Source organism: Hordeum vulgare, chromosome 4H (genome assembly GCF_904849725.1).
Source record: "Hordeum vulgare subsp. vulgare chromosome 4H, MorexV3_pseudomolecules_assembly, whole genome shotgun sequence".
NCBI classification, from domain to species: domain Eukaryota; kingdom Viridiplantae; phylum Streptophyta; class Magnoliopsida; order Poales; family Poaceae; genus Hordeum; species Hordeum vulgare.
This window is the reverse complement of record NC_058521.1, coordinates 157,862,545-157,934,633: the sequence shown is the minus strand read 5'-3', so window position 1 is coordinate 157,934,633 and position 72,089 is coordinate 157,862,545. Positions and strand designations below refer to the sequence as shown.

The 72,089-nt window shown below is 44.2% G+C and overlaps 1 protein-coding gene and 2 long non-coding RNA genes across 6 annotated transcripts; 1 reads left to right on the top strand and 2 right to left on the bottom strand.

Annotated features, from left to right (window-relative positions):
* Positions 1-40,992: 40,992 nt before the first annotated feature.
* LOC123448256 lies at positions 40,993-46,950 on the bottom strand. 3 transcript variants are annotated; one of them, XR_006631636.1, is made up of 5 exons: positions 46,909-46,950; positions 45,081-45,210; positions 44,479-44,599; positions 43,939-44,114; positions 40,993-41,288 (listed from the first exon to the last, which is right to left on the bottom strand). It is a non-coding gene; the product is annotated as an uncharacterized LOC123448256 (long non-coding RNA). The 3 variants fall into 3 exon arrangements; XR_006631635.1 differs by lacking the exon at positions 46,909-46,950 and having other exon boundaries at positions 45,081-45,977; XR_006631637.1 differs by lacking the exon at positions 46,909-46,950 and having other exon boundaries at positions 43,939-44,029; positions 45,081-45,939.
* Positions 46,951-47,002: 52 nt separating this feature from the next.
* LOC123448255 lies at positions 47,003-50,177 on the bottom strand. 2 transcript variants are annotated; one of them, XR_006631634.1, is made up of 4 exons: positions 49,138-50,168; positions 47,798-47,875; positions 47,143-47,244; positions 47,003-47,042 (listed from the first exon to the last, which is right to left on the bottom strand). It is a non-coding gene; the product is annotated as an uncharacterized LOC123448255 (long non-coding RNA). The 2 variants fall into 2 exon arrangements; XR_006631633.1 differs by lacking the exons at positions 47,003-47,042; positions 47,143-47,244 and having other exon boundaries at positions 47,736-47,875; positions 49,138-50,177.
* A 9,471-nt stretch (positions 50,178-59,648) lies between these two features.
* Positions 59,649-61,565, top strand: LOC123450371 (scarecrow-like protein 9). Its single transcript, XM_045127661.1, has one exon. It carries the CDS (start codon positions 59,649-59,651, stop codon positions 61,563-61,565), a length of 1,917 nt encoding a protein of 638 aa, XP_044983596.1.
* Positions 61,566-72,089: the final 10,524 nt, after the last annotated feature.

Sequence of the window (72,089 nt, the reverse complement as noted above, 5' to 3'; positions counted from 1 at the left end):
TAATGAGTTGTAACTTAAGCCCGATGGTACTCTGACGCTTTTGAACGTTTTTCTTCGCATGCTTATTCCTCAAGTTTTAATGCACGCATGCTAGAATTCGTCAGATACCATTTGTCATCATGCATTTTCATTTTCTTCACATGATATGTTACATGTATGCATGATTTACAAGACTCAGGGGGGGATCTCCATGATATAAATAATCAATGTGCATTTGCTGTGAAAAGCAAAATCCTCAAGATATGCACATCTTTAGGGGGAGTCTCTCTGAATCTTGATTTCAAATTCCTCAAAAGAGTATTTACACTTCATATTTTTTATCCCTGTTGAAGACTTAACCTAATTGTCATCAACCACCAAAAAAGGGGAGATTGTAAGTGCATCTAGTGCCCCTTAATGATTTTGGTGGTTTGAAGACTTATAGGTTAACTATCTAATGTGTTTGTGAGTGTACACAGGATCTATAAGTCATTGAGGAGTTTGAGATATTTGAAGAATATCGACCCCTAAAAATACATGTCTTTAGTTGAAGAAATTAGTCTGAAGCTGAAGAAATGAATCGCGAGGAATCTGCGATGAAATTGATATTCCTCATGAAGATACTGATATTGAGGAATCCGGTGTGTCCTGAAGAAAACCACTCTGAAGAATTTGAAGCATGAAGATTTACACTTTCTGTTTTATTTTCTTCGCATTTGAGTAATAGGAACACAGTACTGTTAAAGGGGGTCGAAGTTACACTATGGAATGAATTTCCTCATGATGCTCAACCCAAGCCTAATCCTACCAAAAGCCTCAAGTGAGGAATGCGAGTGACATGAGGACTCTCACAGTTGAGGGTTCCGACCGTTTCGATAGCCACGCCAAGTCATTGGTCTTATCCACTCCAACGGTCATATTATTTAAGGGCATTAGTGTCAAATCATGTCGGGATGCTCCCAGGGTATAAATAGCCACCCCCACAACCATTAGCTGGTTGGCTGCTCCATTAGAAACTGACACTTGTCATAAGAGCAACCCAATTCCTTAGAGTCTTCGAGAGTAATTCATCAGTGAGGAAATACACCATACACCGAAACCACAAACCAAACCTAGTGATTGAGCATCACTGAAGAAGTTGTTCCTGTGTGGGACTGAAGCCTTTTACCTTTGAGGACTGTGCATCCTCCAGACGGTTAGGCGTCATGGTCTAGAGCTTTCCAGCAGGCAATTGTGGATCGCCGGGTGACCAAGTTTGTGAGGGTTTGGAAGTCTGCCCTGAAGACTTACCACGAGTGTTGGGCGAGGACTATGTGTCCTTAGCTCAAGGAGAATACGGTAGGGACTGTGTGTCCCGGGACTGGGTGTCCTTTGGTTTCAATACCAAGCCACTCCAAACCAGATGTACGACTGTCACAACAGTTGGAACTGGGTCATCAACGACTGTCTTCACTGAGAAACGGGTTCTAATTCCTCAACTCCTTACTTTCCTCGTATTATGTGTTGATGACTTTCACTGCGACTGTTTGAAGAATTTGCTGAAGACTTTCTCTGAATTTCCTCAACCCCAAATTCTTCACGTCACTTAATCCTCATCTGTATTCTGCGTGCCTGCTCACAGTGCAATCTGTTTTCACATTCTTCACTCTAAAAAACTGTTGTTGTGAAACTTTGCACTTCTGATCCTTTACTGTTTCCGCTGTAAGTTAGTCATCAGTGAGGAATTTCCTCAAAAGGAATTTCCTCAGTGATGAAATTCTAAAAATCTCCTATTCACCCCCCCTCTAGTCGATATAACGCACTCTCAGCAATGATGATAGAGCATAGCCAGACTATATGCTTTTGTAGGGATAACTTTCTTTTGGCCTTGTTATTTTGAAAGTTCATGATTACCTTGCTAGTTTGCTTGAATTATTATTGTTTCCACGTCAATAGCAAACTATTGTTTTGAATCTAATGGATCTGAACATTCACGTCACATAAGAGGAGTTACAAAGGACATCTATGCTAGGTAGCATGAAAGCATCAAAAATTCATTCTTTATCACTTCCCTACTCGAGGACGAGCGGGAGTTAAGCTAGGGGATGCTTGATACGTCTCAAACGTATCTATAATTTTTGATGGTTTCATGTTGTTATCTTGTCATCTTTGGATTTTTATGTACCTTTTATATCTTTTTTTTGGGACTAACTTATTAATTCAGTGCCAAGTGCCAGTTCCTGTTTTTTCTGTGTTTTTGGCTCTTTTCAGATCTGATTTTGGAACGGAGTCCAAACGGAATAAAATCCCTGAAATAAATTTTTCCCGAATGGAAGAAGATCAGGGGGCTTGAGGGCCAAGCCAGGAGAGCTACAGGGGGCCCATAAGCCCTGAAGCCGCAACCAGGGGGCCCACAGGCCCTGTAGCCGCAACCAGGGGCGGCAGCTAGCAGGCTTGTGGCCTCCCAGGCGCCCCCCTGACCTAGCTCCTTCGCCGATATATTCCCTAAAATACAGAAAAAATCAGGGAATCCACGAAAACACTTTTCCGCCGCCGCAAGCTTCCGTTTCCGCGAGATCTCATCTGGAGACCCTTCCCGGTGCCCTGCCGGAGGGGACTTTGGAGTTGGAGGGCTTCTACATCAACATCATCGCCCCTCCAATGACTCGTGAGTAGTTCACTTCAGACCTACGGGTCCGTAGTTAGTAGCTAGATGGCTTCTTCTCTCACTTGGATCTTCAATACAAAGTTCTCCATGATCTTCATGGAGATCTATCCGCTGTAATCCTCTTTGGCGGTGTGTTTGTCGAGATCCGATGAATTGTGGATTTGTCATCAGATTATCTATGGTATATATTTGAGTCCTTGCTGATTTCTTTTATGCATGATTTGATATCCTTGTAAGTCTCTCCGAGTCTTGGGTTTTGTTTGGCCAACTAGATCTATGATTCTTGCAATGGGAGAAGTGCTTGGTTTTGGGTTCTTACCATGTGGTGACCTTTCCCAGTGACAGTAGGGGCAACAAGGCACACATCGTGTAGTTGCCATCAAGGGTAACAAGGTGGGCTTTGTCGTAGATATGAGATTGTCCATCTACATCATGTCATCTTGCTTAAGGCGTTACTCTGTTCTTTTGGACTTAATACACTAGATGCATGCTGGATAGCGGTCGACGTGTGGAGTAACAGTAGTAGATGCAGAAAGTATCGGTCTACTTGTTTTGGACGTGATGCCTATAGATATAATCATTGACATAGATGACATCACGACTTTGCGCGGTTCTATCAATTGCTCGACAGTAATTTGTTCACCCACCGTCTACTTGCTTTCATGAGAGAAGCCACTAGTGAACACTATGGCCCCCGGGTCTATTCACACCTATCGTTTCCACTTTCGCTTTTACTTTTCTTTGTTACTTTGTTGCTTTCAGTTCTCACTTGGCAAACAATCTATAAGGGATTGACAACCCCTTCATAGCGTTGCGAGCAAGCTTTTTGTGTTTGTGCAGGTACTGGTGGTACTCCTTCACTGGATCAATACCTTGGTTCTCAAAACTGAGGGAAATACTTACCACCCTGCGCTGCATCACCCTTTCCGCTTCGAGGGAACACCAACGCAAGGCTCCAAGGCCACGGGGAAATCCTTTGCATATTTGCCTAGGAAGTCCGGAAAGGCGCAGACGTAGCAGAAGGATTCCTGGTGCCGTTGCTGAGGAGTATCAAGACAAGAACAGTCTCCCGTTAGCACGTGTTTCTGGTGCCGTTGGAAGGTCTTTTGTTGCAGTAGCATTCATGGGCTGATCGAGGGACGTGAAGATGTTCCATTACATCAACCGTGTTTCTTAACGCTTCCCGCTGTGCGATCTACGAGGTACATAGATCTAAATCTCCTCTCATAGATGGACATCACCATGATAGGTCTTCATGTGCGTAGGAATTTTTTTTGTTTCCCATGCAATGTTCCCCAACACAAAGTACCATAATTAGTACCATCGGAGTAAGGACGTCAACGATGATAATTCCCCTCACTAGATGTTATACTCTCTTCGGTTGCTAAACCAATGAAATGGGAACCAAAGCTCTGATACCATTTGTAGGATCGAAAGTATGTCTAGAGGGTGGGAGTGGTGGTGATTAGACTACTTGACAAGATACTTTTTTTTGCCTTTTCCCAATTTTACTTCAGAGGCAGCTACGACAGTTATAATAGGTCAAGTACACCCTACACATACAGTTCTAATAGTATTGCAGCGTAAACTGAAACTTGCAAGTGTAAAGTAGAGGAGTAAGGCAGGGAGATCAAACGCATGAGGTTGACATGGTGATTTTTGGCATGGTTCCGATAGGTGGCGCTATCGTACGTCCATGTTAGTGGAGACTTCAACCCACGGATGGTAACGACTACGAGAGTTCACACACGGCTCCACCCACAAGGGGTCCAAAAAGAAGCGGCCTTGTCTATTCCACCACGGCTTCCGTCCACACATGACTAGCCTCACTCACGGTAGATCTTCATCAAGTAGGCGATCTCCTTGCCCTTACAAACATCTTGGTTCAACTCCACAACACACAGTAGGAGGCTCCCAAGCGACACCTAACCAATCTACGAGGCACCACCCTCCAAAAGGTAATAGCCATGGTAGATCAATGAACTCCTTGCTCTTGTGCCTCTAAAGATAGTCTCCTCAACACAAATCACTCTCTCACAGAATCATGGGTAGGAGAGGTTGATTTGGTGGAAAGCAGTTTGGGGAGGCTAGAGATCAAGTTTCAAATGATTGGATTGGAATATCTTGGTCTCAACACATGAGTAGGTGGTCCTCTCTCAAAAAATGGATCTGGAAATGAATTGTGCGTTCTGAGTGCTTCTCCCACGAATGAGAGGTGGGTGAAGGGGTATATAAAGGCAGCAGCCAAGATCCAACCATTACACACAAAAGTGCAAACTGGATGACACTGAAGTGCACAACTCGGTGATACCGACTATTACTAAATGTGTGACCTTTGGAATCTCGGTGAGAACGATATATAGAAGTTGGTGGCACCGAAAAGATGACTAACGGTCATATGACCAAACTCGGTGGCACCGATATACAAACTCAGAAATTCCCATTTTGTGTATCTTGGCAACAGAATGTTGGTCACACTAAACTCGGTAGCACCGATGCAGTTTCGGTTGCACCGATTTGGTGGGAATGACTAGGGTTCTGTCTCAGGTTCAAACTCGGTGGGTCCAAAGTGGCAATGTTGGTTGCACCAAATTTGTATATGTGGAACTTAACAGAGCGGATATGTGGGAAAAATTACTGAGTGTTTTGGTGGCTAACTTTGAGCATTTGAGCAATCAATTCATTTTACTACCTCACCCCCTTTTAATAGTATTGGCTTTCCTATGGACTCAAAAGTGATTTCTCACAAATATAAAATGAAGAGTCTTCTAGCTTGAAGCTTGAGCCAATATTATTCCTTTCTTGTATCCAGGGGTATCTCCACATAAACCTTAAGCGATATCATCTTTTGAACTTTTCTGAAATATACTTGCAAAACACATTAGTCAAGTGATGCATATGTTGTGATCAATTATCAAAACCACCGTAGGGAGCAATTGTCCTTTCAGCGCACAATTTTACAGCCTCTATTGGAGATGTCCCGCGCGCAAATAACGAATCGTTTAGCGCACATAGCACTTTTTGGGTGGATGTTGGAGATGCTCTAAAGACGCTTCATGTTTTGTGTGATTTTATCGTTTTTACACTAATAAATATAACACGCATGCCTACTTGGCTTAAAAAAGGACTTGCTTCCCTATAGCACTAGAGTTGCCTCCGTTGCACACAAAGTTGTCCAAATATAAGTTTATCAAAACATAGTCATATGAGATCTAGTTTTAAAGCATTCATCACGGGAAACCCAACCGTAAAAACGGATCTCAATTTTGACACTTGGTTCAAAAAATATAGCTTTTTGAAATAAATAAAAATAATAATTAATTATGCTGGAGGAGAGAACTAATCGCGTGCGGGTTTCTTTTCAGATTAGGTCATGTGTGCTCCCGATAGCTAAAAAGTGCAGATACATTTATTAATATTTGGGTTATTTCATTGCTTAGTTCCTTCTATAGGTAAGACTCGTCCCGACTACCAAAAATACGATATCTTCTTTCCTAACAAACTCATCTCTAACTTTCTAAGAGTATTTCTTCATTTAGTATCTTCTAATTCATTTTGTGTCTGGCTGGGGTATGTCACATACCAATTGCATTGCATAGGCCAATTCTTTTACTCATAGCAAATATGGTAACCAATTTCGTTGGGTCCGAAACTCTTCAAAACTACTTGAAGCTGTGCCCGTTGCGTGTTATATTCGTATTGCTTGCCTGGAATGGCTATTTCTCTCCATGCTTTAATATTTCAGGTCACAAGTTCATTGATTGGTCATTATGTTTACTAGTAGGTTTGTAGTGCTAATGGGCATGTGTGCAATGAACGGGATAAACGGTAGGTCTGAAGGTACCATTTTTGTTTTTTTAGAAAAGGAGGATATACCCTGATGAAGATATCAATACCATTGTTACACTCACAACCCCAACTGCTATACATACTGGACCAGTTAGTAGAGCTCGCGCACAACAATTGAATTACCAGGTACTTTTATTTCTTGGAAATCCTTCTAATTTTCATGAACATATGATGATGCCTAAGTTAGATCCTTTTGTTGTACTTATGCATGAAGGACCTAGCATGGAGAAGAAGGATATCCGTTGGAGCAGGATCAAGCATGGAGAATAAGGTGCATGCGCGGGAAAGAACAATGGAGTTTCCACTAGTTATTTTCGCACTTTGAAGCCACCATAAAGAGAGCATGAAGGCTTGGACGAAATATTCATGATGCCACTTTATAAATTTCGGCCATAGGCTATTATAGGTGTTGCACCATTTTATTTTTGGGTTAGGCATATGTAATTTCGAAATACCATATTATAGGGTATTTTTAGAGTCTGTATGTCTGGGGAAACTGAGTTAGGGTCGGTTTCAGACGCCTTCTCCAAGTGGTCATGAAATTCCTCCTCTATTACCCCATATATACAGCCATTAGGGCGCCGTTTAGACTTGGGTTTTGTTTATATTACACGTTCACCATAGCCGCAACTTCGCATTCTTTGTTTGTGTTCCATGACCAGACAAAGGCATCACAGAACCCCACTTTCATCAATAAAGCTTTCCTCTTATATTCGCAATATCCAGATTGCAATCTTAGTTTCTTGTTTGTTCTTTGTTTATAGCCAAGAAACACACTCTCGTGGTCAGGTTGATCATCCTCCGGCGTGGTCAATAACCTCTCGGAGTTGGTTTAGCGATTGCTAAGGCGCGACATCCTCACACGTTCGTAGTTGGATCGTCAAAGTCTACTCCACCAAAACAATAACCACCATCTAATCGAAAGATATGGACAACTTTGCCTCTATCAAGTGGTATCAAATTTCCAGGTTGCTCGATAATATTTTACCAATTTTTCACAGTTAGATCACATATGTTCTTCATTCCTATCGTCCATGGAAAATCCACAAAAATAGGGTTAAATCATCATATCTGAGCCAATATGAGCCTTTGCATAGTCTTTTCAGTATTTCGCTTTGTTGAATTTGCGGTTACATCGTCGTGTCGAGTTTCTATTCCCTTGATTACGTGTAGCATTGTGATTTTGTTGGTGTTCTAGGCTCGCGTCTCTAGTACGGTCTAGCCTAGGACCAGCACGGTACCGTCATTGAGCGTCCTTTCAACTTTGCATCTCTGAACTCATTATTGCTGACACTTTTTTCTACCATATTATAAGCCTTCCCAGCTCCACATACATCTACATTGTGTGTTTGACGCCACCTGACAATCGCTCTATCCAAGCTTTGAGAGTTCTAACTACACCGGTTGCCGATCACCACCTGCTAGTGGGTAAAAACTGGTGAGAATTTGAGATTTTCTTGACGGATTTGTGACACACCACCACCACCACTTCCTAGTTGTGTGTAGGTTCATATTCTTATGTCTTCCTATTGCTGCTAACCATGCCAGGATCACAAGACGACAAGGTCGACTGGGAGAGCCTGACCAACCGGGAGTTTCATGATAAATTTCAGCAAATGATGGCTAACCAGGTACAAGACTTCGTGACTAGCCTTGGAGTGGCCATGGAGAAGCTGAATGGTTTGGAGAAGACATTTGACACCAAGATGGACACCAAGTTCGATGAGGTGCTTGCCTGTCTGCCACCATGAGATGCAGCATCCGTCCCTCTTCAACAGCAACAACAACGACATCAAATAATTTTGTGGGACGAGCGCGATGTGTGCCTTCCGGCAAAGCATAAAATTCTGGTGATGTTGCTCCTGCTGCTACTATTGAGGTTTCTGTGGGTGACCAGAATGAGGATTATGATGGTGTGACATCCTAAATTGTTGCTACAGTAACCTCTGTAATTAAACTACAGTAAACCTATGCTAATGCTGCCACGTCACCATGATTGCTATTGTTAATCTCACGTTAGTTCAAAACGGTTCGAATTCAAATTTAAAATAAAGTCAAACGATAAAAGTCTTCAAGTATAAAAAAAAATGTTCGATGTTTGTCAAATACTACTTAGGGAATTGTCCTTTAAGAATTATTAATTGTGAGAGGTATTTATTGCACTACAATAAAATAAAACTAAAGCTGTTAATAAATACTTTAAAAAGGAAAACAGAAACAAAAAAAGGAAAAAACCTCCCTCGCCAAACTGGGCCAAAATGGCCCAGCCATCCTACCCACTAGCCCACCTAATTTTGGGGGGTATAAAACCCCACCAAACCCCTAGCACTCCCAGAACCCCCACTCCTCTACCCGCCACCGCCAGAAACCCACCCCGCTCCACCTCGCACTCCTCCACGAGGCCAGCGCTCGCTGCCTCCCTCACCACCCATTGCCTCGCTCGCCCTCGCAGCCAGCCTCGCCAGCACCTCCCTCCCCTGGTTCCCTCACCTGGCCCGTCGGCTCGCCCGGCTCCTCGCCGCACCGGCCCGGGCCTGCCTCGCTCGGCTCCCAGCGCTCACCAACCCACGTCGCCCGGAGCTCCAACGAGCCGCATCGGCCTCCCTCGTTTCCATCCCCACCGGCACCCCTCCTTCCTCGCCTCGGGCTCCCAGCCGCCGGCCGAATCCAGCCCCCAGCTCCCTCCGGCCACCTCTCCTTTGGTCGGCCCTCCCCACGGCCGGCCCTCCTCGGCCTCCCCTCCAGCCATAGCGCCCCCGCCTCCGGCCACCTTTCCTCCGGCCGGCCCTCCACCACCAGCGCCACAGGCCGCGGCGCGCCTCTCTCACCCGTCGCCCTCTCCATTCCCCACCACTCTGAATCCCCCCACCGGAGCAGCCCCGCGCCGGCCCCATGTCAAAGCCGCACCGGGGCCGCGCCACCGACCCCGCCGTCTCGCCGAGCACCTCGCTTGCCGGCTCTGGCGCTGACTCGCCGGATCCTCCACCGTCCGCTTCGTTCCTCCTCGCTGGCTCGCGTCCCCGTCTTCCTCCTCAACGGCTCCACCGAGCCTCGCCGAACCAGCCACCCCACACCGCCGGTGAGCCCTCCATTCGGGCTCCTCCCTCTCTTCCACCTCTCCTCCCCTCCGGTCCCGTTCCGGCGCCCTACACCGTGGCCTCCGGCGACCTCCGTGGTGCCCCCTTCGGGCCCTTCCTGTTAGTCCAGGGGGTTCAACCTCCTCTGGTTGTTTAGAGAAAAGAGAAAGAAAAAGAAAAGAAAATAAAACAATATGTATGTATGCATAGTGTTGTGTATGTATGTATTTGTCTGTATACGTATGGATGTATTTTGTGTATGTGTGGATGTGTGTATAAAAGTATATGAGTGTATGGTGATTTTGGGTGCAGGATATGTGTGTGTGTGTGAGTTATGGTGTGGCCGATGCCACTTACAGGTGGGGCCACCCCCGTAAAATGTTTCAAAAAAGAGTAGAAGAAAGCAAAAGGGAAATAAAAATAAATAAATAATCGTTAAGTAATTAGTTAAGTTAATTAACTAATTAATTAGTAATTAATTAATTAGGTAATTAGGTATTATTAATATGATTAAGAGTTAATAGATAAATTAAGAATTCTGTTAATTAAGATAGATAAATCAGCCTAAACTATGTATGAGAGATACCCCCACTAATTAACTTGATTAAATGTTAATTAATCCTAATAATAATTATGCCGATGACACATGGGACCCATTGGTCATATTTGACCCGTGTTGACTGCTGATATCGTGCTGAAATCACCGCGATGTCATATTTAATTATCTAATATAATTAAATCTGTTAATTCCAAAATAATTAATAAAACTTTAGAAATTAATATAGAATAATCCGTAGCTCCGATGAAAATATTTTCAACATGAAAGTTGATGAGTAGAACGAGATGAATCGGGATACGCGGTCCGTACGTGTGTCACGCGTCCCTAGCATAGCAAATGTAGAACTTTTCCATGGTTTTCGTCTGACCGGTAGTAGCCAGAGACCTGGGAAATATCATTTGATATTTTCTCGGCCCGTCTATGACTGATAGCACTGCGTTAGCTCATGCCTAACCCTGCTTTGATATGTCATGCTTAGTGTTTGCATCTGTGTTATATTTATTGTTTCTTCCCCCTCTTCTTACCGGTAGACCCCGAGACTGACGCTATTGCCGGGTACATCTACCCTCCCGATGACCATCCTTTTACCGCAGAGCAACAAGGCAAGCAAACCACCCTTGATCATTCCTATATCGCCCATTTCTTTCTCCCTCATGCTTGCATTAGAATTTTGCTACTGTTGTAGTTAGCTCCTATATCTGATGCATAGCCTGTTTTTGATGAACTGCTACATTATTGTACCACACCTTTAAACTACTTAGTATAGGTGGAGCAGTCATCCCCTCTGACCCCTTAGTCCAGTCGCCTCGCTTTATTGTCGAGCCTCGATCCCTGATCGACGAGCCAAGATCCGACACAACACTTACACCCCCCCCCCTTAGTTGTACGACGCTGCAGAGCTACTATCGGGTACCGAGGGTGACACCTCGCGAAGTACTCGTGATGATATCTCTGTAGTGAAGCTAGTCGGTCGTGGTTATCGAGGGTGATTCCTCCTTCACCACTCTCGACGATGACTCTGTCGTGCAACCCCTCAAGTGTGAGACCCTCGAGGGTGATTCCTCTAAGTCCACCTTGACGGTTACATCGTTCGGAATCCAACGAGGGTGATACCTCGGATCCCCCTGATGTTAGAACCACATAGTTACTTGACCGTGTTACTGGGAACTTTGATGAATAGATGTTAAGCGGGTGGATTCCCGCGTGGATGTGTCGATGACCTAATTAAAATGTTAATGGATTTGGGTATTTGATCTAGGTTGGTCGGAGACCTTTTCGCACTAACCGGCTACGCGGGAGAAGTTATGGGTACTTGGCGTCATGGTATCAGCCGAAGCTCTTTAGACATCAGCAATGGAGCGGCGCGCGCCCGATTGGTCCTGAGATGCATTCGCTTGTATTAATGGGTGCCAGGACTGACATCGGCCGCCCACGCATTGTGCAGGAGCGAAGAGGGAAAGTGGGGCCATGAACCCTTTGTGCTTAGGATTTAGACCGGCGGGCTGGCCTCTCTGTTGAGTCTAGGTGGGGTTGCGACCTGTCAATATTTCGAGGTCGGGCATGACCAAGAAAAGTGTGTCCGGCCAGACTGTTATCGAGCGTGACGGGAAACTTGGTGCACCCCTGCAGGGATGAAAATTAACTATTCGGATAGCCGTGTCCATGGTTACAGGACAACTTGGAGTTGTGCGCTGATCTTATACAACTACGACTGTTACTTAACTGGAATAGTTGCTCCGGGATTGCTTCCTCGCTGGGAGTCGAGGAAGGATCTCTGGGCATGACCTCATATTAATATTGCTGCAACAATATGACTATTATTTGTTACCTGTTCTACTCTCGTCTATTGCTGCAAGACCGTTGAAGATGTTAGTCTTCGATAGGACTAGGCTTTTCCCTCTCTTTCTCGCATTGCTGCAGTCAGTCCACATATAAACCCCTTCCTTTGATATTGATGCATACTTAGCATAGTTCTGATATCAGTCTTGCGAGTACTTTGGATGAGTACTCACTGTTGCTTTGCTCACCCTTTGTCCCCTTGACCTGTTGCCGCGACCAGATGATGGAGCCCAGGAGATGGAGTATCCCGCCGTCGACGAGTGCTACCCCGACGGTGCCTACTACTACGTGGAGACCGCTGAAGACCAGGAGTAGTTAGGAGGCTCCTAGGTAGGAGGCCTCACCTCGTTCGATCTTTGTATCTTTTGTGCTAGCCTTCTCTAAGGCACCCCATGTTTTATGTTTGTACTCAGATATTGATGCTTCCGCTGTCTCGTGTGTTTATCGAGTTTCTGTATTCTAGCCCTCAAGGCCCATGGCTTGTAATATGAAGCTTGTATGTTTTATTTGTGTCTAGAGTTGTGTTGTGATATCTTCCCGTGAATCCTTGAGTTTGATCGTACGCCTTTGCGTGTATGATTAGCGTATGATTAAATCGAGGGCGGCACAGATGGTGATGACGATGATGAGGGAGAGGTTGCTCCAAATCAGCACCAGGGTCAACAACCACAACCACAAGTACCGGGTCGTCCACATGGATACAATCGCAATGGTAGGGCTGCACCACCCCCTCACATACGGGATCATGACCATCTCCCTACACTTAAATTGAATATTCCTACATTTGATGGTTGGTATGTTCCTGATATATATCTTACTTGGTAGTTAGAAACATAGCAACGTTTTACATGCTTACAATTTCCTGAGGATAGACGTGTTGCTACTGCTGTTTGTTCATTCACTAGTTTTCCTCGTGTTTGTGGTCTGAACATTGTTGAATATATCATGCTAATATTCCAACTACTTGGGGTGCTTTGAAAACTGCTATGCGTACTCGTTGGGTTCCACCATATTATCAACGTGAATTACTTCAAAAATTGAAGCGTTTAAAACAAGCAAAAAATTCTGAAGAAGAATATTATCTGGAATTACAAGCTGGCATGATTAGATGTGGTATTGTTGAGGACAATGAAGCTATGCTTGCATGTTTTATGGGTGGAGTAAATAAAGATATTCAGACTCTTCTAGAATATAAGCATTATAACACAATCACTCGTTTATTCCATCTTGCTTGCAAAGTTGAACATGAAGTGCAGGATCGACACACATTTGCAAGAACTAATTTTTCTGCAGGTCGCACTTCCTCTAGGATGCCACATACCTCATCTACTTCCACACGTCCTCATGCATCAGCACCGCCCACTTCAGCCACCAACTCTAACCGAGATACGAGGAAACATGCCCCTGTCCCACCTTCCGCCAAGAACACACCTTTCGGGCCAGCACAGAGCTCTTTTTCATCCATGGCATCCATAGGGCAAACACATGAGGTTTTCTGTCGTCGTTGCAAGGGTGGAGAGGACAGTGGATATGACTCCGCTAGTGATTATGACGAGAAGACTTTGGCTCTTATTGCAAGTGAAGAATAGGGCGTAGATGATACTGAACAAGAGACACAATATATGGCTGCTGAATACGCTAATAGGTATGAAAGCTTAGTTGCTCAACGTGTTTTAAGTGTGCAAGTAACACAGGCTGAGCAAAATCAGAGGCACAACTTGTTTCATACAAAGGGAGTTGTGAAGAACATTCTGTTCGTGTAATCAATTATCGATGCAGGGAGTGGCGCCAACTTAGCTAGCATGGAGATGGTGGAGAAGTTGTCTCTTACCACAAGACCACATCCTCATCCTTATTACATCCAGTGGTTCAACAACAATCGAAAGGTTAAGGTAACACGTACTGTTAATGTGCATTTTAGCATTTCTACATATTCTCATTTTGTTGATTGTGATATGGTACCCATGCAAGCATGCTCCATCTTACTTGATAGACCATGGCAATTTGATAAAAATCCTGTAGACCATGGTAGGACAAAGCAGTATACACTTATTCATAAGGATCAAAATATAACTTTGCTTCCTATGTTTCCTGAACATATTATGAAAGATGACATTGCTAGAGCTAGTAATGCAAAACATGACCTACATAAGAGTGAAAATCAGATTGTAGCAAAGGAATTTGAGCAACACGGTAAGCCTAATAAATCATCATCTAGTCTTGCATGTGAAATAAAACTGAAGAGTGGTTGTTTACTTGCCAATATATCTGATATAACTGATTTGGATGTTACTACATCTGTTTGCTATGCTTTCGTATGCAAAGATATATTATTTTCATTTGAGGACATGCCTCCTTCTTTGCCTCCTGCTGTCATTAACATTTTCTAGGAGTTCACTGACGTCCTTCCACAAGACGCGCCACCGGGATTACTACCTATTAGAGGGATTAAGCATCAGTTTGACTTAATTCCCGATGCATCGCTACCCCACCGTGCACCATACTACACTAATCCAAAGGAGACAAAGGAGATTATGCGTCAAGTACAAAAGTTGCTCGACAAAGGTTATATACGCGAATCTCTTAGTCCTTGTGTTGTTCCTATTATTCTAGTGCCGAAAAATGATGGTACATCGTGTATGTTTCTACAAAGTTGATTTGCGTAGTGGATACCATCAAATTCGCATGAAATTGGAGATGAATGGAAAACAACATTTAAAACTAAGTTTGGATTATATGAGTGGTTAGTTATGCCTTTTGGGTTAACTAATGCACCTAGCACTTTCATTAGATTAATGAATGAGGTTTTACGTGGTTTCATTGGACGATTTGTGGTAGTCTACTTTGATGATATACTGATTCATAATAGATCTTTGGAGGAACACTTGGATCATTTGCGTGATGTTTTTATTGCTCGACGTGATGCACGTTTGTTTGGTAACCTTGGGAAGTGCACCTTTTGCACCAACCGAGTATATTTTCTTGACTATGTTGTTACTCTAGAGGGAATTGAAGTTGATAAAGTCTAGATTGAAGCTATTGAGAGTTGGCCACAACCCAAAACGTTCACACAAGTGAGGAGTTTTCTTGGCCTTGCTGGTTTCTATAGGCGTTTTGCGAGAGATTTCAGCACCATTGCTGCACCTCTGAATGAGCTTAAAAGAAGGATGCCCCTTTTTCTTGGGGTACCGCACTGGAAGAAGCCTTCACGATATTGAAAGTTAAGTTAACACATGCTCCTTTACTCCAACTTCCTGATTTTAATAAGACTTTCGAGCTTGAATGTGATGCTAGTGAAATTGTATTTGGAGGTGTGTTATTACAAGATAGTAAACATGTTGCATACTTTTCTGAAAAATTGAGTGGGCCTAGTTTGAATTATTCTACTTATGATAAAGAATTGTATGCTCTTGTTCGGACTTTGGAAACATGGCAACATTATCTATGTCCCAAAGAATTTGTCATACATTCCGATCATAAATCTGTGAAACATATTAGAAATCAAGCAAAACTGAACCGTAGACATGCTAAATGGGTTGAATTCATTAAGACTTTCCCGTACGTCATTAAAGACAAGAAGGGTAAAGAAATTGTTATTGCTAATGTATTGTCTCGTCGTTATACTATGCTTTCACAACTTGACTTTAAAATATTTGGTTTGGAGACAATCAAAGATCAATATGTGCATGATGCTGATTTTAAAGATGTGTTGGAGAATTGTAAAGAAGGGAGAATGTGGAACAAGTTCATCATTAATGATGGATTTGTGTTCCGCGCTAACAAGCTATGCATTCCAGCTAGCTTCATTCGTGTTTTGTTGTTACAAGAGGCGCATGGAGGAGGATTGATGGGACACTTTGGCGTAAAGAAGGCGGAGGACATACCTGCTACACATTTCTTTTGGCCAATGATGCGATGGGATGTTGAGCGTTTTTTTTCTCGCTGCACGACATGTCAAAAAACTAAGTCACGACTCAATCCTCATAGTTTATATATGCCTTTTCCTGTACCTAGTGTTCCTTTGGAGGATATATCTATGGACTTTGTTTTCAGTTTACCTCGAACAAAGAAGTGCGGGGAAAGCATATCTGTTGTCGGAGACAGATTTTAAAAAATGGCAAACTTTATACCATGTCATTAAAGTGATGCTGCTCCTAATGTGGCTGATTTGTTCTTTCATAAAATTATCCGCTTGCATGGTGTGCCAAATACGATGTTTTAGACTGTGATGCTAAATTTCTTAGCCGCTTTTGGAGATGTTTATTGGCTAAGTTGGGTACAAAATTGCTTTTTAGTACTACTGTAAGTGCATCTAGTGCCCCTTAGTGATTTTGGTGGTTTGAAGACTTATAGTTAAGTATCTAATGTGTTTATAAGTGTACACAGGATCTATAAGTCATTGAGGAGTTTGAGATATTTGAAGAATATCGACCCCTAAAAATGTATATCTTCAGTTGAAGAAATTGGTCTGAAGCTGAAGAAATGAATCACGAGGAATCTGCGATGAAATTGATATTCCTCATGAAGATATTGATATTGAGAAGATCGGTGGTTCCTGAAGAAAATCATTTTGAAGAAATTGAAGCGTGAAGATTTACGTTTTCTATTTTACCTTCTTCGCATTTGATGAATAGGAACACCGTACTGTTAAAGGGGGTCAAGGTAACACTATGGAATAAATTTCCTCATGATGCTCAACCCAAGCCAAATCCTACCAAAAGCCTCAAGTGAGGAATATGAGTGACATGAGGACTCTCACAGTTGAGGGTCCCGACCGTTTCGATAAGCCACGCCAAGTCACTGGTCTTATCCACTCCAACGGTCATATTATTTAAGGGCATTAATGTCAAATCATGTCGGGATGCTCCCAGGCTATAAATAGCCGCCCCCCACAACCACTAGCTGGTTGGCTGCTCCGTTAGAAACTCACACTTGTCATAAGAGCAACCCAAATTCCTCAGAGCCTTCGAGAGTAAATCATCAGTGAGGAAATACACCACCCACCGAAACCACAAACCAAACCTAGTGATTGAGCATCACTGAAGAAGTTGTTCCCGTGTGGGACTGAAGCCTTTTACCTTCGAGGACTGTGCATCCTCCAGACGGTTAGGCGTCATGGTCTAGAGCAATCCAGCAGTCAATTGTGGATCGCCGGGTGACCGAGTTTGTGAGGGTTTGGAAGTCTTCCCTAAAGACTTACCACGAGTGTTGGGCGAGGACTGTGTGTCCTTAGCTCAAGGAGAATACGGTAGGGACTCTGTGTCCCGGGACTGGGTGTCCTTTGGTTTCAATACCAAGCCGCTCCAAACCAGATGTACAACTGTCACAGCTGTTGGAACTGGGTCATCAACAACAGTCTTCACCAAGAATCGGGTTCTAATTCCTCAACTCTTTACATTCTCTGTATTATGTGTTGATGACATTCACTGTGACTGTTTGAAGAATTTGCTGAAGACTTTCTCTGACTTTCCTCAACCCCAAATTCTTCACTTGAGTTAATCATCATCTGTATTCTGCGTGCCTGCTTACTGTGCAATCTGTTTTCATAATCTTCACTCGGTAATTCTGTTGTTGTGAACGTTTGCACGACTGATCCTTAACTGTTTCCGCTGTAAGTTAGTCATCAGTGAGGAATTTCCTCAAAAGGAATTTCCTCAGTGATGAAATTCTAAAAATCTCCTATTCACCCCCCCCCCTCTAGTCGATATAACCCACTTTCAACTACATGTCACCCACAAACTGATGGACAAACTCAAGTAGTCAATAGATCATTGTCTACTATGGTAGGGTTATTCTGAAGAAAAACTTGAACATGTGGGAAGAATGCTTGCCTCATATTGAATTTGCTTATAATTGTTCGCTGCATTCTACTACTAAGATGTGCCCTTTTGAAGTTGTGTATGGTTTCTTACCTCGTGCACCTATTCATTTGTTACCTCTTTCATCTTCGGAGAAGGTTAATTTTGATGCTAAAGAACGTGCTGATTTGATATTAAAGATGCATGAGTTAACTAAGGAAAACATTCAGAGTATGAATGCAAAATATAAACTTGCTAGAGATAACGGTAGAAAACATGTTGTCTTTGCACCTCGAGATCTTGTTTGGCTGCATTTGTGTAAGGATATGTTTCCTGATTTGTGAAAGTCAAAGCTAATGCCACTTGCTGATGGTCCTTTCAAGGTGTTAGAGAAAATAAATGATAATGCATATAGACTTGAGCTGCGTGCAGATTTTGGGGTCAGTACCACTTTTTTACATTGCAGATTTGAAGCCTTATTTGGGTGAGGAAGATGAGCTTCCGTCGAGGATGACTTCAGTTCAAGAAGGGGAGGATGATGAGGACATCAATACTATTGTTACACCCACAACCCCAGCTGCTATACATACTGGAACAATTACTAGAGCTCACGCACGACAATTGACTTACCACGTACCTTCGTTTCTTGGAAATCCTTCTAATGTTCATGAACATATGATGTGTGACAGCCCGAGACCGACGTTCCAGAAGATTCCCCCTTTATTCCGTTTTCGTCGGATGTCTATTTTTTTTTGTCGCATCATCATAGCATCATGTGCATCATCTACATTGCATCCGCATGTCCGTTGCCGCCAGTTTTCAAAACTTGCATCCGTTGTTAGTTGCCGGTTCACGTCATTGTCCGTTCTGAACCCGACCGCACACGAACGCGCCCGCGGCATCGTCAAAACCCTGTTTTAAAAGTGTGTTGAAAACTTTCTCTGATCGAGGTGAAACTTGGCATGCGGTCGTGATTAGTTATAGCTAGGCCGCCTGTTGAATTTCGTCGCGATCGGAGACCGTCTAGTACCCGAACGGTCGACCGTAGTGGCACCGTATTCGGTCTACCGTCGGACGTTTGTCGGTGTTTTAAAATGCGTTGCCGTGACGCCCGCTCTCCCTCTCGTCTCCGGATATCCCCTCTACACGGCCTCGTAACCATTCCTGCATTCGGAATTATCCGAATCCGACCGCACAGTTGGATCGGGAACAGAATTCCGGCTAAACCTAGCCCCCTTCCCTATTTAAACAGACCTCCCCTTCCATTTTTAACCTCTCCCTAACCCTGCCTCAAAAGCCGTGCCCCCCCATCAAACCCTAGCAGCTCCCTCTCTTTCCTCTTAGATCTGATCTACCCTCTCCACGATCTCGATCGTCAGATCGGAGATCCAACGGCCGAAATCCCTCCTGCCTCCTCCCTCAGATCTCCCCGTATCTCCTCTGCCCGAGCCAGCAGCTCCCGAGCTCTGTTCCTCGCGAGCGCCCTGTGCCTCCCGCCGGCAGCCTCTCCGGCGTGTCCCTGCCACTCGCCGCTGCGTGTGCCGTCGCCGGGAATGGATCCCGGACGGCCGGAACCATCCGAGCGCCGCTGGTTCGCCCTGCTTTGTTGCCTCGCCAGATCCGCCAGCCGAGCCGCCCTGCTGCTGCAGATCCCCCCAGGGCCCCGCCGTGTCTCGCCGGACCGCCGCCGCCGCTGCTATCGCACCCTCCGCCTCACCCCCATGGGTCCCCCTACTCCTTGCATCGTGGTCGGAGCCTCGAACATCGCCGCCATCGTCTGGGCTTCGTCCCGATCGGGAACGGTAGGGTGCGCACTGGCGTTGACCGCGCCTGGAGCCTCCTGGCCGCATGGGCCTCGGCCTAGCTCGCCCCCTTGGCCCGGCTCCCCCCAAGGCCAGCTTCGGCCTCCCCAGGCCAGGGCGCCCGTCCATCGGCCCATCTGCAGCAGCCCCTTTAGGCCGGCCCAAACGAGGTGAGCCATCCCCCCCACCTGAGCAACTTTTATTTATCTTGCGCCGAGTCTCTTAGGCCCATTTAGCTTAGGAATTCCTCAGAATATATTATTAATCAGGAAAATAGACATATATTAGATCGTCCGTATCTTTTATTCTGTAAGTCGGAACACGATGAGTTGTATATGGTTTTGGTGTAGAATTTCGCGTAGAATACGATTTCACAACTTGCATAATTGTTTGACGTAGTTTAACGTGCCAAATGCATAGATTAGCGTGCTGTTTCTATAGGTTTCGTCCCGTAATAATTTCTCGTGCGTGTCCGGATTGCTCGTATGCCGTAGTAGAAATGTTCATGTTTTAGGAACCCCTTTTCCATGTATTTTAGAGTAGACGTTGGTATTTTTGCACATATATTGCATTCATGCCATCATATCTTGCGGTGCTTGTATCTTTTGAACCGTAGCTCCGTTGGAGAAGTTCTCTATGTGTAAATTGCTTGTCTCGACGCATAGAATCACGTGCGCCTATTTGTTTTGCTGTTTAACAACTAATTAAATGTGTTAGTTCAGATTTGGACAGAATTGTAAATTAACATGTGAGGTCGTCTTGGAGGTGCTATATGTCATTTCCGACCTCATTTAAAATGCCTAGATAGGTAGTTTAATTACGCTTCACCTCTTGCCATGTTTAACCACATTTAGTATTGTCGTGTATCTAATCGGGATAGAACTAAATAAATATACGTGGAGTTTCTTCAATATGCAACTCGTTGCATATTGAACTTCATTTAATGTGTAGTGGTTGTTTGTGTGAATTGTCTTGCCGTGTCTTGCATGTTTTCAGCTGCTCATGCATCATATGTGGATTGCATATTGTTGTGCATCGTGTGGTGAATATCGTGTCTTGATTCTTGTTTCCGGTTTGCTTCGTCTTGATAGAGTTCCGAAAGCGTGTCAGAAAGTGGGGACCCGTTCGACTACATCGGTTCGTGTGCTTCACGGATTCATTCTTCTTCCAAGCGGAATATCAGGCAAGACAACCATTTCCCCAGATACCATTACTATCATTGCCATGCTAGTTATTTTGATGCTATCGATTATGTCTCGTTGCCTACCACATGTTAAATATCAGCCTCTCAACAATGCCATGAAGACCTTCAACCTGTTCAACCTAGCAAACCACTGATTGGCTATGTTACCACTTGCTTAACCCTGTGTTAGCGTTGCTAGTTGCAGGTGCAGTTGCTTCCATGTGATAACATGGGTTCCTTGTCATATCACCCTATTAAATACTATTTACTTTAATGCACCTATATACTTGGTAAAAGGTGGAAGGCTCGGCCTTTCTAGCCTGGTAATTTGTTCCACCTTTGCCCCCTTAGTTTCGGCTACCGGTGTTATGTTCCATAATTGAGCGCTCCTAACACTATCGTGGTTGTTATGGGGACGCCCTTGATAATTCGTTTTAGATTAAAGCTGGTCTGGCAAGGCCCAACATTGGTACTATTTGCCCAACATAATAATTCTCTTAATTTGAAATGCATAGCGAGTTAGCGCTACCCGAGGAGCAATTGTACATAATACAGGGGGCCAGTGCTGATGGTGCTGGTCCAAAACTAGAGCCGTTTGCGGGGCCAACCCGGGGCAACTCGGGAGATTTCTATTAGGCCACCGTACGCTGTGCTTATCCGTCGTGTCCTGAGAACGAGATACGCGGCTCCTATCGGGATCGTCGACGCGTCGGGCAGCCTTGCTGGATTAGTTTTACCGTTGACGAGATATGTTGTGCATCGGGATTGCGGTGATGCTTTGGGTAATCTCAGAGTTGAGGTTTTCCACTAGGGAATCCGACGAGATCGCGAGCTTCGTGATTGAGGATTTCTATGCGGCTTGTGGTAATTTGTGATGGACTAGTTGGAGCACCCCTGCAGGGTTAAATCTTTCGGAAAGCCGTGCCCGCGGTTATGTGGCAACGTGGAAACTTTATTTAACACTGGTTCTAGATAACTTGAAGTTAACTTAATTAAAATATGCCAACCGTGTGCGTAACCGTGACTGTCTCTTTCGTGAGTTCCTTCTCCGATCGAGGACACGGTGGGGTTATTTCTGACGTAGGTAGATGTTTAGGATCATTCATTTGATCATCAGTAGCTCACGTCCGTTATGCGTAGATGTTCCCCCTCTTATTTCTTGTATTCGTAAGTGTAGCCACCAAATATATGCTTAGCCGCTACTGCAACCTCACCACTTAACCATACCTCACCCATTAAGCTTTGCTAGTCTTGATACCTTTGGAAATGAGATTGTTGAGTCCCCTGTGGCTCACAGATTACTACAACACCAGTTGCAGGTACATGTAAAGGTTATATGACGCGAGCACGTTGATTGTTCATTTGGAGTTGCTTCTTCTTCTTCTTCATCGATCTAGGATGGGTTCCAGGCCGGCAGCCTGGGATAGCAAGGATGGACGTCGTTCTTCTTTTCTCGTTTGTTTTCGTTCGTAGTCGGACCCTGCTCTTCTTCATGATGATTATGTATTATACTGCTGTGACTCTGATGTAGCTTGTGGCGAGTGTAAGCCAATTCTATATATATCTCATCTCTTCAGTACATGTACTTGTAACGATATCCATTCTTGTGACACGACGAGATGGGCTTCTATCCTTGACGAGGCCTTCATGCCAAATTAAGGATAGGGTCGCATCTTGGGCATGACAAGTTGGTATCAGAGCAGTATCGACCTAGGAGCCCCCTTGATTGATCGAATTTGGCTGAGTCGAGTCTAGTGAAAAACTACTTTGAGTCTAGTTATATATAGGAGAGTAGGATTCTTTTTTCTCCTCTTCTATGCTCTGGTGAGGAATCTTGACGTAATAATTAATTCTACTCCTCTTCTAACTAAAAAAAATTAGGATCACGCGGATATTTTTGAGATCTATATGATGCCGACGTGACGGAGTTCTGTCTTGGTGCCTCCTGTCCGACTTGATTTTCTTCCGGGGAGTTGAGCTTGAGGGGATTCTTGAGCACATTGTTATCATTCAGATTTCTTAGTATCTCAGAACAAAGGATGTTCGTAATTGCTTCAATACTAGTAGTGGCGGGATAACCCCGATGTCCCCAGTACTAGTGCAGATTGTTCGGGAGTACTGCCATACTTTGTATCGTTGTGATCACGGGGGTCTGTAGTAGATGAGGGTCCGAGATTCTGGTCGTGTGTTGACGGATGTGATAAAGGTGACGGGTTAGTATAGGAGTTGTGTGATTATTACTCCTTGTATCCGTGTACCGATTGCATGACCAGAAATGTCTGGAATTCTTAGGTGGGAATTCAAGTAGTTACTTATAGGACAATCTTCCAACAAATGCATCATGTTAGGTTGGGGTTCGACATCTAGTGGATTCATTTGTTGACGGTCGACTTACAGCGGTTCTCGTTGTGTCTTAAAGAGTCCTTGTAGCTTGCTACGACTCGGGGACGCTTTGTATGTCGGGTGCACTGCCTTGCACTTGATGGCTACTGTAAGGTTCGAACCCGTGCGATCCTGTCCACGAAAATATCGGACGAAATCTTTCTCATGAGTTTGTTCTGGCTTGTTTCATATGCCGCACCCCTTGTGTTGTTGAAATATGGTAATTCTAGTTGCTTCGATGTCAAGTGGTCATTTCAGATCTTTCCTAAGAGTTGTTCTCATATTTTTATGTGAGAGTGCAAATTCTTTTGTTCCTTCAAATTTTCATGTCAATCCCTTTTCAACCGGAGTCATCGTATCAATTCCATTCAACCGATGTGCTTATCTTCAACTGAATTCAATCCTCACTAATTTTTGCAGATCATTCTCTCAATTCTTTCCGGAGTTCATCTCATCTGTCTCAAGTTGTCTTTGTTTTTTTCCACCCTCCCAGCCTTTTCTTCAGTAATTCAATTTTCATCCAAGAGTTTTCTTTTCATGTGCTTCCGCTGTATCGTCTTCCTTTCGTAGCCGGTGATTCATTGTGAAGATTCTCAGGAGATTCGTGTCATATTTATTCATTCTTGTCATCCTTATCGGTGAATTTAATTAAGTTGTCCGTTCTCATCTTATCCTTTTCATCCTTGTTAATTCTTTCCCATGTTGGAAATTCTTTTCAGCCTATCTTGTTATTCATGCTTCTCTTTCTATCCGGTGTGTTCAAGATATCTCGGAAGTTTCGTGTTTTCAAGTCTTTCAATTATTTCGAGGTGCTAACCTCATCTAATTCTCTTCATACCGGTGCAATATCTCTCTTCTAAGCAATCGTTTCTAACGGTGGTTTCTTTGAGTGGGCCCATAACCCACAGGTTCTTTCCCAGGATCTTTCCTGGCTCTTTTAATCTTTTCCCGGAGATCATTAATTCTTTTTAGCTATGACGTAGGTATGAATTTCATCAGTCATATTATTTCTTCAAGATCCATTTATATTAATTCTCATATTTGTCTCAACCTTCCATTCTTCTTTATTCCGGAGTGTCTCATTATCCTTGGTGTTGTTTCTCATCATTCTCTCCATTGAAGATAAGAAGGGGTGTTTCTCTCAAATCTTGGTCCATTCTCTTGCAGATTCATCATTTCAGCTTCATGTTATCATCTTCCATTTGTTCCCAATCATGAGAATCTATTTCTTTCTATCCGGTGCTTTTCTGAATTGTTTCATTCTCGATTCTCCAAAGTCCATCATTTCAGAAGATTCTTCGTTCTCAGCTTTCAGCTTTCATCCTCAATTCTTCTCAATGGTTGTCTCTTTGTTCGTCTCTTGATTTTCTGGTGCTTTGTTCAAGTTTTCTTTCAGGTGGATCATGATCTCTTCATTCTCATGTATCTCCATTAATTTTGGTATCCCCATTCAATTGTGAATTCTTACCGGTGCTTCCTTCAATTATGCTTCAAGTGGTGCTTACCTATCTCTCTCTTCAAGTTTCTTTCAAGAAGAATAGTTGTATGTTAAATCCGTTGCTTGTCATCAATTTAACTTGATGAAGGATAAGCATAACATAATTCTTATTCATGTTTCATCAAATGATTTCAATTCTTCTTCCGGAGTGGCTCTTGATATCAATTCCTTTTTCTCAAGTGTTCTTATCTTTCTTTTCCGGAGTTTCAAGTTTTTCTCAAGTATCTCTTCGTGAAGCTTCATCAAAGTCTTTGCAAGGTCATAATCTTATTCTTTTCATCCTTGATATCTTTGCATCATTCATTCGTATACGGAGGTCCTTCTTGGTGGTTCATCAAGGTTTCAATCCATTCTCAAGTGTTCTTCAATATTCTTGTTGGAGAACCTCAAGTATCCTTTCTCTTGCATTTCTATGTGCAATTGTTCTTCCTTATCCTTTGAGGTGGTATTATAGCATTCTTGTTAGTGTAGGAGTCTCGAAGAGATTTCCTTTCAAGTATGAGATAATTAAACCCACCAATTCTATGATCATAGGATATTTTCAACCCATGAGTTCTTCTTTGAGCTATCTTGGTTTGGATTTCACCTAAAGCCTTTCCTATGGATTGTTGCTATCATGGTGCTTGTCATTAATCCAAGTTCTCAAGGCATCCTCTTGGTGTAAGAAATTGTTCATATCTTGTTTCTCCCAATCAATCCTTGTTTCTGTTAGTGGCTGGTTGTCACTTCATTAGTTTGAAAAGGTTTCCATAAGCCCACTACTATCTTGTTCTTTTCGTTGTTGTTTTTCCAACAACTCCGTACAATTCTTCTTGCAAGGATGCTTGCCAAGTTCATTGGAGTTAGTAGTTGTCATTCTCTCTTCATTCTCTTCTTCCGTATGAGCTAGTTCCTATTCTATTGTTCCGCAGGCATTGTGTTGTTGCTATTTTGGGTCTATTATCTTGTTCTACCAAGGTCATGGTGTTCCCTTGTTCTATTTACTTATTTGTTATGAATATTGTATATTTCTCCCATCTTATCGAAATTTTTGTCCCATTTTCCTACCGAAGTGCTGCCGAAATATTCCGTGAATTCTTGCTTGTTTCTCATGTCATTCCTCATCCCTTTGTAACCTTCAAAGATCGTTCGTTTCACTCGTTTGTCAAAGAAGCGACTAAGTTTTTACCTCTTGTTCTTTCTCATCCTCTCCCGCTTTCATTCTTGGATCTCGCCTAGGAGAGTTGTGACAGCCCGAGACCGACGTTCCAAAAGATTCCCCCTTTATTCCGTTTTTGTCGGGTGTCTATTTTCTTTTGTCGCATCATCATCGCATCATGCGCATCATATGCATTGCATCGGCATCTCCGTTGCCGCCAATTTTCAAAACTTGCATCCGTTGTTAGTTGCCGGTTCACGTTGTTGTCCGTTTTGAGCCCGACCGCACACGCACGCGCCCGCGGTATCGTCAAAACCCTGTTTTAAAAGTGTGTTGAAAACTTTCTTTGATCGAGGTGAAACTTGTCATGCGGTCATGATTAGTTATAGCTAGGCCGCCTGTCGAATTTCGTCACGATCGGAGTCTGTCTGGTACCCGAACGGTCGACCGTAGCGGCACCGTATTCGGTCTACCGTTGGACGTTTGTCGGTGTTTTAAAATGCGTTGCCGCGACGCCCGCTCTCCCTCTCGTCTCCGGATATCCCCTCTACACGGCCTCGTAACTGTTCCCGCGTTCGGAATTATCCGAATCCGACTGCACGGTTGGATCCGGAACGGAATTCCGGCTAAACCTAGCCCCCTTCCCTATTTAAACAGACCTCCCCTTCCATTTTTAACCGCTCCCTAACCATGCCTCGAAATCCGTACCCCACATTAAACCCTAGCAGCTCCCTCTCTCTCCTCTCAGATCTGATCTACCCTCTCCACGATCTCGACCGTCAGATCGGAGATCCAACGGCCGAAATCCCTCCTGCCACCTCAGTGAGATCTCCCCGTATCTCCTCTGCCCGAGGCAGCAGCTCACGAGCTCTGCTCCTCGCGAGCACCCCGTGCCTCCTGTCGGCAGCCTCTCCGACGCGTCCCTGCCGCTCGCCGTTGCGTGTGCCATCGCCGGGAATGGATCCCGGACGGCCGGAACCATCCGAGCACCGCTGGTCCTCCGTGCTTCGTTGCCTCGCCAGATCTGCCAGCCGAGCCGCCATGCTGCCGCAGATCCCGCCAGGGCCCGGGCGTGTCTCGTCGGACCGCCGCCGCCGCTATCGCACCCTCCGCCTCGCCCCCGTGGGTCCCCCTGCTCCTTGCATCATGGCGGAGCCTCGAACAGCGCCGCCATCGTCTGGGGCTTCGTCCCGATCGGGAACGGCAGGGTGCGCACTCGCGTTGACCGCGCCTGGAGCCTCGTGTCCGCGTGGGCCTCGGCCCAGCTCGCCCCCCTTGGCCCGGCTCCCCCCAAGGCCAGCTTCGGCCTCCCCAGGCCAGGGCGCCCCTCCATCGGCCCATCTGCAGCAGCCCCTCCAGGCCGGCCCAACCGAGGTGAGCCATCCCCCCCCCCCCCCCCGCCTGAGCAACTTTTATTTATCTTGCGCCGAGTCTGTTAGGCCCATTTAGCTTAGGAATTCCTAAGAATATATTATTAATCAGGAAAATAGACATATATTAGATTTTCCATATCTTTTATTCCGTAAGTCGGAACGCGATGAGTTGTATATGGTTTTGGTGTAGAATTTCGCGTAGAATACGATTTCACAACTTGCATAATTGTTTGACGTTGTTTAGCGTGCAAAATGCATAGATTAGCGTGCTGTTTCTATAGGTTTCGTCCCGTAATAATTTCTCGTGCGTGTCAGGATTACTCGTATGCCATAGTAGAAAAGTTCATGTTTTAGGAACCCCTTTTCCATGTATTTTAGAGTAGACGTTGGTATTTTTGCTTGTATCTTGTGATCTGTAGCTATTTTGAGGTTGGTGCAATGGAGTAAGTTATGGACCTTGTGATTCTCTAGCTTGCTGTGAATTTTCATGCCATTTGGAGTCCTATAGCTTATGATTTTGCTGCTGTCTATATGCCTTCAGATTGAAAACTGCAGCTTCATAAACTGCTATTTTCACTAAGTCTGAAATAGTGTGTGAGATGCCATTTTGTGACTTCTTTTCCTAGAGTTCCTTGATGCCATGCTAGTTGTTGTTAGTTGTTTGTTGTAGTGGTTCTTGCCCTCTTTAGTGTCATGCCTTGGTTGAGTAGATTTGAGTTGTGTAGCTCGTAGTTGTGGGGTGTAGAAAATGCTATGTGGCTGATTTTGGCAGATTGTAGTGATTTCTTGTTTTGCTCGTAGTTGTTGAACCGTAGCTCCGTTTTGATCGTGTCCTATATGAAACTTGCTTAGAATCTCGTATAGTTTCATTTTCTCTTGCTGGTTGTATGTTTTGAAGTGCTCGTGACCGTCATTGCACACATATTGCATTCATGCCATCATATCTTGCGGTGCTTGTATCTTTTGAACCGTAGCTCCGTTGGAGAAGTTCTCTATGTGTAAATTGCTTGTATCAACGCGCAGAATCACATGAACCTATTTGTTTTTCTGTTTAACAACTAATTAAATGTGTTAGTTCAGATCTGGACAGAATTGTAAATTAACATGTGAGGTCGTCTCGGAGGTGCTATATGTCATTTCCGACTTCATTTAAAATGCCTAGATAGGTAGTTTAATTACGCTTCACCTCTTGCCATGTTTAACCACATTTAATATTGCCGTGTATCTAATCGGGATAGAACTAAATAAATATACGTGGAGTTTCGTCAATATGCAACTCGTTGCATTATTGAACTTCATTTAATGTGTAGTGGTTGTTTGTGTGAATTGTCTTGCCGTGTCTTGCATGTTTTCAGCTTCTCATGCATCATATATGGATTGCATATTGTTGTGCATCGTGTGGTGAATATCGTGTGTTGATTCTTGTTTCCGGTTTGCTTCGTCTCGATAGAGTTCCGAAAGCGTGTCGGAAAGTGAGGACCCGTTCGACTACATCGGTTCGTCTGCTTCACGGAGTCATTCTTCTTCCAAGTGGGATCTGAGGCAAGATGGCCATTTCCCCAGATACCATTACTATCATTGCCATGCTAGTTATTTCGATGCTATCGATTATGTCTCGTTGCCTACCACATGTTAAATATCAGCCTCTCAACAATGCCATGAAAACCTTCAACCTGTTCAACCTAGCAAACCACTGATTGGCTATGTTACCGCTTGCTTAACCCTGTGTTAGCGTTGCTAGTTGCAGGTGCAGTTTGCTTCCATGTGATAACATGGGTTCCTTGTCATATCACCCTATTAAACACTATTTAATTTAATGCACATATATACTTGGTAAAAGGTGGAAGGCTTGGCCTTTCTAGCCTGGTGTTTTGTTCCACCTTTGCCCCCTTAGTTTCGGCTACCGGTGTTATGTTCCGTAATTGAGCGCTCCTAACATGATCGGGGTTGTTATGGGGACCCCCTTGATAATTCGTTTTAGATTAAAGCTGGTCTGGCAAGGCCCAACATTGGTACTATTTGCCCAACATAATAATTCTGTTAATTTGAAATACATAAGGAGTTAGCGCTACCCGAGGAGTAATTCTATAAAATACAGGGGGGCCAGTGCTGATGGTGTTGGTCCAAAACTAGAGCCGTTTGCGGGGCCAACCCGGGGCAACTCGGGAGATTTCTATCAGGCCACCGTACGCTGTGCTTATCCGTCGTGTCGTGAGAACGAGATACGCGGCTCCTATCGGGATCGTCGACACGTCGGGCGGCCTTGCTGGATTAGTTTTACCGTTGACGAGATATGTTGTGCATCGGGATTCCGGTGATGCTTTGGGTAATCTTAGAGTTGAGGTTTTCCACTAGGGAATCCGACGAGATCGCGAGCTTCGTGATTGAGGATTTCTATGCGGCTTGTGGTAATTTGTGATGGACTAGTTGGAGCACTCCTGCAGGGTTAAATCTTTCAGAAAGCCGTGCCCGCGATTATGTGGCAACGTGGAAACTTTGTTTAACACTGGTTCTAGATAACTTGAAGTTAACTTAATTAAAATATGCCAACCGTGTGCGTAACCATGATTGTCTCTTTCGTGAGTTCCTTCTCCGATCGAGGACACGGTTTGGTTATTTCTGACGTAGGTAGGTGTTCAGGATCATTCATTTGATCATCAGTAGCTCACGTCCGTTACGCGTAGATCTTCCCCCTCTTATTTCTTGTACTCGTAAGTGTAGGCACCAAATATATGCTTAGCCGCTGCTGCAACCTCACCACTTAACCATACCTCACTCATTAAGCTTTGCTAGTCTTGATACCTTTCGAAATGAGATTGTTGAGTCCCATATGGCTCACAGATTACTACAACACCAGTTGCAGGTACAGGTAAAGGTTATATGACGCGAGCGCGTTGATTGTTCATTTGGAGTTGCTTCTTCTTCTTCATCATCGATCTAGGATGGGTTCCAGGCCGGCAGCCTGGGATAGCAAGGATGGGCGTCGTTCTTCTTTTCTCATTTGTTTTCGTCCGTAGTCGGACCCTGCTCTTCTTCATGATGATTATGTATTGTACTGTTGTGACTCTAATGTAGCTTGTGGCGAGTGTAAGCCAATTCTATATATATCTCATGTTTTCAGTACATGTACTTGTAACGATATCCATTCTTGCGACACGACGAGATGCGCTTCTATCCCTGACGAGGCCTTCGTGCCAAATTGAGGATAGGGTCGCATCTTGGGCGTGACATGATGCTACCTAAGTTAGATCCTTTTGTTGTACTTATGAATGAAGGACATAACATGGACAAGAAGGATATCCGTTTGAGTAGGATCAAGCATGGGGAAGAAGGTGCATGCGCTGGAAAGAACAATGGACCTTCCAGTGGTGATTTTCACACTTTGAAGTCACCATAAGGAGAGCATGAAGGCTTGGACGAAATATTCAAGACGCCAATTTATAAATTTCCTCCATAGGCTATTATAGGTGCTGCACCACCTTATTTTTGGGCTAGACACATGTAATTTTGAAATACCATATTATAGGCTATTTTTAGAGTCCGTATGTGTGGGGAAACTGAGTTAGGGTCGGTTTCGGACCCCTTTTCCAAGGGGTCACAAAATTCCTCCTCTATTCCCCCATATATGCAACCATTAGGGTGCCGTTTAGACTTGGGTTTTGTTTAGATTACAAGTTAGCCATAGCTGCAACTTAGCATTCTTCTTTTGTGTTCCACGACCAGACAAAGGCGTCACAGAACCACACTTTCATCAATAAAGCTTTCCTCTTATATTCGCAATATCCAGATTGCAATCTTGGTTTCTTGCTTGTTCTTCGTTTGCGTGCAGGAACCAGACCCTCGTAGTCTGGTTGATCGTGCTTCCGCATAGTCAATAACCTCTAGGAGTTGGTTTAGCGATTGCTAATGCACGACATCCTCGCACGTTCGTAGTCGGATCGTCGAAGTCTACTCCACCAAACGATAACCACCGTCACATCGAAAGACACGGACAACTTTGCTGTATCATACCCTCGGTATCTGTATCTGAATGATGCATGCAGCCATTTTATTACTTATTTACAGAGATCATACAAAGTAATACATGAGTCTATCTGAAGCCACCGTCTAGGTAACATTATTTGCTACTCCTATCACTTGATGAAGGTGTGCCGAATATCCGGGCGAAATACCAAACAGACATAGCACCAAATCCTAACATCTATAGCCGGATGCCCTAGCCCAGCTACACACTGGGACTGGGTCCCATACCGGTCTGACGCACTCTAAGAGGTTTCCCCACCATCTTCCACCGGTCGATGTGCAGAGCCAGAACACAAGCATTGACCTTGCGAGGCTTGTCGTCGACGCTACCACGGCGCTAGACAATGCTACCATCCTGCACGTATCCGTCCACACACACTCGTCATTGAACCTCCGCCGCACCATGCCGCCGGGTCCACCGTCGGGCTTACGGTAGAACAAACAACGCTCGTCCTCTTGTCCCGTCCAACCAGCACGTACTCCAAAATGATGCCCTCAGGAGGGAAACGACATCGATGATGCCAGCATCGTCTGATCCGGTAAATCTAGATCTAGGGTTTCCCTTGGAGCATCATGAGTGGGGTGCCACGGCCTGCAATAGCGATGCCTCAAGATGGTAACATGTACTAGACGCCGCCATCGTCCGCTGTGATCGAACTCGGCGTGGTTTTCGCCGGAAGTCACAGCCCCACGATCTCGCAGCTGGGTGGAACCGAGGGGGGCTCGTCGAGTAGATGAGAGTCGCCGTCGGCACACCGGCAGGGGGCCTCCAGCCGCCCCTCACCGATCCACCTCACACCACCGGCCGACCAAGGTCAACCCATGACGGATCTCGGGAGGACGCCACATCCGCAGCCCTTGAAGACATCAAAGCACACATCCGTGACCCACGCTGGATAGAGCGCCACCACCGTCGCCATCCAACATCACGTCACAGCCGACCATGGAGGCATCGATCACCGCCGCACAGCAGGGACGCCACACTGACAGCTACCCCCAGCCTCCCCGCCTGCAACAGCCCCTCCGCCTCATAGAGGATTTTGCGGCTACCACCAGCCCTGGATTTACGGCACAGGGCCCGCTGCCACCGTGGCCCTTACTGGCGGTAGCGGAAGCTAGGGAAGGAGTGGCGGGGTCTGGCTGCTAGGGTTTTGGGGCCCATGGCGTCGCCTGAGGGAAGGCGATGTGAGGGGTACGATTGAATCTAATAGTGCTTCCATGTGGGTAGAGACCCCTATAGAGAATGAAGAGGATCCAAGGATCTTACTCTCAACAGTGCTTCGATAGGCTCCATTCTCTCCCCTAAATAAGTCAGGCTCTGTTAGCCTGGGCTGAGATGGGGATAACGAGTTGATGATTGAAGCCCCCAACACTACAGGGAAAAATATAAGCCGAGTGTCCGAAACACTAGGCTTATTGATGAGGACATCAACACCATTGTTACACCCACAACACTAGCTGCTATACATACTGGACCAGTTACTAGAGCTCGTGCACGCCAATTGAATTACAAGGTACTTTCGTTTCTTGGGAATACTTCTAATGTTCATGAACATATGATGCTGCCTAAGTTAGATACTTTTGTTGTGCTCATGAATGAAGGACCTATCATGGACAAGAAAGATATCCGTTGGAGCGGGATCAAGCATGGAGAATAAGGTGCATGCGCGGGAGAGAACATTGGAGCTTCTACTAGTTATTTCCGCACTTTAAAACCACCATAAGGAGAGCATGAAGGCTTTGGACGAAATATTCAAGACGTCACTTTATAAATTTCGTCCATAGGCTATTATAGGTGTTGCGCCACCTTATTTTTGGGACAGGCCCATGTAATTTCTAAATACCATAATATAGGCTATTTTTAGAGTCCGTATGTGTGGGGAAATCGAGTTTAGGGCTGTTTTTGGACCCCTCCTCTAAGGGTCGCGAAATTGCCTCTATATTCCCTCATATATACAACCCTTAGGGCACCGTTTAGACTTCAGTTTTGTTTAGATTACCAGTTCGCCATAGCTGCAACTTCGCGTTCTTCTTTAATGTTCTACGACCAGACCAAGGCGTCAGAGAACCCCACCTTCATCAATAAAGCTTTCCTCTTATATTCGCAATATCTTGATTGCATCTTAGTTTCTTGCTTGTTCTTCGTTTGCGTGCAGGAAACAGACCTTCGTGGTCAGGTTGATCATGCTCCGGCGTGGTCAATAAACTCTCGGAGTTGGTTTAGCGATTGATAAGGCGCAACGTCCTCACACGTTCGCAGTTGGATCGTCAAAGTCGATTCTACCAAAACGATACCCACGATCTCATGGAAAGACAGGCACAACTTCGCCTCTATTAAGTGGTATCAGATTTCCAGGTTGCTCGGTGAGATTTTACCAGTTTTTCGTAGTTAGATCGCATCTGTTCTTCATACCTATCGTCCATGAAAAAGCCATAAAAATATTAGGGTTAGATCATCATATCCGAACCAATCTGAGCCTTTGCATAGTCTTTTCAGTAGTTTCCTTAGTTGAATTTGCGGTTACATCATCGTGTCGAGTTGCTGGTCTTAGTGTCTAGTCCTTTAGAGTTCCAAGTTCTGTTCACAGGTTGTCACGCCGCCGCCGCACCGTCTTTCATCACTGCCATATATCACCTCCACGCTACCATCATCACTGCTGCCATATACCATCTCCACGCTACCATCATCGCTGCTGCCATATACGACCACCACACCACCATTATCCTTACTGCCATATACCGACCACAATCCTAGTCTGCATCCTTTTCGTCTTAGGTTAATTTCGAGATCTGTTTGATTTCGGTTTTGTGTTTCCTTACCTGAGTAGGTTTCGAAAAAAAAATCGAGGGGTGAATTTTTTCCCTATCATTTTGTTAGGCTTTTTAGAGAGTTTTCAGACACTCGCCATCATAGTGATTTTTGCCACAATTTTTTGTCGTCACAACCCCGAATTGCTCCAGAAATTAAAAAAATGGTCAATTTTTTTTCGTGCATATCCTATTTTTTTTTGCTTGGGAAGAGTTTTCAAACACTCGGCATTATAGTGATTTTCTGAAGAAAAAACACAGAAAAAAGAGCACAAAAGAAGAGAGAAAAAAATCAAATCAGAGTGGCTATTCCCATGATTAGTACGTGTCGTTGTGACTTTGTTGGTTTTCTAGGCTCGCATCTCTAGTACGGTCTAGCCTAGGATCAGCACGGTACCGTCGTTGAACGTCTTTTCAATTTTGCATCTCTGAACTGATTATTGCTGACCATTCTTGCTATCATATTATAAGCCTTCCCAGCTCCACATACATCTACATCTTGTGTTTGACACCACCTGGCAATCGCTCTATTGCAAGCTTTGAGAGTTTGACTACACCTGTTGCCGATCGCCACCTGCTGCTGGGTAAGAATTGGTAAGAAATTGAGATTTGCTTGACGGATTTGTGACACACCACCACCACCACCACTACTTCCTTGTAGTCTGTAGGTTCATATTCTTCTGTGTTCCTATTGCTGCTAACCATGCCAGGATCACACGACGAGGAGATCGACTGGGAGAACCTGACCAACCGGGAGCTCCATGATAAATTTCAGCAAATGATGTGTGACCAGGTACAGGATTTCGTGACCACCTTTGGAGAGGCCATGGACAAGCTCGAAGGTATGGAGAAGAAATTCGACACCAAGATGAAAGCCAAGTTCAATGAGGTGCTGGCCCGATTACCACCACCAGTTGCAGCTGTTGTCCCTCTTCAACCCAAAAAACGGCTACGAGCGCGACGCGTGCCTGTCGGCCAAGTGTAGAATTTTGGAGTTGTTGCTCCTACTGCTGCGGCTGGTCCTGCTGCTCCTCCTGGTGCTACCATCGAGGTTTCTGCGGCTCAGCAGAATGAGGAGTATGATGATGAGGGAGAGGTTGCTCCGGTTCGGCACCAGGAACAACCACCACGACAAGCCGCCGGACGTCCAAATGGATACAATCGCAACGGTAGGGATGCACCACACCCTCAGGTACGGGATCATGACCATCTCCCTAAAATTAAATTGAATATTCCTACTTTTGATGGTCGATATGTTCCTGATATATATCTTGGGAGTTAGAAACAGAGCAACGTTTTACATGCTTGCAATTTCCTGAAGATAGATGTGTTGCTGCTGCTGTATGTTCTTTCACTAGTTTTGCTTGTGTTTGGTGGTCTGAATATTCTAGAATACATCATGCTAATATTCCAACTACTTGGCCTGCTTTGAAAACTGCTATGCGTACTCGTTGGGTTCCACCATATTATCAACGTGAATTACTTCAAAACTTGCAGCGTTTAAGACAAGGGAAAAAGTCTGTAGAAGAATATTATCAGGAATTACAAACTGGCATGATTAGATGTGGTATTGTTGAGGACAATGAAGTTATGCTTGCACGTTTTATGGGTGGGTTAAATAGAGATATTCAGACTATTCTAGAATATAAGGATTATAACAATATCACTTGTTTATTCCATATTGCTTGCAAAGCTGAACGTGAAGTGGAGGATCGACATGCATTGATGAGAACTAATTTTTCTGCAGGTTGCACTTCCTCATGGACGCCACGAACCACATCTACTTCCACACGTCCTCCTGCATCAACATCGCCTCCTTCAGCCGCCAATTCAACCATAGATACCAGGAACCAAGCCCCTGAACCACACTTTGCAAAGAGCACACCTTCCGGGCCCGCACAGAGCTCTTCTTCATCCATGGCATCCACAGGTCAAACACATGAGGTTATTTGTCGACGTTGCAAGGGTGGAGGTCATTATGCGAGAGAGTGCCCATCCAAGCGCGTGATGGTTATTACTGAGAATGCTAGATATGACTCCGCCAACGATTATGACGAGGAGACCCTAGCTCTTATTGCAAGTGAAGAACGGGGCGTTGATGATACTGAACAAGAGACACATTACATGGCTGCTGACTACGCTCATAGGTATGAAAGCTTAGTTGCTCAACGTGTTTTTAAGTGTGCACGTAACACAAGCTAAGCAAAATCAGAGGCACAACTTGTTCCATAATAAGGGAGTGGTAAAGGAACGTTTTGTTCGCGTAATCATCGATGGAGGGAGTTGCAACAACTTAGCTAGCATGGAGATGGTGGAGAAGCTGTCTCTCACCACCAAATCACATCCTCATCATTATTATATCTAGTGGTTCAACAATAGTGGCAAGGTTAAGGTAACACGTACTGTTCGTGTGCATTTTAGCATTGCTACATATTCTGATTTTGTTGATTGTGATGTAGTACCCATGCAAGCATGCTCCGTTTTACTTGGTAGACCATGGCAATTTGATAAAAAATTATGTACACCATGGTAGAACAAATCAGTATACTCTTGTTCATAAGGATCAAAATATTACTTTGCTTCCTATGTCTCCTGAACATATTATGAAAGATGACATTGCTAGAGCTAGTAAAGCAAAACAAGGCCTACATAAGAGTGAAAATCAGATTGTAGCAAAGGAATCTGAGCAACACAATAAGCCTACTAAATCATCATCTAGTGTTGCCTTTGAAGTAAAACTGAAGAGTGGTTGTTTACTTGCCACTAAATCTGATATTACTGATTTGGATATTACTACATTTGTTTTCTATGCTTTCGTAAGCAAAGATGTATCATTTTCATTTGAGGACATGCCACCCTCTTTGCCTCCTGCTGTCATTAACATTTTGCAGGAGTTTGCTAACGTCTTTCCACAAGACGTGCCACCAGGATTACCACCTATTAGAGGGATTGAGCATCAGATTGACTTAATTGCCGATGCATCGCTACCCAACCGTGCACCACACCATACCAATCCAGAGGAGACGAGGGAGATTTTGCGTCAAGTACAAGAGCTGCTCGACAAAGGTTATATACATGAATCTCTTAGTCCTTGTGTTGTTCCTATTATTCTAGTGCCGAAAAAGGATGGTACATCGCGTATGTGTGTAGATTGTAGAGGCATTAATAATATTACTATTCGATATCGTCATCCTATATATTCCTAGGCTACATGATATGCTTGATGAATTAAGTGGCTCTATAATTTTCTCAAAAAGTTGATTTGCGTAGTGGATACCATCAAATTCACATGAAATTGGGAGATGAATGGAAAACAACATTTAAAACTAAGTTTGGCTTATATGAGTTGTTAGTTATGCCTTTTGGATTGACTAATGCACCTAGCAATTTCATGAGATTAATGAATGAGGTTTTACGTACTTTCATTGGACGATTTTTGGTAGTCTACTTTGATGATATACTGATTTATAGTAGATCTTTGGAGGACCACTTGGATCATTTGTGTGCTGTTTTTACTGCTCTACATGATGCACGTTTGTCTGCTAACCTTGGGAAGTGCACCTTTTGCACATGTCGAGTATCTTTTCTTGGTTATGTTGTTACTCCACAGGGAATTGAAGTTGATAAAGCCAAGATTTAAGCTATTGAGAGTTGGCCGCAGCCTAAAACGGTCACACAGGTGAGGAGTTTCCTTGGACTCGCCGGGTTTTATAGGCGTTTTGTCAGAGATTTCAGCACCATTGTTGCACCTCTCAATGAGCTTACAAAGAAGGATGTGCCTTATTCTTGGGGTACCGCACAGGAAGAAGCCTTCACGGTTTTGAAAGATAAGTTAACACATGCTCCTTTACTCCAACTTCCTGATTTTAATAAGACTTTCGAGCTTGAATGTGATGCTAGTGGAATTGGATTAGGAGGTGTGTTATTACAAGATGGTAAACCTGTTGCATACTTTTCTGAAAAATTAAGTGGGCCTAGTCTGAATTATTCTACTTATGATAAGGAATTATATGCTCTTGTTCGGACTTTGGAAACATGGCAACATTATTTATGGCCCAAAGAATTTGTCATACATTCTGATCATGAATCTTTGAAACATATTAAATGTCAAGCAAAACTGAACCGTAGACATGCTAAATGGGTTGAATTCATTGAGACTTTCCCGTACGTCATTAAACACAAGAAGGGTAAAGAAAATGTTATTGTTGATGCTTTGTCTCGTCATTATAGTATGCTTTCACAACTTGACTTTAAAATATTTGGTTTGGAGACCATCAAAGATCAATATGTGCATGATGCTGATTTCAAAGATGTGTTGGAGAATTGTAAAGAAGGGAGAACATGGGACAAGTTCATCATTAATAATGAATTTGTGTTTCGTGCTAACAAGCTATGCATTCCAGCTAGCTCCGTTCGTCTTTTGTTGTTACATGAGGCGCATGGAGGAGGATTGATGGGACACTTTGGCATAAAGAAGACGGAGGACATACTTGCTACACATTTCTTTTGGCCAAGGATGCGACGGGATGTTGAGCGTTTTGTTGCTCGCTGCACGACATGTCAAAAAGCTAAGTCACGACTCAATCCTCATGGTTTATATATGCCTTTGCCTGTACCTAGTTTCCTTGGGAGGATATATCTATGGACTTTGTTTTAGATTTACCTCGAACAAAGAAGAGGAGGGATAACATATTCGTTGTCGTCGATAGATTTTCTAAAATGGCACACTTTATACCCTGTCATAAAAGTGATGATGCCGCTAATGTGGCTGATTTGTTCTTTCGTGAAATTATTCGCTTGCATGGTGTGCCAAATACGATTGTTTCAGATCGTGATGCTAAATTTCTTAGCCACTTTTGACGATGTTTATGGGCTAAGTTGGGGACAAAATTGCTTTTTAGTACTACATGTCACCCCAAACTGATGGACAAACAGAAGTAGTCAATAGATCTTTGTCTACTATGTTTAGGGATATTTTGAAGAACAATCTAAAACTGTGGGAAGAATGCTTGCCTCATATTGAATTTGCTTATAATCGTTCGTTCCATTCTACTACAAAGATGTGTCCTTTTGAAGTTGTGTATGGTTTCCTACCTCGTGCACCTATTGATTTGTTACCTCTTCCATCTTCGGAGAAGGTTAATTTTGACGCTAAAGAACGTGCTGATTTGATATTGAAGATGCATGAGTTAACTAAGGAAAACAGTGAGCGCATGAATGCTAAATATAAACTTGATGAAGATAAGGATAGAAAACATATTGTGTTTGCACCTGAAGATCTTGTTTGGTTGCATTTGCGTAAGGATAGGTTTCCTGATTTGCACAAGTCAAAGCTACTGTCGCGTGCTGATGGTCCTTTCAAAGTGTTAGAGAAAATAAATGATAATGCATATAGACTTGAGCTACCTGCAGCATTTGGGGTTAGTCCCACTTTTAACATTGCAGATTTGAAGCCATATTTGGGTGAGGTAGATGAGCTTCCGTCGAGGACGACTTCAGTTCAAGAAGGGGAGGATGATCAGGACATCAACACCATTGTTACACCCACAACACTAGCTGCGATACATATTGGACCAGTTACTAGAGCTCGTGCATGCCAATTGAATTACCATGTACTTTCGTTTCTTGGGAATACTTCTAATGTTCATGAACATATGATGCTGCCTAAGTTAGATACTTTTGTTGTGCTCATGAATGAAGGACCTAGCATGGACAAGAAGGATATTAGTTGGAGCGGGATCAAGCATGGAGAAGAAGGTGCACGCGCGGGGGAGAACAATGGAGCTTCTACTGGTGATTTTCGCACTTTAAAGCCACCATAAGGAGAGCATGAAGGCTTTGAATGAAATATTTAAGACGTCACTTTATAAATTTCGTCCATAGGCTATTATAGGTGTTGCGCCACCTTATTTCTGGGTCAGACCCATGTAATTTCGAAATACCATAATATAGGCTATTTTTAGAGTCCGTATGTGTGGGGAAACCGAGTTTAGGGCTGTTTTCGGACCCCTCCTCCAAGGGTCACGAAATTGCCTCTCTATTCCCTCATATATACAGCCCTTAGGGCACCGTTTAGACTTGGGTTTTGTTTAGATTACAATTTCACCATAGCTCCAACTTCACGTTCTTCGTTTGTGTTCTACGACCAGACAAAGGCGTCACAGAATCCCACCTTCATCAATAAAGCTTTCCTCTTTTATTCGCAATATCTTGATTGCATCTTAGTTTCTTGCTTGTTCTTCGTTTGCGTGCAGGAAACAGACCTTTGTGGTCAGGTTGATCGTGCTCCGACGTGGTCAATAACCTCTCGGAGTTGGTTTAGCGATTGCTAAGGCACGACGTCCTCACACGTTCATAGTCGGATCGTCAAAGTCGACTCTACTAAAACGATACCATGATCTCATCGAAAGAGAGGGACAACTTCGCCTCTATCACTTATGCTGCTTTGCACTCGGCTTATATATAAGTTGAGTGTTTTCCCCGGCTTATAGGACACGGCTTACTAAGGACCGGCTTATAAGGGATAAGCTGAGAGCAACACTGAAAACACTCGGCTTATAGATAAGCCGAATACATCCACATAGGCCGAAGGCCAACGAGACACACGGTTTACATATGACGGCAGCCGGACATTAACGACAGCGCCACGTGTCCATTTATATAAGCCGAGGGCCAACAAGACACACGATTTACATGTAAACTGAGGGCATGACGAGATACACGGTTTATATGTGTTTACATTTAAACCAAGGGCCCTAGTGCACCACATGTTTTATATGAAAACCGAGGGCCGTAGCGAGCCACGCGGTTTATATATAAACCGAGGGCCACCCTGCCGGCTTATAGTTACGAGGATCGTGGCATGAAGGCTTATAAGCCGGATGCCTAGCCCTAGGACACACGACTTACAGGCTGCTAGTGGCATATATGCCCTGTAAGCCGGGTGCCATTTGCTCGGACACACGGCTTACAACAAACACTAGCATTTTATTTGCTTGCTTCTAGGAGCAGCAACAACATATATGACCAACAATATATATAGAACTAAGTTCACAATAACGATATATTAGAGGTTGACAACCGTAACAAACTGATCATGGGTGTTCACACATCTATACATATCCAACAAAGGTTTACAATAACATGTCTACATATGTAACAAGAGTTCACTAACGAAAGGGCCATGAGTTCGAAGTCCACATATGCATACATATTCAACCAGGGTCACAACAACATGCTAACCAGTCATTGAACAAGGCTCCTCCAAACGGCAAGTTAAAGCTCAAACATTATGAAATACTAAGAAAGTATCCAATCCGGCATGAAGCATCACCTGAAATGGAGGAATCAAGACATAGAGAAGTGCAAATCATGAATACAAAGGTACTGAGATAATGCAGAATTTGGTTATGTAATCTGCGATGATATAATATTGGCAAGAATCAGTATTTGAAATGCCACCATAAACTAAGAGAAAATTTCAACCTAAACAATTTAAATGCCACAATCAAATTAAAATGTATTTTCTCCAAGAAATGGTTTTAAGAATGTTCTTATACCGGGAAACAGGCAAGAGCTAAAGAGGTGATGTGCTTTTGGTAGAAGAGGACGGCAAGGCGTTTTCTTATTATGTGACCAAGTTGGAATCCTCACTTGGTTGAATCCGAATCTGGCATGAAAAACTAATCTAGTAAAATTTTGTGAGCACCTCAAATTTTCATGATGATATTTAGTTGCATTTACCCAATATATGAATGTATCCAATATAAAATTGTTGGCATATGAAGAAAACTGTAGGTGTTGACATCCCCAAACTACTAGAGAAGGTGAATTGTCCATTTTATATTTTGCACATAAAAGAACCTTTACCTGAATTACTATTATCTAAAGCAATCATATGGTTGGTCCCACAAAACTATCTTCCCATTGGTTAGTCCATTCATATTTGCAAGGTTTGGTAAATAAACACGTACATGCCCACAATTTGATAGTTTCCATGCATAATTGAAAGGTTTTTAAAAATGAATAGGTACATGCCCATAATTCTCTCGATTCATTCAGTAGCAGTGGAACCATTAATCCAAACAACATCAAATTATATATACATAGCATCAAACACACACACACAGGAGAGAGGAACCAATGGCTTACCACCTATGCTAGAGTGGGAGAATAATGAGGCACCGAAGGGGCAGGGCGGAACGCGTAAGGGTGGAAGAAGAACTGTCAGCACACAACTTCGTGGTCTGTGGTGCTTGTAGAGGAGAAGGATGCAGAGATCCACTCTTGTGGATGTTGAGCTTCTCGGACATATAATCTAAGCCATACAGAATCAAACGACGGGGAGGGCTCCCCAGCCCGCCACCTCCAGCAGCCTCCTCTCCCTCCCTCCTTCCTCGCCGCCGCCTAAGGACGCGGTTGGGCAAAGCCTGGCCGGCGCCGCCGATCCGGTCGGCGTAGGCGGCGGTCGGGATTTCCCTTCTCCTCGTTCGATGTCGTGCGGCGTGGGACGGCGGCTTTGGCGACGACGTCATGCGGATCCAAGGCACAGCGACGCGTGGCGGCGCGGGTGGAGATTGGCTGGGCGTGGCGTGCCGGTCGGTTGGACGTGGCTAGAATATGAAGGTGGAGCTGGGTGTGGCCGGTGGCGGTGGCAGCGGCGGCGTTCAGCCCTGATCCGGTCTTGGCGGTGGCGACGACGACGGCTAACCCGGATCCGACCATGATGGTGGCAGTGTCCCCTCCGCCGGGGATGACGGGCCAAGTGGTGGGTCTTTGTGGCGGCACCGGTGACGGCGGATTTTGGAATCCCGTGACTGGGCTCGTCGCAGGATTCGATACTCACTGCGAGTCGGGGAGACATAGTTGCCGGTGAAAACCGAGCCGACATCGGACGATGGTGACGTTCTGCGCCGTTACCTTGATGAAGGCTTCCTCCTGTAACTACTGTTGATCCACTCGTGCTGCTCCAAGAGAAACCCTAGGATCTGGTTTTCCAGATCGGACGATGGCGGCATTGCGGTGTCATTCCTCTCTAGGGAGCATCGTTTGTGGAGCAGCGCTGGAAGACAGAGGCAGGAGGTGGAGCGTCTTCGTCCTGCACGGAGCTTCGATGGTGATGTCAGGTCATGCCTGGCCGACAGGTGCTACGCTTTGTCATGCCTGTTCGGAAGGTGCTACGCACGACAGATCTTACGAGTCTTTGCGTCTGGATGGATGAGCGCAGGGAGGTCGATCCACTCGTGCTGCTCCAGGGGAAACCCTAGGATCTGGTTTCCAGATCAGACGATAACGACATTGCGGTGTCATTCCTCTCTAGGGAGCATCGTTTGTGGAGAAGCGCTGGAAGACAGAGGCAGGAGGTGGAGCGTCTTCGTCCTGCACGGAGCTTCGGTGATGATGTTAGGTCATGCCTGGCGGACAGGTGCTACTCTTTGTCATGCCTGTTCGGCAGGTGCTACGCACGACAGATCTTACAGAGTCTTCGCGTGTGGATGGATGAGCGCAGGGAGGTGGCACCGTTGGGTGTAGTGGTGGCGTCGACGGATGGCCGGACTGGCATGGATGATGCGGATTTCTCTTCTGAAGATGGGTCAACGGTTCGATGATGATGGCGGCTTCTAAAACGTGTGCGTGTGGTGTATGCTTTAGGTCTGCTGCATCAGTTGTTAGTTTCGATACGTTATGTGGATGGATCGGCGACGACACCGATTTTAGATATGGGGAGTGAGAGCATTCCAGATTATCGCGTTTTGTAGGTGTGAGTGGGGGCTTCGGGTGGCTTGATATATGTTTTTGTTAGACCTTTGTTGAATAAGTAATAAAGATGGTTGTATGCATCGATTGATGCAGAGGTCGGAGGTCTTAACCTCCTTTTCCAAAATAATAATAATGAAAAACCCCAGTTGTTCTCCCCCCTGCAAACTGACTGATGAGAGTACATATATTTGTTAGAACAAGCAAAGGTTGGTTTATGTATGTACCTTGTAATTGGACTTCTCCATGTAGAATTAGATGTTCGTCATGACTCAAGGTTGATGTTGTAGGCCACATGGTAGAGAGCGTCATCAAGGACTGAAGAAAAGAAAAAAAGGGTCCATTACAAGAGATATTGCACTTTCTGGCTTAAAATAAGACCAGGGTACAACGTGATTGCATCCTGCAGCAATAGGAGAAACTACGTTAAGCAGACCAGGAGTCCATCCTAAAATAAGTACTTCCTCCCTTCCTAAATATAAGTCTTTTAAGCGATTTCACTAGATGTCTACATACGGACCAAAATGATTGAATGTACACTTTAAAATATATCTATATACATTCATATGTAGTCCACTAGTGAAATCGGTACAAAGACTTATATTTAGTAACGGAGGGAGTAGTGCATAATGCAACACACACTAATTGATAGCAAGGAAAGTGATAGACTGAGAAAGCTAAAACTGACAGACTGGACAGTAAATTGGCGGCTCAATGACCGGACCATCTCAGGGCACATGAAGAGAGCAGGGAGACCAGGGACTCACCAGAACCGAAGAAGGCCCCACGGTTGCATCCTATCGGCTGTCATTACGATGTTGGAGAAGTCGAGGTAGTCCACCAAGCCATAGTAGGATGTGCAGCCACTGCCAGACTACTTTGGTTTTCCTGGGAACACCACATACATGGCATGCAGATTAGAAAACGAAGAAGCAGAGCTGATCCAGCTAGTTCAAGTAGAAATAGAGGTCCAGCTTATATCAGTAAGCCAGTATGGACATGATCATAACCACACAAGCATCATGATGTAGCATCACATGAGTTTTTTCAAGCACAATTACTTAAGTTGAGTGCTGCAGCAGAAATATCTACTTGGTACTGGAGTTCCAGCAGAGCATTAGGCCGGTCCGGTCTCATGGGCCTTTTGTTTTCCCCACATTTTATGCTTGAGATAGTAACAAGCACAATTACGTATAAAACGATGTGTTATCCAAGTGGAGGGGACAGCAAGACTATGTACGTTTGACAAACAATAGTAACTAGACTAGATCTAGCAACTAGTCCAGTGTAAGCAGAGGGTGAATTGTACAGGCATCTACAAACAGAGCAGCGGTAACTTAAAAAAAAAATGATATTCGATGGGAGCTACCTTGTGTGGGGCATCGTCATTGTCGGGGTGGGTGACGTCGTAGTTGTCGAGATCGGACTGGACGCTGTCGTTGTGGAGCTCGAGCGTCACGTCCAACATGTGCTGATGGTCCTCCTCATCAACTTCAGTCCTGTTTGGATCCATAGGCTAGAGTTAGTTTGAGCTAGTTGGGACTTAAATAGCTCTAAAGTATCCAAACATGAAGGTTAGATTGAAGCTAGTTGCATCTAACCCACCTAAAAAAACTAGCCCATCCAAGAGGTGTTAATTGGAGCTAGTTTTCATGGGACCTACTAAAAAGTCACTTTTCTCTCTCTATCCACTAGGTAATAGGTGTTAATTCGAGCTAGTTTTCAAAGGACCCACTAAAAAATCACTGTTCTCTCTCCATCAAGTACAACTATTGTCAATCTAACCCTATCATCCAAACACCTTTTTGACTAGAGTTAGTTTAGGGTTAGTCATGAGCTAGAAAGTAACTCTAAACTCTAACTAAGTCAGAGTATCCAAATAGGGCCTTCGTCCACGGAAGGCGCATGCTGTACCATGTGAATGGATTATCGAGAGCTAGACTGGAGCATAGCATATTCATCCTGGGCAAAGAGATTTTACTGTAGCTCAAACCTTTCAGAAAAGAAATTCTATTACAGACCATAGTTGTACTCAAAAGAAATATTACAGACCATAGCTCTAGAACATAAAACCTTCATGGTTCACTCCACAAATTCTACAAAATCTAGAATAGATACGGGAACTAGTAATAATAGCTAAGGGCGTTACAGACTAAAAAGTTTAGGAGTTTACAATCATATATGTCCTTAGCATGCATCTCTCAAGTACTCCCTCCATTCCTAAATATAATCCTTTTAGATATTTTACTACGGAATTACATACAAAACGAAATGAATGAATCTATACTCTAAAATATGTTTATATACATTCGTATGTAGTTTTTTAGTGAAACCTCTAAAAAGACTTATATCTAAAAACGAAGGGAGTAGTTAATCCACCAGAACTCGTGCAAGAACTCGCTAGAACCAAAACAACATAAAATCCAGCAAAAGTTTAAATTAATTTATCAAAATTGTTCCTAAAGAGTGTATAGAGCAAACCAGTAGACAACTTACAGTCTTCACGAAGTAGAATGAATAGATGGGATTGGATTTGCCACTTGCCTTAGTGCTCACTCCTAGAACAAGCACATATGGATTGGATTTGCCACCGCTGCTGCTGCGTGCACTTGCGAATAACTCTGACAGCCCCACACGATCCTCGACCGGACTTGTGAGAGGTTCGACTGTAAACTTTCATATGTGATGTATTAGCTACATATGTGTGTCTTGTTACTAGTAAAAAATTGTTTATTTGTTTCAGTTCTAGAGGCCATTAGTCCCGGTTCCGGAACCGGGCCTAAAAGGGTCGGGACTAAAGCCCAAAACATTTAGTTTCGGTTCGCTTACCAACCGGGACAGCAGGGTCCTCACGTGGCCTCTGCGGGGAGCCCAGACAGGAGGGCCTTTAGTCCCGGTTGATAACACGAACCGGGATCAAAAGGCATCCACGCGTCAGCATCTGACAGGAGCTGGGTTTTTTAAGGGGGGATGGGGGGGTTTTGGAGGGTCAATTTAGGGGTTTCATATTGTGTTAGCTAACTAATAGAGAAAAGTGTCCTCTCTTTCTCCGTGCTTGGTCGACGCTAGCTACTATACATATAGAGAGAAGCGACATCTCTTTCTCCATGCTTGGTCGAACAACAAGTTTTCGTATATCTATCCGACGCTACTACATATATACAATATAACATATTTACAATCCTAACATCATCTACCTAAGATCCAATCACAAATCCGCATGGTATTCTCCGTCTTTAAGTATGCCGTGATCAAGAAAGAATCCCGCCAATTCCTCTTGAATTGCTCGTATGTGATCATGTGGTAGGAGTTCATCCCACATGTGTCCGATCTAATTTAAAGAAGGGGGTCAATACATGCACATATATGAATAAAACTCCACACAATTGATGGTAATATATAAAATAAAATTGTGAATATTATTTACGTACTTTCAATTGTTTCTCGGAGAAGCCCCGCTCAGAGGTCGAGAGGCGAATGAACTCGCATACGTAGTATGCACATAAAACAGTCTCTTCTTTCTAGTACATGCACTTTATGAGAATAGAGTTCGATCAAATTGATAAGCAAGCATGGTAATGATATATTGATGAAAATTTGAATCAATTAGAGATGCGCGGAACTAGCTAGTACTACTTACATTGGGGTGCGTAAATCACAACTCTTTGTTTAGACTGGAAGCCTTTTTGGTGGACTTCTTCCAAACCGTGCAAGTGAAATAAAATGATTACTTGATACCAGAAAATTAACGAAAGTTGCATTGCCGATATGGTCCCGGTATTGACCAAACTTACTTCTTGAGCATTGTAGTCATGTCCGCATACATATCGGGATTTTTACGTCTCAAGTCTAAGAGAGTTACTAATGCTGCGTCAAGCTTAATGGATAGCACAATAAAGTGAAAACTGCGCACGCATATATAACTCATCATTTACATTACTTAACTTCGAGTAAGCGAAACCGAGTATACAGAGAAGACAACAACACTCATTTGAAGTTGTAAGGAAACAATATTTCCTTTTTATTTTGATGTATAAGTAACTACTTTAGCAAGCTCTCCTCGGTCTCTTTAGTTGAGTGTCATACCGTCCATTCATTTACGGCATCTGGCTAATGAACCCAACGTTGAAGATTCCTACTTTTTTGAATTCGTCAATCTTCAATCTGCATAATATAGTGAGGATAATTATATATACATGCAATGAATGAGCTGAACTAGAGACTTAACTATAGAAGTAATAATTACAGACAATAGGAAGTCATGAGTTGTTTGTCGAGGGCCAGTTGATTGTATAACTGAAATAACTTCACAAATTCAATAGATTGAACAGGAGATCCAATGAATTCGTGCTCTGGTTTCACTGCCAAATACATACTGTCTCTCCCAGACTCACTGCAGGTTTTTCATGTACCACTCATGTAATTTGTGCATCATCGTTGTTAGAGGAGGATGATAAGGTTTGACGAGAGGATTCTCGTGCACGTATTTATATTGTTCTTTTGTTACCTCAGCCTTTTTAAAAATTACATCATCCCCCAAGTAATCACCAGGATTGGTACCGGGCACCATCCCCGGAGGATTAGAGACGATATCGCTAGAGACCTTGAGCGGGGGGCACGATTGCTTCTCCTATTCGCCGAGCTGGGGAATTGTTTTCCCACTTCTTCATCCTGCTAACCTTGCATCAGTGGAAGTACTGCCTGACAGCCGTGCTGCTGCATATGACTTTAATAATGCGGTCATAGTTGGAATCCAGCGGACGGGGTGGTGGTCGCTTCAGGGCATTGATAGTTTGCTCCACTTTCATTGGATCTAGCTTCTCCTTCGGAGGTGGAGTTTTCTCTGAAGAATGGTCCCTCAATTGGGCATGACATATGTGTAGACAAGGAAGGGGCAGTCTGAGCCACCGGGAAGCAAAATTTCCTCGACAACATGCCTAATCCAACCATTTGAATCCTCAGAAAATCGTACGATGTCGGAAATCCTCGGGATCTAGCACAGTGTCATCACATTGCCCCTGTAGGATGTGGTAAAAGTTGGGTCATGTTTTGAATAGGCTTCACCCGAGGCCGTTTGTAAATTGGACCATCTCCGAGGTAGTTTCTTGGTATCAAGAGGGAATATGTCGGGTTTATGAAGGAAGTGTTGATCATGTTGCTCCGTTGTCCTCGTGACTTCTCGTGATATTAAAGAAGGACATCGAATGACACGTGCCAGGCCCTTGTATTTTTCTGACCCGCCTGTAATATTTGTGAAATTTATTACACTCTAGGGTTTAAGCATCGAAAATTGCAGATCTGCAATGCGACAAAAGAAATCATGCCCATAACCGGCATGGAAAATCCTATGTGTTGTATTTGCGACATGCATATGCCTTGTGTAGATGAGAGAGGGGCAGGCCCAACCATTAGGGGTGCAAAATTACCTCGACAATATGCCTAAGGCAAGCGTTTGAATCCTCGAGAAATCGTACGATGCCGGAAATTTTTGAGAGCTCGCACGACTTCATCATATGGCTCCTGCAAGGTGTGATAAAAGTTAGGACGCATTTGGAAGAGGCATCACCTCTGGATGTAAGTGGACAGTTAGCTGGACAATATGGGACTTGCCCGTATCAACCATTAGTGTTTATACGGGATTATGTTAAAGTCTACTTAATCTTTATGTGGGTATTGTGGCGTCCACATATGACCACTTGATGCAGAATCAACCCAAAGAGAATGGTTGCGGAAGCTTGCAGGAGCAAACGAAGGGGTTGTGGTACTAAGCAGCTCGCCGGCGTACAGCTAGCCGATGCAACCAGATCTTCGACCTTGCCAACACATACATAAACACTGGAAATCTATTCTCAATCCCGCCTCCTCGAGGGGTTCTGTTGGCCGCCTGAACACTCTGCTCGCCCCCTGAACACTCTGCTCCTTCAGGATCATAGGGTTGGATACAAAGCAACGAGAAACCGAAGGTAGGATCCGGGCACGAGATCCGCCACACCACTAGCAATGACGGTGGTCACGCTCCTCCTCTTGTTATTGCTGTGGCTGGCTGTGGTGTATGCCGCCGGGGAGGGGCGACGACTGCACACGCTCTTCTCGATGGAGTGTGGCAAATACTTCCACATCATGCGCAAGGCGGGGCACCCCGACGGCGTCACCCGCCTCCTCAGCTGCGCCGGACCAGCTCCCCTGCTACAACGACTTCTATCTTCTGGATCTCTCCGCGCCGTCAGAACTTCAGAGCAAGGGTTAAGGGTTAGAGGATTTCGTTTTGGCTGCCACCGGCGTATGTGGGCTCTGATGGTCTGTTCATGTGATTCACTTAATTTAAATGGGCATCTATATACGCCATTTAGCCTCTTTTAAGTGGATGGCGTATGTGGGATAAGTGGCGTCCATCGTCATTTACATCCTGAGCATCACCTAAGCCCGCTTGTAAATTACACCATCTTTGAGGTAGTCTCTCGGTATCGTGAGGGAACGTTTTGGGTTTGTGAAGTAAGTGTGGGTCATGTTGCTCCGTTGGCCTCGAAACTTCTCGTGCTCGCAAAGGAGGCCATCGAATGACACTTTACGCCCTCGCATTTTTCTCACCCGCCTGCAATATTTGAGACATATATTGCACTTCTATGGTTCTAGTGTCGGAAATTGGAAATCCGCAAAGCGGCACAAGAAATCATGCCCAGAACCGGCATGGAAAATCATATGTGTTGTATTTGAGACATGCGTATGCCTTGTGCACACGAGGGAGGGACATGCCCAACCATCAAGGGTGTGACATTATCTCGGCAACATGTCAAATCCAACTATTTGAATCCTCAGGAAATCGTACGATGTCGTAAATCCTTGAGAGCCAGCACGCCGTCATCACATGGCTCTTGTAGGGTGTGGTAAAAGTTTGGACGTGTTTCGAAGAGGCCTCACTTGAGCCCGCTTGTAAATTGCACCATCTTTGAGGTAGTCTCTCAGTATCGAGTAGGGCTGGGCATTCGGTCTAACCGAACCGATCGGTTCGGTTTTCTAAAAAGAAAAGATTTTCGGTTTTTCAATATTACAAACTAAACGTCCTAGCACACTTAAGGAACCAACTCTTTTTCAAACCGAAACTTCGGTTCCGTATACGGTTATGACCGAATCTTAAGCTCAGGCGCAACAGTACAACTTTTTTTAGCCTGTCACAATGCCACACGTTCCAATACTGTTGTATGGCCAGCTGCTAGCTTTATAGTGTTGCACACGCTGCCTTTCTCAATAGCTCATCGAGGTGGTACTAAACTAGAAGCTGATACTGTGCAACTGTGTATTTTATATGGGCCGATCGTTGTACTACTTTTGGGTCAAACTAGACTAGTACGTGAGAAAAACTAAGAGAATCATAGTAACAAGCGATGACCTTGAGACCTGGGCTGGGCTCGGGCTGCCAGGATACGGAATGGAAGGAGGAAGGAGGACTGTCTTTTCGGGTATCTCGGCTCTTTCGGTTAACGAAGTCTAAAAACCGAAATTGGCACATGTATTTCGGTTTTGCAGATTCAATGACCGAAATAGGAATCGTAATTTTCGGTTTTGGTCTATTCGGCTTTGGTACCGGTTCTTTTGGTTCGGTATATCGGTTCTTGGTTAATATGCCCACCCCTAGTATCGAGAGAGAAAGTGTCGGGTTTGTGAAGGAAGGGCGGGTCAGGTTGCTCTCTTGGCCTCGAAACTTCTCGTGCTATCAAAAGAGGCCATCGAATGACACATACCAACCCCCACAATTTTGTGACCCGCCTGCAATATTTGTGAAATTTATTGCACTTCTAGGGTTTCAACATCTGAAATTACAGATCTGCAAGGCGGCACATGAAATCATGCCCAGAAGCGACATGGAAAATCCTATGTGATGTATTTATGACATGTGTATGCCTTGTGCACACGAGGGAGGGGCAGGCCCAGCCATCGGGGGTGCGAAATTACCTCAACGACATGCCTGATCCAATCATTTGAATCATTGAAAAGTCGTACGATGCCAGTAATTCTCGAGAACTGGCACAACATCATCAAATGGCCCGTGTAGGGTGCGGTAGAAGTTTGGGCACGTTTCGAATAGGCATCACCCGAGGCCGCTTGTAAACTGCACCATCTTTGAGGTAGTCTTTCATTATCGAGAGGGAACATGTTGGTTTTGTGAAGTGAAGTGCGGGTCCTATTGCTCTGTTTGCCTCGAAACTTCTCGTGCTCTCAAAGGAGGATATCGAATGATACATGCCATGCCCCCGCATTTTTCTGACCTGCCTGCAATAGTTGAGGCATTTATTGCAGTTCTAGGGTTTGAACGTCGGAAATTTCAGATCTGCAAGGCGACACATGAAATCTTTCCCAAAAGCGGCTTGGAAAATCCTATATGATGTATTTGTGACATGCGTATGCCTTGTACATATGAGGGATGGGTAGTACCAGCCATCGAGGGACGAAATTACTTCGACGACATGACTCGTCCAACCGTTTGAATCCACGAAAAATCATATGATGCCAGAAATCCACGGGATCTGACACGGTGTCATCACATGGCCTTTATAGGTTGTGGTACAAGTTTGGGAGCGTTTAGAATAGGCCTCACATGAAGCCGCTTGTAAACTGCACCCTCTCTGAGTTAGTCTCTCGGTATTGAGAGGGAAGGTGTCGGGTTTGTGAAGAAAGTGCTGGTCCTGCTGCTCCATTGGACTCGAAACTTTCCGTGCTCTCAAAGGAGGCGATTGAATGAGACGTGTCAGACCCCCGCATTTTTTGACCCGCCTATACTATTTGAGACATTTATTGTATTTCTAGGGTTTCAGCACCGAAAATTGCAGATCTGCAAGGCGACACATGAAATCATGCCCAGAAGCGGCATGGAAAAACCTATGTGATATATTAGCGACATGCGTCTCCCTTTTGCAGACGAGGGAGGGGCAGTTCCGGCCATCAGGGGCGAAATTACTTTGACGGCATGACTCGTCCAACCGTTTGAATCCATGAAAAATTGTATGATGCCAAAAATCCATGGGATCTGGCACGACGTCATCACATGGCCCCTGTAGGGTGTGGTAAAAGTTTGGGCGCATTTCGAATAGGCCTCACATGAGGCCGCTTGTAAACCGCACCATCTTCGAGGTAGTCTCTCGGTATTGAGAGGGAATGTGTCGGTTTTGTGAATGAAGTGCTGGTCCTGTTGCTCCGTGGGCCTCGAAACTTTCTGTTCTCTCAAAGGAGGCCATCGAATGAGACATGTTAGGCCGCCGCATTTTTATGACCCGCTTGTAATATTTGAGACATTTATTACATTCCAAGGGTTTCAGTGTCGAAAATTGCAGATCTAAAGGGAGATATTAAATTGCAAGCAGATCTGGCAGAAATTGCAGATCTGTAGGGAGATATTAAAGTGCACGCAAGTGTGCCGAAAATTGGGTACATCAAGGGTTTGGAAGAGTACAAGACCATCAAAATATTAAAATGGATACAGAGAGACAGGGAAATTGAGGGCATAAAAAATAAGACCAATGAAAACTAGTTGGGAGAAAATGGATGAGAAAGAAGGGAAGTCACTTTACAATAATTTTTGAATTAAAAAATAGGCAACCAAAAAATCGAAGAAAATGTAAGCTGAGTGCGTTCGCTAAGCACATGGTTTATATGACATGTAAGTCGAGTGCTCTCGTAGCACACAACTTATATGTGATCTAAACCGAGTGCTCTCAAAGGGCACACGACTTATAGGATGCTCCGTGACGGCGCCGTCAACCCCTTCTAACATAGACACGTGGCAAATGTCTTTGCCTAGTATGCGCCGTAAGCTGAGTGCCTTTTCGTGCATAATACATGTGCGCCATGTAAGCCGAGGGCATTTCGGGACCACTCGGCTTAGATGATGCTATAAACCGAGAGCAATTTATTTGCCGGGTGTCCTTACGTCACCACTCGGCGTATACGGATATAAGCCGAGTGCCCGAAAAATAGCTCACCGCTTATAGCATAACATACGGGAAAACAAGATTTTCCTGTAGTGCAACATTCTGCCAGACACTGGACAGGTGTAAGCTCTGTAAATGTGTAGAGCCAAGTGTCATAGGGCCTCCCCGGGCCCCAACGTACAGGCCAGGGTTTCCTACCGAGCGTCCGACAATGAGAAGAAAACCAAGTCAACAAGCCTGAATACGTGAAAGGAAAGCGATAACTCAGAAGATAATACGTGAAACAAATCGCTGGATTCCCGGTTTCAGCTTCCTTTTCCTTCGGATCTTCGTCAGACGTTAGTTTGTTTCCTTTTACTCGCCATCTTCGACTCTGTGCCCGTCTGGCAACTCTAGCCGTCTTGCCGTCTGGCGTGTGCTGTCTGCCGTCTGGCGACTCTCGCCGTCTTGTCGTCCTGCGTCTACGGCCTGCGCGGCGCCCTGTGCCTGAGGCAGAGTATCTCCTGAGCAGTCTACCTGACGAAGAATCTGCATGTTAATAGTACTATGGTGGTGTTTCTTTACCTAGGGACTACACTAAAAAGTCCCTTTTAGTCCCTAGGTAAAGAAATAGGAGGGACTTTTCCTTAAGGGACTAGAAAAAGTCTTTATTAAAGGGACTTTTTTCTTTAGTCCCTGGGACTAAAAAAAAGTCTAGTCTCTTGAAAAGAAACACCAGCAAGCAGACACCATCACGCCCAGCCGCCCAGGCCTGATCATCATTCATCAAATCGTCAAATCTGCATGTTCAGAATTATGCAGGTTCAGAAATCATCACCTGACGAACGAAAGTACAGGTCTGCAAGTTCACAAATCCTCAAATCGCCTCTATCTACAGACTACAACTCTCTTGTGTCACGTCCACACTTGTTTATTGTTCTTCTTCCTTTTTTTCTAATCCCAATTCCTGAAATTAACAGGTCAATACGAAATAAGGAATTGTTAGTAGGGTGATTAAATCATTGAGCATTTGAGAAAACTTAGTTTACAGAGAGAAGGTACTATTACTATGCCCTGTATTCGTAATTAGTCTAATATTTTTAATTAGATTTGTGCTAATTGTTCATTTCAATTTCAGCAAGGTCATGTCAGGTTTTGGTAGAAAATATCCATCCGGAAGTTCTAAAAGAAAAAGGAAGCAGCAGCAAGATGAGGAGAAAGAGGCATTGAGTGGATCCCTTCTTAGATATTACAAGAGCAAGACGAGCCCTTCAAGAAATCCAGAAGAGTTGGCGATAGTTCTTGCGGATGACCAAAATAATGTCAATCAGGAAGATGATGGCCATACTCCTACAGAAGACGATGTTGACATCAACATGGATGATATCAATGTGAGTAATCATGATCCCATATTTAATTCATCAGTGGCAGAATCTCCTAGTGTTGATGAGGAACCGGTTATTACTGCGGATATTTATGATCCAATCAATTGGGATAGTCTTGATAACAAAGCGAGGGATATATTAGTGGAAAAGGGGCCTAAAAGGGAAGAAGAAAGTACTAAATATCCTTTGGATGAAACTTCACGACATTTTTCGTACAACCATTACTCAAGAAAAATGAGCAATAAAGAGGTGCGTGATAGGAGATGGTTAGTTTTTTCAAAACAAGCAAATAAAGTGTTTTCTTTTTGTTGTAAATTTTTTAATTTCGATAAATGCAAGAGTGCATTGGGGCATGATGTTTTTTGTGATTGGCGGCATATTAGTGAAAGACTGAAAGAAGATGAAGCTAGTGTCGACCACATTACCAACATGAACTCTTGGAATGAACTGAGAATCAGACTAAGCAAGCATGAAACAATTGACAAAGAGATACATCTCCAAATCACAAAGGAGAAGGAACGCATAAGGCAAGTTTTATTAAGAATAATTGCCATTTTATGATGATTCCAATGGCAATTTCTTAGCTTGTGTGGAGATGGTTGCATAATTTGATTTGGTAACGCAAGATCATCTTAGGCGTATTCAAAATAAAGATATCCATTACCATTATCTTAGCCATAAAATTCAAAATGAGTTGATTTCTCTTATGGCTGTTGACATTAGAAATTCTATCATAAGATTGTCAAAGTGGCCAAGTATTTCACTGTTATCCTAGATTGTACCCCGAATGTTAGTCATCAAGAACAAATGAGTTTATTGGTTCAATGTTTTCATATGTCTGACAGAAAAAGACAAATTATGGAGTACTCTCTTGGCTTCTTGATAGTGGATACACACCTGGTTTGGGAATTTTCAATGTATTGGTTGATTCTATGAAGTTATTTGATCTTAATATTGACGACAGTAGGGGACAAGGTTATGACAATGGATCTAACATGAAAGGAAAATACAAGGGGGTGCAAACTCAGTTGCTTGGGGTAAATCCAAGAGCTTTGTATATGCCATGTGCTTGCCACAGTCTCAATCTCACTCTTTGTGATGTGGCTAAATCCTGTGGTAAAGTTGTTTCTTTCTTCGGAATTGTGTAACGTATATATGTATTATTTAGTGGTTCTACCAAAAGATGGAAAGTTTTTGTTAGCCATGTGAAAGAATTAACCGTGAAATCTTTGAGCAATGCTCACTGGGAGAGTCGGATCAAAAGCGTTAAAGCAATTAGATTTCAAGCTCCTAACATAAGATCTGCCCTACTTGAGTTAAGTGAAGATAGTGGTACCGAACCCAAGGATAGGAGTGGTGCAAAAAATCTGTTTGATGTGCTTGGCAGCTATGAGTTCATACTTGGCATGGTCATTTGGCATAAAATTCTATTTGCTGTAGATACAGTGAGCAGGAAGTTGCAATCACCATCCATGTGCATTGAGGCTGCCTTAAGGCAAATAGATAGTATGAGGACTTATTTCGACACTTATAGAGAGGAAGGGTTTGATTTTAGTGTGATAACTGCCAAAGAAATTGCAGCTGAAATGGGTGTCGAGCCATCTTTTCCGATAAAGCGTCGTGTTTCTACGAAGAAACAATTTGATGAAGATGACAATGATGAAGCAATGTTTGAAGCTGAGAAGGACTTTAAAGTCAATTATTTTTTGGTCATGGTTGATAAGGCGACGACTTCGCTAAAAATCAGATTTGAAGAACTTGAATGATTCAAAAATATATTTGGATTTTTAATGAGTTCAACAACCTTGAAGTTATTGGACCATTCTGAACTTAAAGAGAGTTGCACTAAATTTGCAAGTTCATTCTCCTCAAGTGGTTCATTTGATGTTGATTTAAATGATCTGATTTCTGAGTTAACTGTTATGCAGTCAACTTTGCCCGATAGAGCAATGTCTGCTATGGAGATTTTTGAGTCTGTTCGAGAAGCAGATGATTATCCCAATATTTCTATTGCATATCGGATTCTTTTTACTATGCGTGTGACTGTGGCATCAGCTGAAAGAAGTTTCTCGAAGTTGAAATTATTGAAGAACTACTTGAGATCTACAATGCCGCAAGAGAGGTTAAATGGCTTGGCTACTTTATGCATTGAGAAGAAAATGCTTGATGAAATTGATATTGATACTATCATTAGTGATTTCGCATCCAAAAATGTTAGGAGAAATTTTTGAAGGTAATATATACATTATGGCATATGCACACTGAGATATACTTAATTGTTTTATTTAATAAAATTATATTTATATATGATGATTACTAGTTAGATATTATAAAGATCCCGAAGGGCCCTAAAATATAGTTTCGCTCCGGGCCCCTGAAAACTCAGGACCGTCCCTGTGACCATCCGAAGGGCAAGACATAGATGCTCCGCGTAGCTTCCCCTCCGCTTGAAGTACTTCCTGTGCACTTGTCATTGCTCAACCACCATATCTAAATAACGAGTTAATAAAAAGAGAAAAAAAGGAAAGGATTGAGTAGGCCGGTTTTGAATTTGAAATAAGTTGCCTTCAGTTATACAAAATACCGCCTCATGAAAGATGAAATCATGCTAAAAAACTGCAATTATGTGTTACAATACTGGGGAAAAAAAATGCAAGTTCGCATGTACCAGTATACTTCTCTCCCTTGTGTGGTTGCTAAATTTGTAGTATCACAACGCTAAACTTTGTTTAGTGTGTTAGTAAGGACTGTTGTTTTTTCCTTTATTTTGGTAAATGTTTGTAATTTTGGTTGTTCCTGCTTTCTTGGTGCTTTCACAAGGTAAATGCTTGGGAACGGCGCGCCGACCGAACGACTCACCGGTCGTCTCCATACACGCACGCGCTATCCCCTCCTCAGACAGCCACGTGGATTATTTTTTTCCCACCTGCCACCGATTTGCTTCAACCGGTCATACATGGGCGACTTGGAGGACGACAGGGCCGGCGGCAGATCCGGCGAAAGGGCCGGCGGATCCGGCGACAGGGCCCGCGACGGCGGTTGCGGGCACGTTCTCCAGCGACCTATTCTTCCTCTCATCTCTGTCACATCTATTATCCGTTCCTATCATATTCATGGTGGACAGAAAAGTTACATCCGGCTACACGGGAGCTTCAATCGGCAGACGGGAGGAGCTGCAACCAGAATGGCGACGGCGGGCGGGCGATCCCATGGCCGACAAGTGAGGTTGCTGCACGAGGATCTGCAGCGATGATGTCGCGAATGCTACAACCACGTATCACAAAAGCTGCAAGCATCCAAAAAAAGCTACAACCGTTGATAAAAAAAGTTACAACCACGTCCGTGAGAGTTGCAACCAAACTTCGCCGGAGTTTGTAGCCGGAGTTGCAACCATGATGAAAAAATGCTGCAACCATTATACAATTTTGCTACATCAGTCATTCTGTTTTGTTGCAACCATATTGTTTTTTTCTACAACCGTTGGCATGGCGAGCTGCAACCATGATGGGAAAATGTTACAACCAATATATTTTTTGTTACATCCTCGTTTTGTTTTTGTTACAACCGTATTGTTTTGTTGCTTCCACCGACAATTTTCTTTCTTCACGTGAGGCAAAATGCTACAACCATTATACAAATTTGCTATATCCGTCATTCTGTTTTGTTGCAACCATATTATTTTGTTGCAACCGTATTCTGGCAACGGAGCTCATTCCGGAGCTTGAGACCAAATCCATGGCAGCCCGTGATAGATGGGGAAGACCCTCCTCGAGCTAATCCTGACTGCCGCCGCCGCGGATCCGGCCGCCGCAGCCGCGGATCGGGGACGGGCCGACGTGGGGGCAGAAGGCTCCGTGGTTGAAGCTTTTCTAAAAAACGACGAGGAGCGACCATGACTGGAGCTGCAAAGACGGCGACCAGCGGCGAGGACGGGGCGGCTTTGCGACACTGCGCGGTGCGGTTTGCGGCGCTGCGGTGGGGACGAAGGCGGCTTGCATCAGTGCGGGGCGGGATGGGGCTGCGCTCGAAAAAAGAAAGAAAAAATAAAACACAGATCGAACGGTAGGGCTGGCTGCATCGGGCGGCTAGGACACGACCAGCGCAACTACTTGGGCCGGTGCGCTGGCGCTAGCAGTGCCCCTTTCACAATGAAAAGGACACGCTACCAAGTGTGTTCGAGAAAAATAATTAACCTATACTCCCTCCGTTCCTAAATATAAGTCTTTGTAGCGATTTTACTAGTGGACTACATACAGACGTATATAAACATACTTTAGAGTGTACATTCAATCATTTTGTTTCGTACGTAGACATCTAGTGAAATCGCTTAAAAGACTTATATTTAGGAACGGAGGGAGTAGAAAGTATATTCTTGGACAATCATAGTATTATGTGATGAGGACAAACAGGAGGGAGGATCAGCCATGTCCTGATATATACTATAGGACAATTCTTTTTTTTAAGAGGCATCAGCCATGCCCATTTGGAGGATGATCGTTGATTCCAAGTCTCCAAGCATGGGAAAAACCGACCCCTTTCTCTGTACAAGAGCAACCAGCCATATCATTGTGGAGCGCAGTACCATCACCAGTTCAGTTTACCACCATAGCCATCATCCCCGAGGAGTTGCTGGGGCTGCTGAAAGAACACATGGAGCCCCCGCCGCCATCCCCATCCGTCTACCTCGACATTCCTCCGTCGCCCTATGGCGGCAGTGTCGGGGACCTGGTGCTCCCATACATCACTCGCATTCTGATGGAGGAGGACATCGACGACAGGTTCTTCTACCAGTATCCAGACCATCTTCACCTCCTCCAGGCGCAGCAGCAATTTGCCCAAATTTTTGATGATGCCAAGAACTTACTGTCCGGCGAAGGCGGTGACATGCAGGAGATGCATTCCGGTGTGTCTTTGAAGGGTATTCGTGGAGGCAGCATGTGCTTGGCTGACAAGGGCATCCAGTGTTGGGCGTTCTCGGATGGTGCTGAGGTGGACAATAGTGGTGATCAGAGCAAACTCAACCCCTCTAATGAAGACAAAGACATGCTTAACTTTGCATTCTTGAAAGGCATGGAGGAGGCCAACAAGTTCTTGCCTAGAGACAACGAACTGCAGGCTGATGTCTTGAGCGTCGACCAAGCGAAAGAGACTTTTGGGCGAAGCATTAGTGGTGGGGGACGGAAGGGTCGGTGTGATGTGGACAAGCTGGAGGAAGTGGTGGGCAGGGCCAGCAAACTGATGATGCCGGAGCTGGAAGAGGATGGCGCCCGCGAGATGATGGACAAAATAATGCTGAATAGTTACGAACTATGTGGGGAGACCATGGAGAAGCTGCAAATCACCATGGAGAACATGAGAGCTGATAGCAAAAATAAGAAGGCGGTGCGCGGGGGAAAGCAGGGAAAGAAAGAGGCGGTGGACCTGCGCGGGCTGTTGCTATGCTGCGCACAGGAGGTGGCCACCGGCAACCGTCATGGTGCGGCCAATCTGCTGAAACAGATCAGGCAACATGCTTCGGCGACAGGAGATGCGGCTCAGCGGCTGGCGCATTGTTTCGGCAAGGGGCTTGAGGCCCGGTTGGCGGGCACTGGGAGCCAGGTGTACAAGTCACTCATGGCGAAGCACACCTCGACCATGGAGTTCCTCCAAGGTTACGAGCTGTTCATGGCAGCCTGCTCCTTCAAAAGGGTGGCGTTCACATTCTCCAGCATGACCATCTTCGATGCTTTGGAAGGGAAGAGCAAGTTGCACATTGTCGATTATGGCTTGCATTATGGGTGCCAGTGGCCGGGGCTGCTGGCTTGGCTGGCGACTAAGGATGGCGGGCCACCGGAGGTGAGGATCACCGGGATTGACCTCCCGCAGCCCGGGTTCCGCCCGGCTAAGAGGCTCGAGGAGACAGGTCGGGCACTCAGCAACTGCGCCCTTCAGTTTGGCTTGCCGTTCAAGTTCCATGGCATCGTGGCCAAGTGGGAGACCATCCGTGCCAAGGACCTCAACATCGACCCTGACGAGGTTCTTGTGGTGAATGACCTGTTCAATTTCAACACCTTGATGGACGAGAGCCTTGTTATGGACAGACCCAGCCCCAGGGATGTGGTCCTCAGCAACATCCGGGAGATGCAGCCGGATGTGTTCATCCAAGGTGTTGTGAATGGTTCGAGCGGCCCATTTTTCTTGGCACGGTTCCGGGAGGCGCTCTTCTTCTACTCATCGGTGTTCGACATGCTTGACGCCACCACGCCACCAGAGAGCTACCAGCGCCTCGTTCTCGAGCGGGACATGTTCGGACAGTGTGCCCTGAATACTATCGCCTGCGAGAGTGCAGACCGGGTAGAGCGTCCTGAGACATACAAACAGTGGCAGCTGAGAAACCAACGTGCAGGCCTCACACAGCTGCCACTGAAGCCGATTATCACTAAGGTGGCGACAGGCAAGGTCAAGAGCCTGTACCACAAGGAGTTTGTTGTGGATGTGGATCAGGGGTGGTTGCTGCAGGGCTGGAAGGGCCGCATCCTATATGCTCACTCGGCGTGGGTGGCAGACCACACTAGCTCGGATTATTAGCTTCCTTTTTCTGCCTAGGAGAGCTCAAGATAAGCTGGGGCATCCCATCTGGTTTCCTTCAGCCATCTTAAAGTTCGCTCTTAGACACGAATATGAATAACACCAGGGTGCCACTGCCGCATGCTAAATGTCCCTCCTGTAAGCTGCCTTAAAATTACATTATTTTAGGCATTAAGTTTCAGTTTGACGAGTAAAGATTTCCATGTGAAGGTCAATTGCTGTTGCAGCAGCAGATGTTTATTTGCTTCCACTTCTTGTTCCTCTTCATGTCACTACGACATCTTGTTGGTACGCAGACCGGATGTAATTGATATTTTCGTGATATTAATATATTTTCTTTGTCGAAAAATCTCACTCCGACATGCTCTGTTTTGGTTACCGCGCGAGTAAAACGAGTACCGAGCGGTTACCGAGTTTCTCGCTACCCTCCGGTAGATGGGCTTCTCGAGCAAATAAATTCGGCCTGTTTTGAAAAAAATCTGGCCCAGGGAGAGCCTGAGAAGCCACGGGCCAGTCTCTCTCTAGTCTTCTCGTGATGGATGCGCCTCGCTACTCACACAGCCGAGTAGAAACCCTAGAACCCCAAAACATCAGTATTTCTCATCTTCTCTCCCCGAACCAGCTTCCCAAAAAACTTGGCGGCGGCGGCGGTGGTGACTGCGACTCCGGCGCCCAATCCACCCCTTGGCTCCCTGTCCAGCTACAGCACAGCCGTGCTCTCTGTCATGGCCGGTGTTGCAAGGGGGATGGGGCGGGGTGATGGCGATGGATCTAGCCAACAGCGAACTGTTGGGATGGCTGTCGTCGCCGGTGTTCATGGTGCAGGTCAAGGCAGAGTGGGTGTGCTCGTTGATGACCTACCAAGCAGATATGGAGGCAGAGGTCACGGAAGTGGCAGTGCGGCCATCTATTCATCAAGAGGAGGACAATCCTCGGAATCCGTGGACGACATCAATCGGTGCGGATATGTTTCTGTTGGTCATTATGTTGACATGTCTCTTGTTCGCAACATCTATATGATGTGTTCTTTCAATCTGTAATATGTTGATATGTGTCTTTTTATGTGAACAATTTCAAGTTTGTTCATATCTTAGGTATAGCCTGTGTTGCTATATATTGTGTAAACTGCGAATATATGATACAAATACAGCCATGCTGTCGAAAATTCAATTTTTTTTACTTTTTGGTCCCAAAAATTTGAATTCAAATTTTAAAATAAATTTTCGCTCGAAATTTTCTCGGAAATTCGTGGTAACCATGGTATTCGCATTTCCCAGTGACCCACGAGAAAAAACACCTCCTCGGTAACCAAAAAATTGCCGACATGATACCCCGGAAGAATAGGATATAATCTGTAGACTTGTAAGAGGACCAATTATTCAAAGAAAAAGGATAACTGAAATGTCTTTTGTTAGAAGGATGACTGTAAATTATTCAAAGAAAAAGGATAACTGAAATGTCTTTTGTTAGAAGGATGACCGTAAATTATTTAAAGAAAAAGGATAACTGAAATGTCTTTTGTTAGAAGGGAGAGAGGACGATTGGTGCGGAATATGATGGATGTTGTATTGAATCTCATAGGCAAATATATAGGAGTACATACTTGGAGGACAAGAAGCCTCTCCTAGAGAAAAGGTAGGAGATGGATTACAAATCATAGGCTATATATCCGATACATGTACACCAGATATATCTTTAACATCCCCCCGCGATAGCGTTGCGAACAATAGGAACATCGCGTACGGTCAGACTGAAGAGAATAGCAGACGACGTGCTGACCTCCCCCAAGGTCGCAGCGGGAGCGTCAGGGACGGTGTTGCGTCGTGGACACGTGGACTTTAGAGGAAGCTGATGAGTTTCTCAAAGCTAGGTGATAGCCCTTTGTTCCGTTGTCGAGGTAGCCGAGAGCGTAGGGTGGTGTAACCGTGGTCGAGGTAGCCATACGAAGAACGCCGCAGTCGATGTCGAGTCGGAGTAGCCGGTGTCGAGAAAGTCGTCGTGGAGCCGTGATGACCCACAACTATAGGACATCAATCGTAGCCCTTTCGGTAAGTAAGAGTGTCGAACTCAATAAGGAGTAGAAGGAAATGGTAAGCAGTTTTCAGCAAGGTATTCTCTGCAAGTGCTATAAGTAAGAGTGATAGATAGTTTGGTAGCAAGATAATTCATAATAAGTTACAAGTAACAATAGTAACAAGTATGCAACAAGATAGCCCAATCCTTTTTGTAAAAAGGACATGCTATAAAGTACTATTATACGAGGCAAACACTCCCGAGGAATTTCTATCTAGTCATGTTCATCATGTTGAGTTGATCCGCGTTTGTTAATTTGATAATTTGATATGTGGGTGAACCGGTGCTAAGGCGATATTCTTACTTGAAAAAGCAACCCACTTATGATTACCCGTTCTTGGAAGCATCTGAAAGCACAATAGCTCCCTAAGGTGGTTTTGGAATTAATAACAACATATGTATCATTGAACTAATGATTCTATCCAAGTATATTTTAGAAAAAATCAAAGATGCATTGGGTAAGGATTGTGAGGAGAAAACCCCTTGACGCAAGGAGAGGAATAGGATTTGCCTAGCTTCAATAAAGAGGATTCTACATTTTATATTTGTGAGAAATCATTTTTGAGTCCATAGGAAAGCTAATACTATTAAAAGGGGGTGAAGTATTTATGATGAATTGGTTCTCAAGTGCTTAGAGATAGCCACAAAAAGTACTCAACATTTCTCTCACAAAAATCTCTGTCCAAAGCCTACACATCAAAATCGGTGCCACCAAGAATTCCATTTCGCCCCTTCTGATTTTCCAGAGACAGAACCTTTGCCAAACCCTAATCCCATAGTACCACCAACTTTCATATCGGTGCCACCGAAAGTGAGTGACCAACTTTCTGGTGTGTCGATTTCAAGAATATGAATTTCTGAGGTTTGAAATCAGTCTCACCGAGATTTGGAAACTGTCCTAGGTCACCAAATTGGTACCACCGAGATTATCATATCGGTCTCACCGAGGATTCAAAAGTTGTCACATTTAGTGCAACTCGGTACCACCGAGATTCATGTGGGTGTCACCGAGTTGGGCAATAATGTTGTAACGGTTGTATTTTGGGAGATGCATATATATATATACCCCTCCACCATCTCTCATTCGCAGAGGAAGCACTCAGAACACACACACATTTGCCATATCCATTTTTTTGAGAGAGAGCCACCTACTCATGTGTTGAGATCAAGATATTCTAACCCATCCATTAGAAAGTTTATCTCTAGCCTCCCCAAGTTGTTTTCCACCAAATCAATATCTCCTACCCATGCCAAATATGTGAGAGAGTCATTGAGTGTTGAGGAGACTATCTTTTGAAGCACAAGAGCAATGAGTTCATCGTTCTATCGCATCTATTACCTTTTGGAGGGTGGTGCCTCGTAGATTGGTTAGGTGTCACTTGGGAGCCTCCTACTTCGTGTTGTGGAGTTGAACCAAGAAGTTTGTAAGGGCAAGGAGATCGCCCACTTCATGAAGATCTACCCTAAGTGAGGTTAGTCCTATGTGGACGTAAGCCTTGGTGGAAGACCCCTTGTTGGTGGAGCCCTCTGTGGACTCTCGCAGCCTTAACCTTTGTGGGTTAAAGTCTCCACCAACGTGGACTTACGATAACACCACCTTTGCATTCGATCTTCTTTCCCTATCCTCTACTTACATTTGCATGTCTTTACTTTTCGCTGATATACTCTTATATATGCCTGTGTAGGGTGTACTTTACTAGTCATAAATTGCTAAAACTAGCCCACAACTACAATTGGGAAAAGGCTATTTTTTGGTCAAGTAGTCTAATCACCCCCTCTAGACATAGTTCTGATTCTACAAGTGGTATCACAACTTTGGTCTCCATTGCATTGGTTTCACAACCTAGGATAGTATGGCGTCTAACGAGGTTAATTACCATCGTAGAGGTCCATATTTTGATGGTAAAAACTTTGCTAGTTGCAAGCATAAGACGAAAATGCATATTCTTGGTCATAACCCTGCCGTTTGGGTTGTTGTTCGTGTTGGTGTGCAAGCTGATTTTTTTGGTGATGGAAGGGAACCGGATCGCGATGCGAAAAATAAGGAATTGAAGATGTTACAATACAACACTGAAGCATGCGACATTCTATTGAACTGCCCCGAGCTCCAAAGAATTGAACAAAATCAGCCGCCTTGAGAATGCAAAGGAAATTTGGGATACTTTGGTTGATATGCACGAAGGTACATAATCTGTTAGGGAATCTAAGTTGGATGTGCTACAAAGTCAGCTTGACAAGTTCAAGATGAAGGATGGTGAATGAGTCGTTGATATGTAATCTAGGCTAGCTCTCATCACAAATGAGATTGTCGGCTTATGAAGCGAAGAGATGGCAGACAAATTCATCATCAAGAAGACACTTAGAGCCTTGGATGGAAGTTACCACACCGTGTGCATATTGATCCAAATGATGCCAAACTACAAGGATCTCAATTCGACGGAAGTCATTGGAAACATTATCGCTCATGTAATGTCACTCAAGAACAAAGGTGAGCTGCACAACAAGTCAAGGGATGCTTACTGTAAGTGCATCTAGTGCCCTTAGTGATTTTGGTGGTTTGAATACTTATAGGTTAAGGAACTAATGTGTTTATAAGTGTACACATGCTCTATAAGTCGTTGAGGAGTTTGAGTTATATGATGAATATCGACCCCTGATACGTCCATTTTGCATCATGCTTTCATGTTGATATTTATCGCTTTATGGCTGATATATTACGTTGTGGTACCATACTTATGCCTTTTCTCTCTTATTTTGCAAGGTTTATTTGAAGAGGGAGAATACCGGCAGCTGGAATTCTCGACTGGAAAAGGAGCAAGTCTGAGTCCTCTATTCTGCACAACTCCAAATGCCCTGAAAATCAACGTGGAATTTTTTGGGAATATATAAAAAATACTGGGCAAAAGAAGTACCAGAGGGGAGCTACCAGGGCCCCACAAGCGTGGTAGCCGCCACCCCGTGGTGGCGGCTACAGGGCTTGTGGGCTCCCTGCCGGCCCACTGGCCCCCTCTTTTGCTATATGAAGGGTTTCGTTCCAGAAAAAAAATCAAGGAGGAGCTTTTTCGTGGTTTCGTCGCCGCCACGAGGTGGAACTTGAGCAGATCCAATCTAGAGCTCCGGCAGGACGATCCTGCCGGGGAAACTTCCCTCCCGGAGGGGGAAATCGTCGCCATCGTCATCACCAACACTCCTCTCGTCGGAGGGGAGTCATCTCCATCAACATCTTCATCAGCACCATCTCCTCTCCAATACCTAGTTCATCTCTTGTAACCAATCTCCGTCTCGCGACTCTGATTGGTACTTGTAAGGTTGCTAGTAGTGTTGATTACTCTTTGTAGTTGATGCTAGTTGGATTACTTGGTGGAAGAGTTTATGTTCAGATCCTTGATGCTATTCATTACACCTATGATCATGATTATGATTATGCTTTGTGAGTAGTTACTTTTGTTCCTGAGGACATGGGATAAGTCATGCTAATAATAGGCATGTGAATTTGGTATTCGTTCGGTATTTTGATATGCTGTATGTTATCTTTTCCTCTAGTGGTGTTATGTGAACGTCGACTACATAACACTTCATCATATTTGGGCCTAGAGGAAGGCATTGGGGAGTAGTAAGTAGATGATGGGTTGCTAGAGTGACAGAAGCTTAAACCACAGTCTATGCGTTGCTTCGTAAGGGGCTGATTTGGATCCACTAGTTTAATGCTATGGTTAGACGTTGTCTTAATTCTTCTTTCGTAGTTGCAGATGCTTGCGAGAGGGGTTAATCATAAGTGGGATGCTTGTACAAGTAAGGGCAGTACCCAAGCGCCGGTCCACCCACATATCAAACTATCAAAGTAACGAACGCGAATCACATGAACATGATGAAACTAGCATGACAGAAATTCCCGTGTGTCCTCGGGAGCGTTTTTCCTCCTAGAAGACACTGTTCAGGCTTGTCCCTTGCTACAAAAGGGATTGGGCCACTTTCTGCACCGTTACTACTACTTGTTACTTGTTACATTTCGCTTGCTACATTTCACCTCGCTACACCATCACTTGTTACCGCTACTTTCAGTGCTTGCAGTTATTACCTTGCTGAAAACCGTTTATCAGAGCCTTCTGCTCCTTGTTGGGTTCGACACTCTTACTTATCGAAAGGACTACGATTTACCCCCTATACTTGTGGATCATCAACCCCTAAAAATAAATATCTTCGGCTGAAGAAATTGGTCTTATCTTGAAGACTTTGATCACGACGAAATTGCAATGAAATTGATATTTCTCATGAAAATATTGAAGATGAGGAATTCGGTGTGTCCTGAAGAAAAACAGTCTGAAGACTTTGAGGCATGTAGATTTACTCTTTCTATTTCATTTTCTTTACTATTGAGTCATAGGAACACCGTACTGTTAAAGGGGGTCGAAGTAATACTACGGAATGAATTTCCTCATGATGCTCAACCCAAGCCTAATCCTACCAAAGCCTCAAGTGAGGAATATGAGAGACATGAGGACTTCCACAGTTGAAAGTTCTGACCGTTGCCGTGACACACGCCACCTCACTGATCTTATCCACCCAACGTTCACATTATTAAAGGGCATTTATGTCAAATCATGTCGGGATGCTTCCAGGCTATAAATAGCCCCCCACAACCACTAGCTGGTTGGCTGCTCCGAGAGAAACTGACACTTGTCATTTAGAGCAACCCAAATTCCTCAGATTCTTCGAGAGAAAATCATCAAGTGAGGAAATACCCCAAACACCGGAACCCAAACCAAAAACCAAGTGATTGAGCATCACTGAAGAATTTGTTCCTGTGTGGAACTGAAGCCTTTTACCTTTGAGGAATGTGCATCCTCCAGACGGTTAGGCGTCATGGTCTAGAGCATCCAGCAGACAATTGTGGATCGCCGGGTGACCGAGTTTGTGAGGGTTTGGAAGTCTGCCCTGAAGACTTAGCACGAGTGTTGGGTGAGGACTGTGTGTCCTTAGCTCAAGGAGAATATGATAGGGACTGTGTGTCCTTTGGTTTCAGTACCAAGCCGCTCCAAATCATACGTACAACTATCACATCAGTTGGAACTGGGTCATCAACAACTGTCTTCATCGTGATACATGTTCTATTTCCTCAACTCTTTCATTTCCTGAGAATTGTATGTTGAAGACTTTCATCTGTGCCGTTTGAAGAATTCTGTTTGAAGACTTTCTCCGAATTTCCTCAACCTCAAATTCTTCATTCGAGTTAATCTTCACCTGCGTTTTGTTTACCCGCGTACTGTGCAAACCGATTCTCATAATCTTCAGCAAGTAACCTGCTGTAGTAGTCTTTGCACTTATGATCCTGCGCTATTTCCGCTCCACGTAATTCATCATTGAGGAATTTCCTCACAAGGAATTTCCTCAATGATGAAATTCTAAAAATTGCCTATTGACCCCTTCTAGTCGATATAACACCCTTTCAATTGGTATCAGAGCAAGGTACTGCCTTGTTCTGTGTGATTTTGGTTTAACCACTTGGAGTTTTTGTTATGTAGACTACAAGTATGATCAAGGTTACTGCAGGATGTCCTACCTTCGAAGGAAAGGACTTTCCCTACTGGAAGACCAAGATGCAGATTCATCTTCAGGCTATTGACAATGATCTTTCGTACATTGTGGAACATGGTATTCCCACCATCACTGCTACTATCTCTGCCACAGATGTGAAGAAATTCAAGCAACTTGATTCTCAAGCAAAGAATATCATGTGTGGCCATCTGAGTAAAGGTGAGTATGGCGGAGTGAGTGCTTTGGGCACAACTATGCTTATCTGGGATAGGCTGTCCAAAGTCAATGAAGGAATTTGAACTCAGCGAGACTCTCGTGTTGATGTTCTTTGCAATATCTTCAATCGCTTCCAGAGGCTTGCCAATGAAAGCTGCCAAGATACCTTTGATTGCCTCACTGACATCTCAAATGAACTGCAAGCACTGGGAGCTCGAGACATCAGTGACCATGAAGTTGTGAGGAAACTGCTAAGATCTCTTGATCCATCAGTTGATACACTGGTTCTGATGATTCAAGAAAGAAGAGACTATAAGATGCTCGATCCTGCTGATATACTTGAAAGACTCAATACTCATGAATTCCAACAGGAAGAAAAGAGAGATCTATATGGACCAAGCTACTCAAGACCTCGTGCGCTGAAGGCTAAAGCTATTTCCTCATCTGAAGAAGAAGACTCAGATTGCAGCATTGGTGATCCTGAAGAACTTGGGTAGGAGCTTGCAATGCTCGTGAGGAAATTCCATAAGTTTACAAGGCATGGCCAGTTTGGTAAATCTTCAAGAAGAGACATGAGGAAATTAGAATCTTCATCTGAGGACTACAAGAAAAGAACTTGCCACAAATGCAAGAAATCTGGTTACTATATTGCTGATTGCCCTCGCTGGGTGAAGGAATCAAAGAAGAAAAAAAATACAAGGATGAAAGTTCTTATGACTCGAAGAAAAAGAAGAAATCTTCAAAATACTCATCCTCAAAGTCCTCATCGCACAAGAACACTAGTTTCAGAAAAGCTCGGGCACTCATCGGCAAGGAAATGGATTCCGAGGAAGAATCTGAGGAATGTGATGAAGACGAAGGTTCTGAAGAAGATTCAGAGTGTGGAGTGGCTACTCTTGCACTGGCTACCACTTTTGTCAACAAGTCAATCTTCAACCTTGAAGAAAATGATAACGTTATCTACACTGATGACTATGCTGATGACTTCGCTCCAACCTATTGCTTCATGGCAAAAGGTTCAAAGGTACCAAATGACACTTCCGCTTCTGACTCGAGTGACTGTGAACCTGATGATTATAAAAAACCCAATTACAGTAAACTTGACAACATTGCAACTAAACAACAAAGTGCCATTGAAAAACTTCAAAAACTGCTAGACAGAAGCGATGATCTGTGGAATGATGAAATGAATCATACTCAAATCCTCACTGGAGATGTGAGAAGTCTTCAGTCTAGATTTTATAGTCTTCAAGATCGTTATGGCACACTCTTGGCTGATCATGAGAAACTTTCCAATGAATTTCTTTAAAGGAAACTTGATCTTGAGGAGTTGAAGATGTCTCATGATGATCTTCAATTGGAAAACAATTCATTACTTGCTCAACAGATCAGTGCCGCTCAGGTTGAATTTACTCCACCATGTCTCAAATGCATTGAACGTGAAACTGCTAATTCTTCACCAGAATCATCAAATGCTTCTATCGCTACAGATTCTTCATTTGCTCCTGTGGTATCAAATTCTTCACTTGAGGAAACCACAAATGCTACTGACGAAAATCCAGGGCTGAAGGAATTGTATGTGACAACCATGTACAAAAGTATCAAAGGGCATCAAACCCTTTATGACGTGCTCAAAAAGCAGATTTTTAACATGAGCCCGAGGAAAGAAGGAATTGCCTTCGAGAGGAAGTTGAATACTGATGGATCATACTGGAAACCTGAGCAGTACCCCAAAACCTCATGGGTTGTTGCTAAAGGACCTCCCGTTGATCCATCTACTCTAACAGGCTTTGCTTGTGAATTATCCTATTCCTCAGATGAGTCATTTGACTCCAACTATAAACTGTTCAAAAGTTAATATGGTGAAGTATTTGCTCGATATGTTGGAACTAACTGCAGGAATGGACCACCCCTGAGGAAAATCTGGGTCCCCAAAAGTTTCTTGGAAAATCTTCAGGTGAATGTCCTCATGACACCACCGGTGAAGAACCTGAACCCCATATCAAATTCCTCAGGTGAACCAAAGTCTTCAAGAGGATCGAAATCCTCAACTGGTCAATACTATGGTCATACTCGTGCTGATGCTTTTGATATGCAGGGAAATTACAAGGGATATGAATATGAGCATTATTCCTCAAATCATTATGTTCATAAATCCGCAAAGAACTTCTCTACCTATTCATTTAAGTACTCTAACCCCCCTTCTGTGCAACGAAATGCATTAGCTTCAATGCCCCTTTCTCATATGGTGCTCACAGGATGTTGAACTCTTTGCCACCCCTTCAGATGTGGGTGGTGAAGAAATTGAACTAATCACTTCTGCATGTGAGGTCTCCACATGAAAATCATCATCTGATGAATTTTTTGGAGACCTGAGGAAAATGCTTGATTGGACGCAAGCTAAAATTGATGAAATGATAACATTTCACACGTCCTCAAATTTACTGTTTATGATGAAATTCCTATCTGATGAAATTGAAATCATATTCTTCAAGTCTGAATCATATGAGATGGTAAGCTATACTAATTCATCTACAGGATGATAAACCCAAGAGTCCTGAGTGGGTTCTTGACAGTGGTTGCACAAACCACATGAATGGTGATAAAATCTTGCTGGTGAATATGACACTAAGTCCATCACCTCTGAAGCAAATCACTTATGCTGACAAAGGTAAAATCAAGGTATTTGGACTTGGCAAA

Coding starts and splice junctions, on each gene's coding strand:
- LOC123450371 (XM_045127661.1), top strand. CDS start 59,649: ATGGAGCCCCCGCCGCCATCCCCATCCGTCTACCTCGACATTCCTCCG.